The 70,515-nt window shown below is 40.0% G+C and overlaps 6 protein-coding genes across 9 annotated transcripts; 4 read left to right on the forward strand and 2 right to left on the reverse strand.

The window, feature by feature from the left end:
* Positions 1-3,187: 3,187 nt before the first annotated feature.
* zgc:162171 (uncharacterized protein LOC565931 homolog) lies at positions 3,188-9,230 on the reverse strand. Of its 2 annotated transcripts, XM_058623710.1 has the most exons (5): positions 9,163-9,198; positions 8,533-8,821; positions 5,414-5,544; positions 4,516-4,665; positions 3,188-4,427 (listed from the first exon to the last, which is right to left on the reverse strand). In XM_058623710.1, the coding sequence occupies exons 2-5, from the start codon at positions 8,726-8,728 to the stop codon at positions 4,224-4,226; spliced, it is 681 nt and encodes a 226-aa protein (XP_058479693.1). In that variant the 5' UTR covers positions 8,729-8,821; positions 9,163-9,198; the 3' UTR covers positions 3,188-4,223. The 2 variants fall into 2 exon arrangements, with proteins under 2 accessions (XP_058479693.1, XP_058479692.1); XM_058623709.1 differs by having other exon boundaries at positions 8,533-9,230.
* Positions 9,231-10,095: 865 nt separating this feature from the next.
* Positions 10,096-20,312, forward strand: LOC131455865 (ras-related protein Rab-39B). The gene is made up of 4 exons (XM_058623711.1): positions 10,096-10,574; positions 12,551-12,853; positions 17,300-17,480; positions 18,373-20,312. Exons 2-4 carry the CDS (start codon positions 12,639-12,641, stop codon positions 18,616-18,618), a joined length of 642 nt encoding a protein of 213 aa, XP_058479694.1. The 5' UTR covers positions 10,096-10,574; positions 12,551-12,638; the 3' UTR covers positions 18,619-20,312.
* Positions 20,313-21,544: 1,232 nt separating this feature from the next.
* vbp1 (von Hippel-Lindau binding protein 1) lies at positions 21,545-26,382 on the forward strand. Its single transcript, XM_058623714.1, has 6 exons — positions 21,545-21,689; positions 23,276-23,400; positions 24,047-24,113; positions 24,264-24,362; positions 24,917-25,055; positions 25,784-26,382. The coding sequence occupies exons 1-6, from the start codon at positions 21,609-21,611 to the stop codon at positions 25,852-25,854; spliced, it is 582 nt and encodes a 193-aa protein (XP_058479697.1). The 5' UTR covers positions 21,545-21,608; the 3' UTR covers positions 25,855-26,382.
* Positions 26,383-27,518: 1,136 nt separating this feature from the next.
* On the reverse strand, positions 27,519-32,945 carry LOC131455838 (E3 ubiquitin-protein ligase TRIM39-like). The gene is made up of 8 exons (XM_058623672.1): positions 32,828-32,945; positions 30,645-31,235; positions 29,976-30,071; positions 29,482-29,715; positions 29,230-29,377; positions 28,737-28,763; positions 28,466-28,641; positions 27,519-28,272 (listed from the first exon to the last, which is right to left on the reverse strand). The coding sequence occupies exons 2-8, from the start codon at positions 31,230-31,232 to the stop codon at positions 27,901-27,903; spliced, it is 1,641 nt and encodes a 546-aa protein (XP_058479655.1). The 5' UTR covers positions 31,233-31,235; positions 32,828-32,945; the 3' UTR covers positions 27,519-27,900.
* A 3,726-nt stretch (positions 32,946-36,671) lies between these two features.
* On the forward strand, positions 36,672-40,141 carry LOC131455850 (macrophage mannose receptor 1). Its single transcript, XM_058623689.1, has 6 exons — positions 36,672-36,853; positions 37,099-37,137; positions 37,892-38,284; positions 38,771-39,109; positions 39,308-39,393; positions 39,665-40,141. Exons 1-6 carry the CDS (start codon positions 36,823-36,825, stop codon positions 39,725-39,727), a joined length of 951 nt encoding a protein of 316 aa, XP_058479672.1. The 5' UTR covers positions 36,672-36,822; the 3' UTR covers positions 39,728-40,141.
* Positions 40,142-56,988: 16,847 nt separating this feature from the next.
* LOC131455836 (E3 ubiquitin-protein ligase TRIM39-like) lies at positions 56,989-65,497 on the forward strand. 3 transcript variants are annotated; one of them, XM_058623669.1, is made up of 10 exons: positions 56,989-57,020; positions 60,157-60,385; positions 60,475-60,808; positions 60,916-61,011; positions 61,703-61,936; positions 62,297-62,444; positions 62,545-62,571; positions 62,991-63,055; positions 63,347-63,469; positions 63,896-65,497. In XM_058623669.1, the coding sequence occupies exons 2-10, from the start codon at positions 60,159-60,161 to the stop codon at positions 64,280-64,282; spliced, it is 1,641 nt and encodes a 546-aa protein (XP_058479652.1). In that variant the 5' UTR covers positions 56,989-57,020; positions 60,157-60,158; the 3' UTR covers positions 64,283-65,497. The 3 variants fall into 3 exon arrangements, with proteins under 3 accessions (XP_058479652.1, XP_058479654.1, XP_058479653.1); XM_058623671.1 differs by having other exon boundaries at positions 61,706-61,936; XM_058623670.1 differs by lacking the exon at positions 56,989-57,020 and adding an exon at positions 59,833-59,907.
* The last annotated feature ends 5,018 nt before the right edge of the window (positions 65,498-70,515 follow it).

A 70,515-nucleotide genomic window follows, 5' to 3' on the forward strand; every position in this document is an offset into this window, starting at 1 on the left:
GTATTTTAATGCAAAAAAAAAAGGTTACATATTATATCTTTAAGGCAAGTTGTAGCTGACAGAAGATCCACATTTATGCTGACGATGCCGTGATCTACAGTTCAGTGTTGTGACAGTGTGTTATGACGGTAAGTTTGTTCCAATTAAAGTTTGTTCAAGAAATTCTTCTCGTTCTCTTATAATGGGCAAAAATACATATCTAGGTCAAAACTCCACCAGACGAAGTTTCATCTGGATCTCTCTTTCGCTCTCACTGATGATGGACGTTTTCCACCAAGACCTGCGAATGGAGGGATGAACTTTTGTTCATCCGACTGAGGACTTCACAGTTCACACGATCATAACCTGAGCCTCCGGCTCGACGGCGCCGGTGCCTGTGATGGGCTGACAGCAGCCCTCGCAGATGTGTCTGAGGACCCAGGCGTAGACGGCGGTGGACAGGACGACGGCGAAGGCGAGCAGCAGGAGGCTGACGACGCACTGAGGATTCACGCTGAGCAATGTGGAGAGGGACGAGGACGCCGAGACGTCGCCGAGTCTGTGGCCTGGAAACAGAAGAAGAGGATTCATGACCTCACACGTGAAGTTTCTTCTGGTCCTCTCATCCAAGACGAGGAGAAGCTTCATCAGGTGATCATGAAACATGTTTATTTGGCTTGTTTAAGTCAGTAAGTGTGCCCTACCCTACCTACCTACCTATCTACCTACCTACCTACCTACCTTATTTCCTTCTGTCCTCCCTTCTTCCTTTTCTGTATCTACTTTCCTTCCTTCCTCTGTCCCTCCCCAAATACCCACATAGCAACCTACTTACCTTCCTTCCTTCATTCACCTACCTACCTACCTCCCTTTAGTCACTTCCTTAAAATCAAAATGTCCTTTTATTGTCGTACTTTTTTTGTTTTTACCAAACTCTGCGTCTTCCTTCATCATAACTATGTGTCACTTTATTGGCGTTTTTATTCATTTATTTATTTGATGACTTTCCACTTGTTTTGTAGCGCTGTGTTTTGAAAACATGCCATGTGAATAAATGTGATGATAATAATTCATGGTATAGTTTGTTTTCTATACGCCAAAGAAACGAGAGTTTCATTCTGTAAATGTGAAGTAATGATAATAATAATACAAGATCCAGATAAAAGAAAGACTTTATAAGGTACACCTGTTTGACTGCTAATAAAGTGTTGTTTTTTATAAATGTTACATATAATTTATAGTTATTTATGAAAGAAATGAATCACAACCTCAGGATTTGGGTGAAATGAGATCCGTGACACTGATTGATGTGTGTGCTCATGTCAAGGATCCACTCGCCTGAGCTCAAGTGGAGAAGAGTCATCATCATCGTCATCATCATCATCATCAGCAGCAGCAGAGAGACGACACTCTTCATCACAGTGACCATCTTCTCGCACACATCTCACCTCGGCTTCAAAAGAAAAACAAAATCACCCACTCATTCATCGTCTGCGGCTCACGTGACGCCAATAAAACACAGAAAATAACAATAAAATGATTAAAAAAAGAGATAAATATTAACCCGACAAATGTCCGTTATTCTCATATGGACAAACATGACTTACTGTTTAATTTCCTCCAGTGCAACTAAGTAAAAAAATATTTAGAATGGAGGATTTACATAACAAAAAATGACAAGAAAAACTGTCTGAAAATATGAAAACAAGAGCTTCAACTACGAAAACTTCAATGAAATTGGAATAAATATAAATTTAAAAAAAAAAACACAATCCAATGTATGAAAAGAGTAAATATGGTAACAAAACAAACAAACATTTAATTAACAGATTATACACGAGCTGAACTCTGCAAAGAAGGAGAACGGACGCTTTGGAAAACAAGAGAAAATACAGAAAAAACAAATAGATTTGTGTCTCTTTTTGTCAACTTACAGAAGAAAATGAGACGTAGTCCGAGAGTCTAAGGTGTCGCTCCTTCACTGGCGTCCTGCAGGTGTCTTCACAACAAAACACAAACAAACAAACACAAAAAAATATTCCTCTCCAGAGGAATAAAGGGAAAACAAAATGACCTCAGTGAAGACGTTTCTCAGCAGGAGGAGCCACAGTCTGACGACAATGATGATAATGATGAAGATGAAGATAACGATGGTATATGTGAGGATTAGCAGATACTTTGTTACAAAGCAGGAATCTCCATGGAAACCAGAGGAAGATTCAATGAGGGTTAATGAGAGAGAGAGAGCGAGCGAGAGAGAGAGAGAGAGAGGGAGAGAGAGAGGAGGAGGATGAATGATACTGTATATATATGTATCTATATATATGTGTATATATGTATGTGTGTGTATATATATATATATACACACACATACATAGAGACATACAGGATGTACATACATGGGTATACATAGTATAATATATATACATATATGCATGTATGTATATGTCTATATATATATAGACATATACATATATATGTACACTGTAATATTATATATAGATATAGATATATAGATATATGTGTGTGTGTGCGTGTGTGCGGGTATTACTAATGTTGTGGGGACCTAAAAACTGTTTACACAGTCACAGTTTTAAGGTTAGGTTGAGGTTAGGTTAGGGTTAGGGTTAGGTTAGGGTTAGGGTTAGGGTTAGAATTAGGCCAGTAGTTATTGTGCTTAAGGTTAGAGTAAGTCTCCAGGAAATGAATGTAAATCAATGCAATGTCCCCTCAAGTCATGAATGTCCAACGTGTGTGTGTGTAAAATGCTGTACAATCAACATGTCATATCTGAGCTCAAACACTAGGGGGCGGAAGTATATAAAAAAATGTTCCTTCCATTTTTTCTTGCATCTACTGTATTTCTTGGTTGTTGTATACAGCACAAATATTCCAAATTGTCTTGTTCATTTAAGGTTTGGGTGAGAAACTTATTTAATTTTTCTTTCGACTCAACAGAACATGGTCGACGGCAATAACTGAGCAAAATGTGCTAACTTATAATTATTTCAATAAATACAATTTTATTTAACTTTTTTTTATATTTAAAAATAATTGGTTGGAAACTCAAACTTTACTTATTATACTTTACTTATATACTATACTTATTCAAATTTATACAAACACACATACAAAAACCGCCCAACATTTACATGATTTCATATAAAGCGCCAGTACATTAAGAATAAGTGAAGAGGACGCACACATATGTTCATATTCTGGTTTTAATTTAGAGGCAAAATATTAGAATTATAATTTAAAAACGCACAAAAATGTCTATAAAAACCTCTTATAAATGTTCTCGTATGAATCACAGGACGTATGTTACAGATTTAAAGCGCACATTTATGAATATACAACCACTTTTACAACAGTTTTTTGTGAAGGTTGACTTCCTCGTATTTGAATTACCCAATAATGTGTGCAACGGACAAGATTAGCATGCTAGTAAGCAAACCAAGCTATACTGCTAACATTAGCGACATGTTCACTTCTGTGGACAACACATTAAAAGGTTCCCGGATATAACATTTGGAGGAAATAGAATTAAAAATGTGATTGAATTTGATAATATGTTTGTTTAAAATATTATCGTAAATGGGAGTGACATCACCCTCCGGGTCGGGCTGAAATTGTTAGCCATTGTAAGCAATACCAGTCAATAACTGCGCTCTACGTGGTATATGCACAACTTAGCTACATGTTTATGTTTAAAGTACTACGTGTAACAATATATGACAGAAGTGACGTTAGCGGTAAAAGTTGCAATTTTCGTATAACGGCAGCCATTTTAGAATTCTTCCTTGGGGTATGTTTCTTAGCCATGACCTCACAAATTCCGAGTTCCGACTACAAATGGAATGCAGCAATGGATATGTGTTTACATGTATTTTAGCTAAGAGCCTTGCTTTACAGCGGCCTCCATTTTGTTTCTACAGAAGCCCAAATGGACAAACCAGCCACAGCATGTTTTGTTTTGATAGTATATTCAATTTCAATTTCCGTTCCTCACAAATGTTGCACATTAAACCTTTGACGACCAGTTAGTTTGACTGGAGAATATTCATTTTATGAATAAAACAATCTTTTGAGAGAATAATAAAGACGATTTTAACTTAATTTCTTTTACAAAAATAAACAATACTCAATATTAGTATAAATTGAAGTCTTTTAAAAAAAAAAAAATCCACTTGTTTATAACAAGTTTAATCCCGTTTTTTTTTCTACACGGGCAAAGAAGTCCTTCAGTCACTGTCCCTCTGTGTTCTCAGTGAGGGACATCCCGAACATCCACTGAGTCCTTTCTCCTTGGTGTTGTAATCGAAGTTTGGCAGAACGAGAACGCCCCCCGCCGCCGCGCCGCCCGCTTCATTCGAGGCTCGCTCGTCCTCCACAGACATGATGTTCTTCACCAGACACGTGATGGCCGCATCGATGTTGGTGTTGTCCTGCAGGGGGAGAACAGACATTGTCACACTGTCCTCGGTCAAAAAAAACCAAAAAAAAACTTATTTTCTTGGTTTTCAAACAAGTTACCTTGGCGGAGGTTTCAAACCAGCCGACGAATCCGTAATCCCTGGAAAAGTTCTCCAGTTTGGGCAGTTTGGGGCACAGACCATTAGGACGCTGGTCGCACTTGTTGGCCAATAGAACGGCTGGAACCGGCTTCCCGTTGCTCTGTGCGACCTGAGGGTACGAGATAGACCCACATTTACAGAGCTCGTTCATCTCATCAGGTTGAGAAAAGGTCGTCCATGCCTCTAACTCTGGTACCAACAGGCAGACCTTTAAAGACCACTCTGATCACATACCATACAGCAGAGCAATATTTCTGAGTTTCCTCCAGGTACCACCAGAGGAAGCTCACGTACCACGCTTTGAGAGCCACGGCTTTAGATATTTATGCTATTTAAAGGGACAGTTGTATGAGGTATTGGCATATTATCAACACTGACTTTGTGGAAGATGCCAAAAAGCATTTCTATGGGAAACACAGATTGGAGAAAACTATTCCTGCTTAAGTTTACGATATCTTAAGGACATGTTCACCACTTTTTCTTGCTGTTAGATCGTGTTTTTGGACTGGTAGTGGAAGTTCGTAAACTGGTCACTCCATGCACCAAAGCCCATAAAGAAAATCAGTGTTATTGTTACTGTTATTTTGCAAAATTCTGTGTTTGAAACTCTTTGTTCAGATTTAACTCAGTGACAAAAACTAACCAAACGGGGAGCAGTAGACCAGCAGCTCCTGTGTCCCTGTGTGCTAAAAACATTGATTTTCTCTATGGGCTTTGGTGTGGGTGAGTAAGCGGCATATAACCTTCAATTTTCAGCCAGAAAAGACTGTCCAACAACAGAATAAATCGGCAAATATATTCTTAAGATACCATAGACTTGCCTTCTTTCAGCCCTCACTCCCCCTAAGACAGTTTACCTTTGAGTCCAGGTCTCCTTTCCATTTGAGGACAGCCTGAAACGTGGACAGTCTGGTCATGTCGAAGACGACAAGGGCCCCGACAGCTTCTCTGTAGTACACACGGGTCATGTTACCATAGCGCTCCTGCCCTATTAGAGAAAAAAAAAGTTTTTAATGGTTTAATTCAACTAACACTTCAAGAGAAAGCTGAATTAGCCACAAATGTGACCAGCGACATGTGACGTCGGCCATTTTGTTGTCACATGTCACGTTCTGACTGAGCACAGGTCATCTGGGGCTTCATGGAACTTGATTAAGTACCTGAGAAATGTTCTTGTCTGTAAATTAAACTTTATTAAAGGTCAGCTGAGAAAACAGAGACAAGAGAACCTTGTTTGTTCACACTGCTCTGCACTCATTGTGATGTTTACATCACATTTGCTCCTGCGGCTAATAATGATTTTGAATAATTGATTTCATTACTATTTATTCAACAAATGTTGATTATTTCCTCTTAATTGAAAAAATGTTGATCAGTGTTGATCAATGATGTTCTCAAATGTCTTGTTTTGTCCACAAACCAAAAACTATTCAGTTTTAATGATTTCTTTGTTATATGGAGCAAAGGAACCAGAAGATATTCACATTTAAGAGCTTAAAAATCAGAAAACTTGTTTTAATTTCTTTAAAAAAACACTCACACCGATTAACTATTTATCAAAATAGATGACTATGACATATTAATCGAGTAATTATACAGGTGTCTCCTTATTTGAGTACTATTTCCTTTATAAAATGACAAACCAAAACCTGTAGTTCCTGTAGCGCATGTTGAAAATATTCTCATATAAAACAAAAAAAGGAAGCATAAAATACTCACAGGATAAAAAAAAAGATGTTTGATATGAGCTGCTTATAAATACTGTTCATGTCCAAGTCCAACACTTTAAACTGCTGTCATTTCAGCAGGAAAGAAGCTAACGTTAGCAAGAGAAAGGAAGTTAGCTAAAAGTTAGCCAAACAACATCACTGCCGGCAAATTTAGGTTAGGTATGTGACATTAATGTGAACGAGAAGATTTAATTCTGTGTTTTTGTTTGTTGTTTTCTTTAAAACACTGTTAACTCACGTTATTATCACAGAAATTAGCTCATTTTATTCAGCTAACAGACAGATGTTGATAGCAGTGGGGTTTTTGCACAGTCATGGTGCAGTTTTTAAGCTCCAAACTGCGCAAATGAAAAAACTAATGAGAAGCTAATGTAAATGTTTGTTTTCTCTGTATGTGTTTGTTTATGGAGCAGAGGGTGTAGTTAGCTCTCAGCAGAGCAGGTTTTAAACACTGTTGATGAGGAATGTTGCTAACAGTCTGTGTTTGGAGTTTTAAGGTGAGGAAAAACAGCTGAGGATGAATTTAGATGGAAACATGTGTCATGACATACACACAATCGCAGACCATTATTACAAGACAAATTTACATTTTTGAAAACAAATGACAAAAGTTGCAATTTACATTTTTGTAAGTGTTTTATGTTTTAAGGACCTTCATAGACATAATGCATTCCCTAGCTCCTTACCCTTACCTTAACCATCACGACTAAGTGCCTAATCCTAACCCTTAACCTAAACCTAACTTAAACACAATTCTAACCCTCACACTAAAACCAGGTCTTAACCCTGAAAAAGCCCTTTAAAGATGTGAAGACCAGACAAAATGTCCTCAATCCGTATAGTTTATATGATTTTTGGTCCTCACAAAGCTACAAATACACAAACACACACATTCTCATATTTATGTCCAAGACCTACATTGACTTGCATTCATTTGGACAGCCTAATGGTGGTTGTATTTGTGTAGCAAAGTGTGTTTGAGTGGGTTTGTGTGTGTTTTTTCCAACTTCCTCCGCATGATGCTAAGACACTTTTTTTGTGGTACATTTTAAGCTAAATCAAGCATTTTTAAGCTGATAATTAAATTGCTTAACCTGTTAATGTTTGTTATTGAACCAGTGGCAAATAAATTAAACTACAATAAAATGACATAAAGCATTTGATATTTTGACTTTTTTTGTGATTGTAACCTGAGGGAAAGACTTGAACTTCATCCAGATTAAAAACTCTTTTTTTTGCCACTTATCAAACAGAATGACTGAACGTGGAGCCTGAGCTGAACCATCGCCATGTCCATGCAAATACCGGCTCTTATCAGCTGCAGTCAAGCTGTGCGCAACGGCCACAAGCGAGAGGAGCAGGAAGATAAACTAGGCCGTGTGTGCGTGTGTGTTTCTCCTTCCAAAAATCATGTGCACTCAAATTAGACATCATTACAGAAGATACCGTGCCCTCACAGAGCGTCTCTTTCACAGCAGCTAATGTGATGGGCAGTGCGACGCATTAAGCGGATATAAACTCAGCAAGAACTTCACATGAGACCACATTTTTTCCAAGCGACCACTTCTCGTTTCTCATGCACAGTCACAGTGCGGTGGACAAGTTTGAAAAAGATGGTGTGAGATGTTTTAACGCCTGTTTGACATGAGTCAGCTGTCTGAATTGTCCCACTTTAAAATAAAAAATATATTTGGTTTTCATAGCCTTAGAATCTGCCTTTATATGTATTTTAAATAAAGGCAACTCATTAAAGTTTGCCAAAAATTTGATTCATACTAGTGGATGTGGCAAAGTGGCTCAGCGGCACCCCCCTAATGTTAAGCACTGAACCCGGTTTGGTCCAAATTCTTTTGGCAAATGATTCCGGTCAAAAAAAAACTCTCAACGTCTTAATGCGGTAGTCATTTGTGGTCGATTTTACAAATTTACTTCCATATTTTGTATTTTTATAAGTCCCTTTGCATCACTTCTCAATTAAAAATGTCAATTCAAGCTCAAAGTTAGCATTTCAATTGTTTTTTTTTTGCACAACAGAAGTACATTTTATATGGTAATGAACTTATACAATTAAGTACAATATTTGCCACTGTAACATTGTTATTTTTTTCAGTTAATATCTATAAGAGGGTTCCCCCGTTTTCCCTCGAGCCCCCACCTGACCCATGAACTGTCTGTGCATGCCACTGCTATTGTAACACGCTTTATCGCCATATGCAGCAGTTGTATTCGTAAATTCTTCCACGTACCTGCGATGTCCCACAGCTGCAGCCGCAGCACGGACTTGTTGTCCCAGCTGAGGACCTTGAGGGCGAAGTCCACGCCGATGGTGGCGCGGTAGTGCTGGGAGAAGACCTGGTTCACGTAGCGCTTGATGATGGACGTTTTCCCGACGCCGAGGTCACCGATGACCAGCACTTTGAGCAGCCGCTCCTGCTGCTGCATGCTGCTGCGTAAAAAGCCGCTGGCACACTGGTCACTCACGTCTCCAATTACGCGCTGCGCATGAAGGAGGGTCGCAGGGTTTGACCACAGAGTCTGGATTCACATATGAAAGCTGCTGCTGGTTCAAAATATGAAGCTTTAAGTCTTGAATGAGCAGCTTAATGATCGATTACGCACGATTTACGCAGCTAAAATCGCAACTTACGCACTGAAAACGACAATAAAAGCCGTGTTTACAACTTTATGTACTTTTAACTTAAAGTATTCCGAGTTGACAACGAATCCTGGTGGTTTAAATAAAGTCCGAGACAAAAAAACAACGTGGTTCAGTATCAGCGCAAAACAGAAGAAAGAGTGGATCTCTAAACAGCTGCTGAGACAAATTAAAAAACAAACACAAAACAACAACGTTGAGGAGTTTTAGGCCTGTTTACCCTGAAGTGTGTTTGATCTGCTTCATCATCTCAGTTTGTTTGGTTTTGTCCCCGCGGAGGAAAAACTGAGACACAAGCAGAAGTTTGACAGTAACTAGTGTGTGGTCACGCCCACTGTGTGTTTGTGTGTGTGTGTGTGTGTGTGTGTTTTCTTGTATTTGTTGCCTCTTAAGGACATTTTTTTTCTGGAGAACCAATCCTGGTCCAAATAAGGCAGAAGCTCATTTCTGAGGAACTGGTAATGTTTTTGCCAAACAGGTCATGATGAGGTTTAATACTACTAATATTACTACTAATACTACCACTACTACTAATATCAATACCACCACTACTAATAGTGTTGTCCTATTAAAGACATCCCCATCATGTGACCATTGGTTAGAGTAATGTCCTCTGGAGTCATGGAAACCAGAGCGTGTCCAAAATGTCCCAAGAAATAGCTCTGGTTCTCCTTCATGTCTTCACCCACTTTTTAAAAAGAAAAACAGCCTAAAAACTACATGTCCCAGCTTCCATTGCGTCCCCTTCCGTCTTCTAGTGCGCATGTGCGTAGCCAGCCTCCTCTAACTGTGCAGGAAGACTTCTCTGTGCAGGAATATTATCATATTTATTAATATTTCACACGTTCACACTTTGTTTATGACTCTGTTTTCATGTCACATCATTAAAATTGATTTATTTACACGTTTTAAAAAATGAAAACACACCCGGGTCTGTTGTTTTTATCATGTTTATGACACCGCGTAGCAGAAATGCACGTGTTTATCTCCACTTGTGTGTGATACACTGTTACCATGACACTAATATTATCGTAAATTGTCCACAGAACGTCCTCGTCGTCGTGGATTGTACCATTGCCGGTGTTTAGACCGTGAAATCCGCGTGAATCGGAGCAGTTGTGGTGGAGTGTTGCGCCTCTGCTCGCTGCTTTACGGCAGTGGTGCTGATGCGGGATGAGTCAGGCTGCGTGCGTGATGCTGCTGCTGCCGCTCGCTGCTGCTGCCATTTCATCAGCGGCGATGACACCGCGGGATTCCCCTCCCACTGCGAGCATCCGCTCCTCATAGACGGAGAAAGTCCCGCAAAACACGCGACAGATCCGCGCGCGGGTGTCTGAGTGAGTGAGTGAATGTGTGAGTGAGTGTTTGACTGCACCTGCCGTGTGTGTGTGTGTGTGTGTGACATCAGCACGGCCTGCTCTCCGCTCCAGCCTCCGCCATCAGGAGGATATTTTCTCTGTCGCCCTTGTTTTTTGCTGCGGGATTCATCCATTCATCTATTCACACACTCACACACATAGCGAGGAGGAGAGCCATCGGTGCCATGGAGTCCACATCAGTCTGGTCCTGAAGGTTCCTGAGAGGAGGAGCAGCAGCGTTTCTGGCCTAAAGTCCAGTCCACTCTTCATCCAAGTAGGTTTTCCACTCTCTCTCTCTCTCTCTCTCTCCCTCTCTCCGTCTGTCTGTCTGTATCACTCTCTCTCTCTCTCTCTCCCTCTCTCTCCTTTGGAACTAAAACGACTGTAAAAGTGATTTAACGCTACATGTAGAAAAACAACAGACTCCATTTTTGCCAAACAGGTTGTGATGTGCACTGGTCTGATACTATTACTACTACTAATATTACTACTACCACTACTAATGACACTACCACTAGTACTGCAACTACAATTACTAATACTACCACTACTAATACTATGACTACAATTACTAATAATAATACTACTACTGCAACTATAATTACTAATACTACAACTAGTAATACTACTACTACTACCACTGCTAATACTGCCACTACTACTATTAATAATACTACCACTACTACTAATCATACTACTAATACTACCACTAATAATAATACTACTACTACAACTACTACTATTATTATTAATAATACTACCACCACCACTACTAATAATAATAATACAAATACTACCACTAATAATAATACTACTACTACAACTACTACTAATAATATTACTAATTGCGCACAAAATACAGCGTAGAGCGTTGTTATCGGCTAGGATTGCTAACCATGGCTAGCCTATATATATTTTAGCCTTCGCTGATTGTTCAGGGCTAGGGTTAGCATTAGGGTTAGTAAGCGTTTTACCAGTGGCTACCTGTCATTTGCAAATTCCTGAAAAGCTAGCTGCTAGTTGTGAAGAAGCTAGTTGAAATTTAGCTAGCTACTAGTTGCAAAGACTCTTCAACAGCCATCTGTAGGCAACTTGGCTTGAAAGTTGCTAGGAAGCTAGCTGCTAGTGAGCATTTCTACTGCACTAAACTAAAATATGGTTTAAATGATAAAAAAAATCCAAGTAATCTAAGTTCTTCTCTTCTCATAGATTTGAGAGATTTTAATGTAGTTATAACAGGAAACTTCATTTTATTTTATCTGTCAAATATGTTAATTAAGCTGTTAATCAAAGTCATCAGGTCACAGGAGCATAAAATCAATATTCATTGATTTCCTTTGGCGCATTGATTGTCAGTCACACTGGTGGTTCTGATTACATGCAACCATCTTCACCGTCAATAATAATAATAATTACTACTATATTATATGTTTGGGGTGGGTGTTGGATCTCCTAAAATCACAATGTTGCCAGCGGCCCTGTAACGGAGAGAAAAAAGGAAGTGTTTACTTTGTTTATTTGCAAAGCAAACAATGTAGCAACAAGTGTTTGCTTTGTTTTGTTTGTATGCCTTTAGTCGGTCCTGCCTGGGTATACGTATATGTACTGTATATAAATAAATTAACATTTTCAAATAAGTGGAAGAGGACAAGAATTTAATTTCACAATAAAGTTAACTAACACATTATATATATATATATATATATATATATATATATAACACCCCATTGATACAAATTCAAGTTTGTGTCATTATAGTTAGAAACAATAGGTAGACAAGAGCGATAGATATAAGAGGAATATATATGTATGTCTTTATATATATGTATGTATATATGTATGTATGTATATATATACACATATATGTATGTATATATGTTGAGAGAGAAATAAAGAGAGATATAGTGAGACATGTAAAGACAGAATATATATACATAGTTTATGTAGACACATAGTATATATACATAGATATATACATATATAGATATAGCAAGATATATAGAGACACACATAGTATAAATTTAGAGAGCTTTATATATGTATATTATATATAAATACTTGCAGTTACATATTGTTACTTTATTTCCTGCTGAGCTCCTTGTTTGTGTTAGAGAACAGTGACAATAATGACCTTTGAACTTTTGAGGCAGATAAAATAGGTCACAGAACAGTACACAATAAAACACTTGATACTGATATGCTTCCCTCTCTCTTTATGCCGTGCGCGCGCACATGTACGCGCATCTCCAGCGCTCTCCCACACACATACAGAGCGAAAGAACAGACAGACAGACGGAACAGACGGACACGTCGGTTCTTCATCGCCCCCTTCATCATCATGGAGGCCATCTGGCTCTATCAGTTCCGGCTGATCGTCATCGGAGACTCCACGGTGGGGAAGTCGTGTCTGATCCGCCGCTTCACGGAGGGACGCTTCGCGCAGGTGTCCGACCCCACGGTCGGCGTGGATTTCTTCTCCCGCCTCGTGGAGATCGAGCCCGGGAAGAGGATCAAGCTGCAGATCTGGGACACGGCGGGACAGGAGCGCTTCAGGTGAGAGACAGGAGGGACATACACAGCTCACAGCTTCTGTAGTGTTATATATTAACAAACAAATGGTCTCACAGAATACAGGAAGTGGTAGTTTAGTTTATTTAAATGTAAACAAACATGGAAAAATTGTTTTTGCAGTACACAGCAAATGACATTATAAATGAAACTCATCAACGCTGAGGGATACACTGCAAAAAATTACACCAGTGAAATGAATAAATATAACCTTATACTATATAGAGATATATAGAGCATTAAAAAAAGTTGAATATGAAAAATATTAACCTTTAAATGTTGTGAATCTTATTAAAAAACAAATACATAATAAAAAAAGCCATATGAGTGTTAAATCATGTTAAATCAAAATTATATGATTTGTATTTTCAAGATTTCACATATTTTTGGTGTAAAACCCCCCAAAATTACAGAAAAAGTATCTAATTACATTGATTATGATCAGATTTGAAAGAAAGACATGTGATCAACAAACAGAAAGCGTCATAAAAACACATATGTAGAGATATATAGCGCAAAAAAAGTAAGTAAGACGTCAATCTGACAAAATGCTATATGATTTTTTGTCGTAAATCTCAGTATTCACGGATTTAAAATCCATTTCATTATCTGTTTTATATTGTCAAGATTTCACATGTACGGTGTAAAAAAAACAAATGACAGAAAAGGTAAATAATTACACTGTAAAAATGTTTGATTATGATCAGATTAGAAAGAAGACACATCTGAAGTGTCATATAACCACAATTTTCTTTAAAACTAAATTGAGTAAATTTTACTCAAATTTTGTTTTGTCAATGTATAGTAAAATCCACATATAAAATATTTCACTTTAAATGTCATAAATCTCAACATTCAAGGATATAAAAATCCATATGAGTGAAATGCAACTATATTGATTATTTTTTCCATCAATCCATTTGAAATTAATGTAGAGTTCAAGGTAAATTCCATAAATGATCTGGTTTATTTTTTCAACATTTCAGAAATGTATGGCGTCAATAAAATACAATTACAGAAAAAGTAAAAGCAACAATTTCACTGTAAAAATGCTCAAATACATATTTTTAAAATTTTTAGAAAATGGTGTAAAATTTTCAATCTGTGTTTCCCAAACCTTAAAATGACAACATGGTCACACGGCAAACCAAAAATATTCAAGCAAAAATAGAACTTTTTCAAAATTTAAGGCAGTAAAATCACAGAATTTGATTATTATAGTTTATTTATACAAACATTCATTGGTTAATTGATTTAGTAGTCTACTAACTGTTACTAATACTATACTTGCTTTTGTGACCTCTTACTTGCCACTGATTCTTGGAGCAATAATTCAGAGATGAAATGCCCCTAAATGTCCTATTTAAATGAACAGGAGTTAGTTTTTTTTAATTTAACTTTTTAAATGACATTGAGATAATGTTTGTTTCTGAAATTTCTGATCACAGTCAGTTTCAGCTCATAGGGAGGTCACACATTTTTGTGGCATGTCCCTTTAAAAGCAGCTGATCAGAATGAGGAACCAGGAAATTTGTGGTGGAATGCAGAAACTGAAAGTGTCACCTGAGATCTTTTTTTTCTCCTCTGATTGACACATAAACTCATTGTTGGAGGGCCAAAAGTTAAAGTAACTCATAAAATAGCCAATGTTTTAAAGAACAGCTACAAACGCAGACATGCCGTGTCATTTTGTCTTTGAAAACACAAATAAATAATGCACGTTACCCAGATTTTGCTTTGAATTCGGGGTGTAAATAGAACAGGGTGAGAGCATTTTATTTATGCGCGATGTGTCGCCTGGAGTTTTTTTTAAAAACCCGAATTTCCACTTTGAACGTATTTGCTCTAAAAAAGATCCGGTATTTAAACGAGGTTTGATGGGCGATTGACGCGAGCGGAGAAAACGACCGGAGGCGTTTGTGTCAGGCAAACATTCCTGTGTTATGAGTCAGGTTCCCTCCTCGTCTTCCTCCTGTAGGGGGCGCTGCAGGGGCCTTTCCATAAAGTTTGTTTTGTTCATTCATTTTACACTGTAAAAATGTTTCAATATGATCAGATTAAAAAGAAGACCTATGTAAAGTGTCTTTTTTTCAAATTTTGTTTTTCCAAGTTTATTAAAATTCACGTCATAAAATATTTCGCATAAAATGTCAGAAATCTCAACATTCACGGATATAAAAAGCCATGGGAGTGAAAAACTATATTGATTAAATTAAAGTCCCTAAATCAATTTGAAATAAAAGTCGAGTTGTTTTTATTTAAATTGTCATCATCTCGAGGTACACAGTGTAAATTGTTTTTTTTTTTTGTCAACCTTTCAGAAATGTAATGTAATGTAATAAATACTTCTTTGCTGCGTTTGACTGCAACATTCAACAGGAAATGAAAGTTTGCGTCACTTAAGTAAACAGCTCACTCTCCCACACCAAACCCCATGAAAATCAGCGATTGTATGTCCCAGCACACAGCAGATGTTTTGCCACTGCTGCCTCCATCACTAAGATAAAATATGTTATGATTGGACTTCAGAGCATGAAATCCTTCATTCAGATTTACCTCCATGACACAAACTGACCACTCGAGGCAGCCGTAAGACCAGCAGCAACATCACCAACAGATGATGTCACAAGAAATTAGCAAAGTATCAAGTAATCCCGATCTCTTATAATGGGCAAAACTGGAAAGAAATATAAACATATCTCTGTCAAAACCACTCAGATTGGAGGGAAATTTTGTAATAGCTATAAGCAGGTAAAGTTCTGGATCCAGTGGATCAAAATGTAAACATTTCGGGTGCTTTTTGCGCTCTTTTGCCACATAGCCAGATATTTACAGGCGTGATTTAAGACCTGCTGCTGATTGTGCACGTTACATTCCAAGTCCTGTTAACGCGTGAATGTGGAATGAGATTGTGATGATAAATAGGACCGAGTCAGCGACATGTCATGTAAAAAGTGTCCTTGAGTGAAACACTGAGCCTCGACATCATCACAGACATCAGAGTAAATTTAGCTGAAGGCCTTAAATGTCGCTCTCTCTCTTTCAAACACACACACACACACCTACGGTCATCATCTTGACAGAAGGGACTGGTCACACCTGTCAGCACGATTCCTGCCTCCATGGCAACTATGACACGACGTCCCTCTGAGAGCAAAGGACAAGTTTAGATCGCTCTTTTTATAATCTGCAGTGCAAAAACACAGGAGGGATGATGTGGAGTTGAGGAGAAACTAATCTTCTGTGTCATGTCTTTTTACACTTTTTTTAGAACACTTTAATTTGACTGCTAACGTTGTTGTTCTGAGATTCTTTTAGATTTTGTTTGCCCGATTAGTTGTTTTTTCTCTTCCTTTTCCTTTGAGGGGTCTGAATCTGCCTTAGTCACGGCTGTTTCTTAGTCATGTCGCCCACTTCTTGTGTTTGTGTGTCGAATCACTTGCTGGTTTCAGATTCTCTGTTGTCGCCTAACCTGAAATTATCCCCCTTGTTTTATTTTAGATGTCGTTTCTTTGTGAGGTTTCTGTTGGAAAACAGATGCCTCCTTGTTTTGTGTTTTTTGTGCAAGTGGGATGTTGGATTCTGTCAAAATCTACCAAGATCACCAACACTATTTCCATTTTACCAAAACGTAAACAATCCATCACTTTTTTGTTGTCTGTTCCTCAACCACCTTGCTTTAACATTTCTTAAGAATATAAAAAGTACCTGATAAAACCACAGAACTGTTAGCTAACAGGCTAACAAGACACAGGTGCAACAGGAAAACACACAAAGATGCCAGCTAAACAGCTAATTAGCTAACAAGGCATGTACTGAGAGCTAGTTAGCTAACAAGAGATGTGCAACTGGAATAGAGGGAAAACACAAACACACTGACAGCTATTTGGCTAATGACTTTGAGAGCTGCAAGCCAGTTGGCTAACAGTTAAAGCACATGTGCAACTGCAAAATGTATGGAAAACACTAAAAACTGCTAAAGCAAGTTGGCAAACAGTTAAGCCGCATGTGCAACAGTAAAAATGGAGGGAAAACACAAAAGCACTGACAGATAATTAGCTAACAAGGCAAGTACGGAGAGCTGAGAGCTAGTTGGCTAACAATAAAGGCACATGTGCAACAGGAAAACACACAACATCACTGACAGCTAATCAGCTAACAAGACAAGCTTTGAGAGTTAGTTGGCTAACAATTAAAGTACATGTGCAACAGGAAAAACGGAGGGAAAAAACTGAAAAATGCTGACAGCTAGACGGCTAACAAGGCACGGGTGAAACAGGAAAATGGAGGGGAAACACACAAACTCACTGACAGCAGGAACAACAGGAAACTTCATGAAAAGTGACACAATAACGAAAATTTCCAATTAAATTACTTGTAAAAAGGAAAGACTTGCTAATTGCTTTTTTCCTTATACTTAACCTTAACCAGGTCCATCACCAGGGCTTACTACCGTAACTCTGTGGGCGGACTCCTCCTGTTTGACATCACCAACCGCCGCTCCTTCCAGAATGTTCACGAATGGCTGGAGGAAGCTCGTAGCCATGTCCAACCACACAGCATCGTCTTCCTACTGGTCGGCCACAAGTGTGACCTGGAAGCAAAGCGCCAGGTGTGTACAGCAAAATACAAAACAACTGCTTACAAGGCTGTGTTGAGGTTAAATTAGTTGCTGGAGAGTTTTAAAAATAACCCCTTTGTTCAGTTTTAGAACAGCACGCTTTTGGATCAGAGGCGAGTCTTCACTTTTAGTTTGATTCTCCTGCGGCAGCTGGCAGGAGGCACTAACATCATATCAACAAATTGGGCTTTACAGTATTACACTGCAAAACACTGCACCACGCCTTCAGTCATATAATTATATAAAACGTAGGAGAAATTAGAATCAAAGAAGCCCACTCACTATCATGACTTTGCTAATTTCCGAGCTGCTTACTCATCAACACCACCATGAGGCATCAATATAAATAAGCCATTTACCATTTCGGAATTGCAGCCCTTTTAGGCATTGTACCTCCATATTAAGAGATTCATAAATGATTAGACAGCTTCACATAATGGATCCTTGAGATGTTTTGCACGACCTTTACTGCAGCTGTCTTTAGTTGCCGTTTGTTTGAAGGTCTTTATGCTCTTCTGTCCATTGAGTGTGAGATGAGAGGTCATCCTTGACCATGCACAGGTACAATTTGTGCTCTCCAAGGTTGAGCTGAATGGCTGAACCTTGCTGTGCTAGCTGTGTTTGACAGTGAATAAAATCAATACCCCCGAGCCAGATATCCCAGGTGTTGACCTAGACAAGAGTATGCCAGAAAATAGTAACCAAACCGAGGCAACTTCATCAGCTCAAACAGGAACTCATTAGTTCCTGGGCGAGATTAGGCAGCCATTCCTTGATTATCTAAATTTAAGACCTTAGGGCTTCTACTGTGGTTCTCAGATAGTGTGTTACATCTATAATCTCCCAATTGCCAAGTTTCATCTCATCTAAATCTACCTTCTAGGTGACCCGTCAGGAGGCAGAGAAGCTAGCAGGAGCATACGGGATGCGCTACATCGAGACTTCGGCCCGTGACGCCATCAATGTTGAGCACGCCTTCACTGAGCTGACCAGAGATATCTTCGCCCTGGTGCGGTCTGGTGACATCACAATCCAGGAGGGTTGGGAGGGTGTGAAGAGTGGATTTGTCCCCAACGTGGTTCACTCCTCAGAGGAAGTGACCAAGAGTGACCGCCGCTGTCTCTGCTGATCTGGAAAGAGTTTGACATTGGGACTGAAGGAGAGGGAAGGACTCAGAGGGAAAAATGGCTGACGGACTGCGTTGTTGGCCCTTTGACAGAAACTGTTGCTATCCCTCTGTTCTTTCTCCAAAAAAGGGATTGCTTGTAGAATTTCAACAAAAATGATGGTAGAAGGCGGCAAAGAACACACAAAGGGATGGGCCTATTTCTAAATATGTTTTAGTCATTGGAGAGGAAGGATGGCAGATGCTTGGTTTGGTCTCTCCGCAAAATTAGATGACACTCTCGACTTGTGTCATCACTCTGTCTGCCATCAGGCCTCCCTTTACCTCTCCTCCCACCACTCCTTAACCTTCTTCTCTTCTCCAATATGCAATTACATGAACACATATAGAACAACCTCCACCCAACGTCTTTCAAAACTTTTTAGGCAGCACCCGTAGATAATTTCTCCCTTGATAATAAGAACTGTGTTTTTTCTGTGCTGACAATTTGCACCACATTCCATGATCGTACCTTGATGGATGAATCTTGGAGGTCCAGAATTGAACGAGGGATGACAGATTTCTCTCCACTAAGCCTTTATTCTGTTGACTGGGATCACATTATTTCTGTGTAAACATCCACTATCATTCCGCTAATAATCACTCAGTTCCTAAATGGACTCCTCGAATCGGAAGAGATGTGTACAGCTTAACTGACCGAGGCAGACTTTTTAACTCCTAACTCTTTGCCTTCATATGGTAACTCTTTAAAATTAACTATTAGGAATGTTGGAGCCAGAAAGCACCTTCAGCGCCAAGTCCATCTTAACTGAAGATTATTTATTTCTCAAAGGGAGAGCAAGCAAACAAAGCCCAGACCTTGCAAATGGAAACTTGAAGAACGGACTATCATGATACCGTCCTTGCACCAACATGGACAGGACTGTGAAGCCAAGTGAAAAGGGTCCATTGAGCAGGAATTAAGTCAACCCTACACAGATACAGGCGCAGGGACACTACAAGCTTAAATTGTGCTGTGAGCAAATGGGTGACACATTTTTTCTGTTGTGTATTTGCAGGTTATTTTCAGTTTCATGTATCAGTGTGACTGGAGTTTCTGTTGATAAAGTCATACCAAAATGGCACTAGGTCCAACATCACTGGTTATGTCAAGAAGAAGAAGACGCCAATTTTCTAAACCGTTTAAATATTTGTTTCACCTTTTAGCACAAATAATGTCGTTATCTGCTGGCCATAAAAAGGGTAATTAACTTCTAATGAGCTGAAGCTGACATGGTGATAAGAGAACTACTTAGCCCAAATGTTTCGAGCCATTTGCACATGCCACACCTCAAGACTTGTTACACATTGTTCTTTACTTTGCCTTTGTACATACAGACACACCGTTAAGAGGAAAAAAACCCGCAGTAATTCTGAAATCAGCCACAAGTCCTGCATTCAAAGCATGTATCTGTTGGGTGACTACAGTTATTTCCCGCCCTCAGTGTAACCCTTCTCACCACGGGAGCAGTGCTAGTACACTTCTTCTTTTCAATCCTCTGAGCTGTACAGACAATACTGTATTACACAGTCCTTAAACCTGCCGGGTTAAAGCCAAGAGTTTCTCTTCCTCTGCTCTAGTTATATATCTACAAACTGAAATGTACTAAAAAAAAAATAAAATGTGACTGGAAAAATAAACACAAACTCACTCGTTTTGTTGTTACTCGAGTCGGTTCCTGTTTTTGCCTGACTTTGTGTTTAAAAATATACTTAAAATATGGCAGGCTAAATAAAATGCGATGACTCATTGAAAAGTAAATAAATTTAAATGGCACACTTGCTATGTACAAAAAAAACATTACTGTAGCACACAAAAGTCCTATAGTCACACATGTAAGGTCCAATAATTGTTTTTGTATACAGATTAAACAGACAGGTAAACAAAATAAAAGTGCCACCTTGTGGTTCAGGGCCTGGTTACAACCAAGTGCACATAAAAAACAACATACATTTTGAAAAATAGTTTTTCCCTCTTGATCTACGTGGAAACTTTGGAGTATTGATTAAAAAATAGATGCATTTTAGTGAATAAGAGAGGCTGTGTGTCAACATGGATAATATTTATACATTTATGAATGGGATCAGCAACATACGAAGGAGCATTAGGGCCAGCCAAGAAAAAAAGAATCCGGCACAAGGGGGAAAAGCAGGCAAAAATAAACAAAAAAACAAAAAAAACACTGCCATATCAACAGTTATTGATACTTGATTGATGTCAAGTTGTGCCTTTGATCCTTCTGTGATGATAAAGAATTTGGCGCCACCTACTGCTTACCCTAGCAAACTACCTTCCCCAAGTGAATACTAGACAGTAGACAAAAAACACATAAATGTGTTTGAGAAATTAGTAAAAATTTGTGATACTTATGGAAACCTAGCTAATGTGGCTCTGGTTGTTGAAAAAAACAATCACCATTTTTTGTTATATTTTAAATGAAATGCTGTTTTGTTGAAGTAAACTGGTGCCTGGTATCAACGTAAAGAATAAATTCCCTCTACTTTGAAACGTGTCTTTCAGTGTTGAGCCCTCAGCTATTCAAATGTTTTAAATAATCATATTAATTGTTCAACTAGCAATATCAAGAATAGTAATGGCTGGTACTTGGCAATGATGCACAATATATGACCGAAGTATCCTGTATAACTACACGTCTGACGTAATTTAACAATATATGGCTTAATCACAAACTGGATAACTGGAAGTGAACATCAAAATCTTACAATACTTAAATAAAAAAATGCTAATATTGTGCCTTCAACGACTGCTATTATACTTAAAATTATGTCATAATGTCAAAAGCACATAATGTCAAAACAACTTCCAAAGGGTTCGGAGTGGTTGTGGAAGTTGTTTTACTGCCGCTGGGGGCAGCAGAGCCCCCGCTCCTGTCTTCAGACACTCGGAACTTTGAGCGTGAGGAAGGTAGGAGCATCCTCTCTCTCTCACCAAGATGGCGGTGACCATAGACAACAGCAACGCCGCCCAGGCGACAAAGAAGAAGCACCTCGGGATTCCTGAGGCGGCTTTTCTGGTGCGTGAACCCCGGCGATTCCCACCGTGTCTCGTGTCTACAGCGGGGGTTTTAAGCCGCCGAAAGGGCCCCCGACTGCGGCTGCAGCCGGTTTGTTAACGCGTAATGCTAGCTTCGAGCTAACAGCTAATCATAGTGTGTGTTGGGCGGTTGCTCGTCTCCATCTATGGACATGACAGAGCGTTGGTGCCACAGCTGCAACTCATTTTCACACCTTTTTAGTGTCTTTCAAACGTATTTTCCATCGTGTTACACGTCACGGAGAGAAGATATACTGCTAATGACATTAAAGTAGCATTAACTGCTTCAATCCTCCCCAATTAGTCACTTATATTAAAGCTAGAGCCCCTTTAAATGTAGAATAAACGTGACGATATTCACAGCAGTTATTTCATTAACTTGGCAAATGCTCTAAAAGTGAAGTTGTTAATGCTTACTGTGTTTAAAGGGATAGTGTGTAAGAATTCTGGCGCTTTTCCATTGTACAGTTCTAGCACCACTCACTCAACTCTACTCGGTTTGGTATCAGGCAGGCACGTTGTTTTCCATTAATCACGGTTCGGTTTGGCACGGTACGGTTTGGACAGGCTTGCGTTTTGACTGCTAGGTTTGTGGCTGTTTGTCTCAACAAGATGTCAAGCTTTGTATGAGAATATATTCTGAAGGGAAAAGCAAACAAATGTGTGCCGCACTGAACTGAACCATTCCACTCAGTGTAAACACACCAACAACACTTCCTCAACGTGGGCGGGGTTGTCGTAGTGCGACTGCACCGAACTGCTGCTCTTGCATGATTCCTATGTTAAATATTGAGATTTTAGACATTTCCTTGCTAAATGATGGATAATAAGGCATGTTTTCAGGATTTTTAAGTCTTAGATAGACAAATCAGTGGCTGGCAGCTCAGCTCGCTTGAAACCTCGCCAGAGCAGGTACTAAAAAAAGTACCAGGGGATGGGAATCTGTATTGGTCCGGTTTATTTCTTCTTTTTGGGAGAGCAATATTTGTTCCACAGTTAGAGAATTACATCTTTGAAATGTGTTGTTTGAAGCAGCTTCGTCGTTAATAAATGGTCTGAAATGACTGTATCGGACTAATAATGGTATCGGTAGATACTCGTTTTTGTGATATCGGTATCGGACACAAAGAAAGTGGTATCGTCTCATCCCTATTAGACACCAGCAATTAATTTTTATTTGGGTGCATAGAATGCGAAAGACAATGTAAAACTTGCTGGGACTGGTTTGTCCGTTTGTGTTGCTGGTGTCACAAAATGGCGGCACACATAAAGCAGGGCCCTTGCCTAAAATAAATGGAAAAGGCTGATTTTAAGGTCACCAAATTGAAATTATTCATTGCTTGTGATTATACACAAGCACAAAACATACTTATGAGTTGTATTATAAGGTATATTTGCTCTTAAATCCTTTTAATTGCTACACACTTAATAATTAGTTCAAACTATTTTTTTTTTCAATTATAATTCCTGACAAACATCTAATTCAAAAACCTTGAAAGCTTAAATTTGTACAACTGTGACTAATAATTATTGACTCTGGATTTGTTTGTTTGTTTGTCTGTTTAGGAGGACGTTGAGTCTTTTATGAAACAACCCGGCAACGAGACGGCAGACGCGGTGTTGAGGAGGCTGGACGAACAATACCAGAAATATAAATACATGGAGCTCAACCTGTCTCAGAAGAAACAACGGTACCTCACACACACACACACACACACACACACACACACAACCCTACACGAACACAATCAGTAGGAGTACGACAGAAACACAGTGAAATTCAGGCTGATACATTTTTTTGGAAGAATTTGATATTTATAAGTAAATGGGTCGTAGGACATGATGCAAATGCAATGGCACCTGACATGCTAGCAACTAGCCACATGGTAAAGTGGAAACTGTCCAATTCTAACAAATATAAACGCCCCCTAGTGGAGTGGAGGGGGACAACGGTGGTAGTGCGATTTAAACCTACATGTAAATGTACAGTGAATCAGTGAATTTGCTCCGCAGTGATTTAGTTCAAGAAGTAAATTGGTGTTTAATTGATAATGTAATATTTGTGGTATGTGTCATAATTTGCACCTTTTGTATAGCCGTCATTAGGAAATCACTAATTTTGTTTCGTACACAATACAATTTAAATTGCTAAATTCTCTTCAAATAAATCGAAGCCAAAGACAATATGCCACAATGTAGACAAAGCTTTAAGATAATCTGATCATTTTACACATTTGTGATTTGTCTTCTGTGCGTTAACGCCAAGTCTAAATGTCCACACTTAATTTTTGCTCTAATTCTTTTGTCTATTTCCTCTCATTTCTTTTTCTCATTTAGGCTGAAAAGCCAGATCCCACAAATCACACAGACGCTAGAAATCCTACGACACATGCAGAAGAAGAAGGTGTGTTTGATTTCCTGAAATGATTCACATGTAATAAACACCAGTGTAGCAGCTATACGTAAAATATTAGTATGTGTAGTCGACGTAGGTCTGTTCTTTATTTTGGAGGTGGTTGTCGTCATTGACAAACTGCACTTTTGCTTCTTCCAGGAAACCACAGAACCCATGGAGACGCACTTCCTGTTGGCCGACAATGTTTACTGCCTTGCCTCGGTGCCGCCCACCGACAAAGTCTGTCTATGGTTAGGGGTAAGCGAAGCCTGGATTAAAGTCGTGAAATCAGATCCATTACATTTGCTGCTGTTGTTTTTTACGGAAGGATGTTTTTGGAAGAAAAAAAAATTAAAAAGACAGAATTCTGACGTTTGTCTTCTCAGAATTCTGACTTTAATCCTAGAATTCTGGTTTATATCTCAGAATTTTGACTTTAATCTCAGGATTCTTACTTTAATTTAGTATCATCATTCTGATTTTAATCACATCATTTTTTATTTGAATCTTGGAATATTGACTTTGATCTCGGGATTTTGACTTTTTTTTTTTTCTTCCAGAATTCTGACTTTAATCCCAGAATTCAAGATTTCTAATTAGACCTTAATCCCAGAATTCTCACTTCAATCTCAGGAGTCCGACTCTTTTCTTGGAATCTTTACCTTAATTCCAGTCTATATATATAAAAAAAAATCACACATGGCCCTTATCCTCTTCCGTAGATTTAACACCATAAACAGCTGTATTTTATTAGCATTTTCTATTATATCAAATTTTATTATTTTATTGTCATAATCTCATTCTCACTAAAGGCTAACGTCATGTTGGAGTACGACATCGACGAAGCTCAGGCACTGCTAGAGAAGAACCTGTCCACGGCATCGCGCAATTTAGAGACTCTCATGGACGATCTGGATTTCCTGCGGGACCAGTTCACTACCATCGAAGTCAGTATCCTTCCACGGTGTAGTCCAACTAAACTGGACGTGAACATTTTTTATTTTTATGTGATGAAAGAAATTGTTTGTGCTTGTTCTGAAAGTGATTCACAGATTTGCAACATAACTCAAATATGGCGACACCTGGTGGCCGAATTCTAGATTTCTTACTCGTTTGAGTTCATTAGGGAAAAAATATTAATCTGAACCTGATTTATATGGATTTTCAGAAGCATGTCTTTATCAAACTTTTATGACAAATTAACTCAGGTTTGATATTTTACAGTTTAACCATAAAGTTTCTATTTAATAACGAGGGCTGAACAATTTAAAAAAACAATTTAATTATTTTATAACTTCTTGTCATAGCATTATGGTAAAATAAATATTTTGTTGCACAGATTTATGTAGAATAAAATATGGAAAATATGTATATATTCTGCTTTGTTAACATAATTTTAAACATATTAATTGTTTAAACGTCCTGCTTAGTTTACAGCAAACCAGTGTGTCTTTGAATGGCTCGTTACAGCAATTTTTCTCTATTTTTATCTATGTCCATATTTTCTTTGATCGTGAGCCACGTTTTCAGGCACTTTTACAACATTTTACCTGAATTTACAACCGATTAAACAGAAACAAACGCTGTATTTTATGTATGTATATTTATATATCTTCACTGCAACATTAATGTGTTAAAAAAAATGCCGCTGTTGTTCCTGAATGCACCGCGCTTCTCAGACATGGCACGAGTCTACAACTGGGACGTGAAGAGAAGGAGCAAAGATAATGTCCCCAAATCAACTGACTGATGTCTTAATGTCCATGCCTGTGTCCCCCCTGCAAATCATGAGTTGGAATTAAAAAAAGAAAGAAAAAAAATTAAGAAAAACAAGAAATTAATTACACATTCATCCGGAATCTCCACACAAAAAGGGCAAATTTAAAGATATTTGCGGAAGTTGTGGTGCGTTTGATTTAACTCAAAGGATAAATCAAGTGTACCCCATGATTTCCTTTTCTTTTCTTCTTTTTTTAAATTATGTCCTCTAAAACCTCCACCACCACCGTTTCCTGCTGATTTGTTACTTTTTAAAGTATTTTTTCAAGTAAAAAAGAACAAAAAAAACAAAGGCAATGAGGCAAAGTTTTGTATTCTTTTTAATGATTTCAGCATGTTTTCAGCAGATCATGAGCGAGTTTCTCTGTTGTTGTTGGTTGTTTTTCTTTTCTCAGTCTCCTTGTCTTCTCATTATGTAAAAACACAGTTGCCGTCATAATCCATAGAGTCTTTGTTCGAGGACAATAAACTTCTGCCTTGTAGCTCGGGTTTCCACTCACTCCACGTCTCCGTCCCTCGTCTTTCCCCACCACCATCATCTCTTCCTCTCCTCCTCTTCTTTCCTGCCGTTCTTTTCCGTCTATATTTTATTTATATCTCTCACTGTGATCATTAAACATTGAATGAAGTAAAAGAACATTTGGACAAAGAGACGAGGCCTCGACCTGCTGCTCTGTGTCTTTATCTTCTCATGGTTATCCAGGTAGAGGTTCACAGAAGTGGACATTTAGGGGGTAATATTGTTAAGTGTATTTCTAATATATAAATTATGTTAAAATTCAAGTCTGATACTGACATGGGGATATAGGAAGCAGTAATTTCTTCTGCTTCTTTTTGAATTTGCAATTTAAAGCACTTGGATACGCAGATGTACTGTAGTCAAAGCGGACGTCCAGCACTTTCCATAGCAAATGTGCTGCTTACTCAGGTAGAGTAGATAATTGATTGTTTTTTTGTGTTGTTTTTTTGAGGTGAGCTCACGTTAAGGTTTTCCATTCTCAGCGGTGCCTTTGGCTTTATTTTGCGTAATTCACGTTCCCCCATTGATTTCTTGAAATGCAGAAATGCCTAAAAAATATAACTTGAGTCATTTATCACTTTACAAATCCCTGTGTAATGATGGAAGTTTTAAACACTGGTTTATGGGCATGCAGATTTATAGACTGATGGGAAAAAGTTGGGAAACTTAGGGAAAACTGTGTAAAATGATGACTACGTAAAAGCAACAAGTTTTGGAGGAAACGCTAAATATCTACATGGAACTGACTGCCTGGAAGCCTTGAAATGCAATTTTTGATGAAAAAGGCCCAGAGTGGAAGAGTCAAACGACCACCCTTGCGTTTTTGTGTAAACGCAACTTTGGGAAAGTTATGTTATAGCTCCGCCTCTCTGCTATTCTTCGTCTTTTCTTTTGTGGTGGAATGACACGTCAACGTTCCTTTTTTCGAAACAGTTTTACATAAACGCGGCATTGTTTCAGGAAATCCACGTCAACTCGAAACTCCAAACGACTCTAAATGCCAACCATGTACATGGCGCTGCTACACGAAGACATCAAAATTGAAAAAGAAGACGTTGAGCATGTGCACTGTGTACAAACCCTTTTTTTTGTTAAATTAAGCTTTATTCAAATCAGTATATTTTGCAATTTATACAATCAGAGAAACAGACCAAATGAAGAAAATCGGGGCGACTGAAGAAAATAAATGCCACAAACTCCTAACACAAAAAGAGCAAGACGACGAAGACAAGCGACAGTGAAGGTAGTAGAAAGATAGAGGCGGGACTATGACATGATCATTTTCCCAAAGAAGTGTATTGGTTGTCTACAGGGAAATGCAAGGGTGGTGTTTTCAGATTTTCCCACTCTGAGACTTGTTTTTTTTTTTTTGTAAATAGTGATTCTGATATCCAAAACTGTTTCAATGTGGAAATTTTTATGTGTGGACAAACCCTCAAGTTTGCATACAGTATGTCCTTCGGGTTCAGGACACGGTCAAACAATTGTCCTCAAAGTCTAATTCTCGGGGTTCACAGCGGTGATGATCAGCGGCGCCGCGTTCTTCCCTTCATCGCAGACGCCAGGGCTGAAGAATGGAAATATCCTCTCAGAGAACAAACACCCAGTGAACCTGTAGATGTGAGACCCATTGTCCACGTTAAAGAAAGACACCGTCCCCTCCTCGTAGTCCACAAACACCCCGACCATCTGTGGCTTCTCTCTGAGCGACAGGACGACCGAGGGCGAGTCCAGAGCTCGGTACTCGTCCCCGTTCCTCAGCCGCACCGTCCAGTAACCGTTCTCTGGTTTGGAGGTGATCATCCCCTTCCTGTTGATGGACTCTTTGACGACGCCCAGGTCCCAGAAGGTCTTTGTCCCAACAGCAACCTGATTCAAGACACATGATAGTATTTAAGGGATTGTTTGGGTGTTTTGAAGTGTGGTTGCATGAAGCATTGACGTCTGATCGATGCCAACTTGTGCGAGTGTTTGTTTCTGTTGACTGGGAACCGAACTCTCACGTCTGCTCTCCACGGCAGATGGAAAAACACATTTTAGCCAAGAAGAAGAAGAAACCCACCTGGAAGTAGAACCTCCCGGACAGGAAGCTTTTCTTGGCGAGGACGCAGATGACGGGGTCAAAGCGCTGGGGATTGTCGGGGACGACATGCAGCAGCTCGCTGCGGCCCGCCTGCTTCCCGTCAGCTGACAGGATGATGTTAGGATGGGCGGTTTCGGCGTCTAACACTACGTCAACTGGGGGGGGAAAAAGAGGTGTAGAACGTGAACACCAGCTTTACTGCGACCAAGGCCTGAAACCTCAACAAAGGAAACGTTCATGGAGGTCATACCTGCATATTTCTGCATCATCTTCATCTCTGTAAGAAGATTAAGACAAGTTGTAGAATTGTTATTGTGACATTTAGTTTGAAACTGCAATGTGTAACTTTTGGTTTGCCAAACTTCTAAATTTGTGTCCACATTTAAACCCTGCCCACCATTAGCAATCAGCTAGCAAGTTAGCTGGAAATAAAACTGGAGAGATCATTTCACAGCAGCTAGAAATGTCATGAAGTCTATGGTGGAAAAACACACAAAGGCTTCCAAATATAGGACAAGCACCGCTGTGATTTTTCTACTTTTATTTTTGGGGATTTAACAATTTTTGTGTAATTCCTCACATTGTCAGAAGAGGGAGACAAAAAGAAATCCAGAAAGCAGCGTTAAATAGATTTCCAAATTTTAAGTTTAAGTATAAAATTGCCATTAACTCATCAACTCTTTTGTTTGTGTGTACACAAATTTGATATTTGTCCACAGAAGGTAAACAACGACCATCTTCACCTTCTTTCTTCAGGTTCTCCAGCTCGTTCTTCAGGGTGTTGTCCACTTTAGACAGTGCTCTCCTCACGTTTCCCACACAGAGTTCAGGATGGACACCGATCTCCGTCCACATTCTCGTGGGTGGAGACGAAGTAAGAGAAGGCAACCTCTGATTAACAAAAAAACAGAAAAGTTGATCTACGTGGATGGACTTGGACTGAGATCTGAACTTCTGACCTTGTGGTCTTTTGCTTGAACCAACTTCTTGTGCACCTGTAAGAGGTTCAGATGGTCGTCGGTGTTCCTCAGCTCCTCCAGCTCAGTGTTTCTCCTCCTCAGCTCAGTGATCTCCTGCTGCAGCTCACCGATGAGCTCCTCTGCTCTCCTCTCTGCCGCCTTCTGCTTCTCCTCAATCTCAGTGATGACCTCGCTTTGTCTTTCTTTGACGGAGCGTGTCAGAGACACGCAGAGGCGGTCACTCTCCCTCTTCTCTCTCTCTGCGCTCACCTGGGTGAGGATGTGAAAAAGAACAGGACACCTCTTTCGTCATTTTTAATGGTTTGAGTTTTAGCTCACACTTGCCTTTGCAGCAAGAAGATGGATGGACGTTTGGAGTTTTAGCTCATTCCTTACATCTCCTGCAACACCTGTTATGGAGTGACAGGCAGGGGAATTTTGAAAACTATCTAGAAATATTGTCCCCGTCTCTACATTTGGCCAAATACAGAAACCCCAACTCTTATAGCACACACACTGTGACGACTCACTGTGCTGAGCTTCAAACAGCTTTTGATCTCCTCTATTTTCTTCAGCCGCTCCTGGATCATCTGCTGGAAATCAGCCTCAGTCTTCTTTATTTGGACCTGTCGTATAACGGGAGGGAGGAAAAAAACAGATTGAGATTTTTTTCTCAACTGAATATCTGAATTTCTTTCTTACATTTTATACCTTTTGATCTGGGGAGTTCTTGTCTAACGTTTTACAAGACGAAATAACAATTATTTCTGGATATACGTATGTCTTGTCATCGTTACCTACATGAGTTAGGTCTAACTTTGGTTTTAGGTTTAGAGTTTGCCAAGTTTTGTGGTGTTGGCAAGTACACAGGTAAGTAGTCTTTCCATTTCAATCATGATAAACAAATCAAGTAATTTTGGTCATTTTATTGTAGTTTTTATCTTAACTCTCACCAACTCTAGGTGCTGAATTGGCTCAGAATTCTGGACATTCCAAAAATGTTTTCATACTGAAAATCATAGTTTAGTTTCTTCCTGACCAAGACGACCTCTTTTGGTTGGACAAAATTTTGATTTGGACATGGTCTGTGATCCCTTCCATGCCTCTTGTTTTGGCTTGGACTCAGACTTTGGTTAGATGTTCTAACACATATCTAATACAAATGATATCTGTTTTTCTGTCTTGACCCGCTGACGTACCTTCCTCTCCCCACTCTCGACCTCTACCGTAACAGCCTGGTGGTCTTTGTGCTCGGTCTCTGTGCAGAACCGACACACGCACCTCTGTTCGTCCCTGCAGAACATCTCCAGCAGCCTCTCATGCTTCTTACACATCCTCTCCTGCAGGTTCTTCACCGGCTCGATCAATTTGTGTAGCTTCAGAGCGGAGACTCTCTGGTGTGGCTCAAGGTGGGCGTCGCAGTACGACGTCAGACACACAAGACAGGACTTCCGGGCCTTCACCTGCAGGGACGTGGTGGCACAGACGTCGCACACCACCTCGCCAGGTTGGGCTGCAGACAGCGGCAGAGCCGACGTGCACACGGTCACGTGTCGAAACATGTCCGCTAGCTCTTTAAAGGCTGTGTTGATGCTCAGCTCAGGCAGAGAGCTGAATGACTTGTTGCAGGTAGGGCACTGGCAGACATCCCCGCTGTCCCACACACTCTGGATACAGGCTTGGCAGAAGTTGTGACCACAGGGAATGGTGACCGGGTCATTGAACACTTGTTGACAGATGGTGCACAGGAACTGTTTTTCTGATAACATGTTACCTGAAGAGGCCATTATCTACAGAACAGGGGGGGATAAAGGGAAGTTACGTGATCTGTTGCTCAGGAAGTAAAGCGAAAGATTGATTAAGCAAACAGTGGTAGAAAGAGCACATACATTTTGTTGTGACTTTTAAGTATTCTCAGAAAACTACTATTGAAAACATTGTCTGAGAGTGGAAACACAGTGAAATATCTTGCATGTCGTCAGTGTGTAAATACAGAAAACTGCATGCTTTCAATTCAGTAAAACACACCCTGCAGTTGTTGCTGCATTACTCATTGTTTTCTCAACTAAATACACACAACACACCCATAATTTCCATTGACACAGAAAACACCATACTGCCATGAATTTTACAAGAAATACATTTTCTCTGATAGAATCTGGAGTCGATCTTTAAATTGTTAGCTTTGATTTGCTGAAGTCAGTTTTGCAAAACGACACACTGTTTACAACGTAAATAATGTGTTAACACTGTTTAAATATTTGTCACGCAATTAGCAATGCAAACAGACAGCAGGTTAATATGGGATCACAAAACCCCCACCTGTGGGACATACTGTATACATCTTCTTAAATGTAAATACTATTATTTGTTTTGTTTATTTTCTTTTCGTGTGAGAGGGAAATATCTAATTATGCTAGTTTAGCTAATACAATTTATATAGTCATTAGCATAAAGTTAGCTTAAAGTTTTCTGTTTATCAGGTTAGGGTTAGCGCAGTACATCAGTTATACCACTCAGTTACTGGGTAAATAAGTAATTGTGTGTTTACTAGATAAAGCAAGTGTAGTTAGTGTTTTTTCGTCTTGCCAACCCTCAAAATTAAGTGCTACTCTGTTAGCTTAGCATACATATTGTAGCCAAGGTTAGCTTGACTGTGTTCGAAATAATCCAAAATTTAAAATCTCTCTTGCTAATAAACCATATATTGGTTTGTTTAGTGTGTACAACAGAGAATAGCATGTTTTTAAAAAAAGGCTAATTCGGGTTCTGGAGATAAATTTATCATTTTGACATTTTCAGAAAACCAAACAAAAGTAAATGTACTAAAAAAAAAAAGGATTTTGAGCAAAACATTTTAAAAATTGCATCATCCAACAGGACTAAGCAATATCACAACTGCATACAAAAAGCATTTGTGCAATCTTGTAGCTTCAAGTCAGTCGACCATGAATTAAAAGCTTCTGTGCAGATGATTAATGCTGATTTTTACATATGCTACATAACTTATAATCTTAGTGAAAAACTGTGCCATTGTGTGGCTTTGTGAGTACGAAGCAAAATCTTTCTTGGCTCAAGCTAATTGGCTCCCTGTTTTATATGCTATGCTAGGCTTAGCTAAGCGACTGCCGGTCAAAGCTTAGTCGTACAGACAAGAAAGCAGCATATTGTCATCTGAGAGTAAGCCATAAATGTAACTACAAACACACAGCAAAGGCTTAACACACAGGACTTTGCCCTAGTCGTACTGTAAACTCTTCTCATACACTACTCACACATTTTGAGTCATGTTTTTTTGTTTGTTTTATAAAGCAGAAAAACTTTTTAGTAAAGTATTTTCACCGTTTTTGTTGCCTATTACTGAAAATGTGCTCTTACTTACTAGCTAGCTGCTTTTGGTGAGCTGGTAACACGTCACAATCTCCTGCTGTTGGTGTGAATGAGTATGAATGCATGACCACACCACAGCAGTGAAACAGGAAAATTATGCGTCAACACAGTTATTCATCAGCCCGGCCCTCCCTCCCTCCCTCTCCTCCCTCTCCTCCCTCTCCTGAGCTCAGCACTGAGCGCTTTGTCTTTGCTTCTCTTTACCTCAGCTTAAATTACTGTTTTTACATCATATAATCTGCTGGTTTCAGTGTCAGGAGCGAGATATGATCACATGACGTGGGACTACCTGTGAATGTGGTCATGCAGTGCAGGGCCGGCCCTAAGCTGAATTTAATTTGGGGGCCCCACCACCTCGGAGGAGCTGGTGTTTGATACAATTATTGATACAAATATTACAATATAAAATGTATGTATTATAGTTATTTACACCAAACCAGAAGTCGGAACGCGGAGTGATTCCACCTCCATTAAACCAGTTTAATGACTTTGGTTTTCATATTTTAAAACATTGGAGCAAATCTTCAACTACAAAATAAAACCAAATAACTGAAGTTCAACGCTAAATGGACAAAAGTATTTGGTCACACTTGTTAAGCATTGAATTCAGGTGTTTCAATCAGGCTTTGGGCTCCAATGAAGGACAATCTTTACGCTTCACCAAGACATTTTGGACAATGCTTCCAAGTTTTTGGCAACATTTTGAGGAAGGAAAGCAAGGACTATGAAGACATGATTTGACCAGTTTGGTGTGGAAGAACTTGACCGGCCTCACATCAACCCAATCAAGCACTTTTGGGATAACCTAGAAGTGAGCCAGGCCTTCTTGTCCAACATCGGTGCCTGACCTCATAAATGTTCTACAGCAGTGATTCTCTAACTTTTTATACCAACCAAGTACCACCTGTGAAAATATTGATCTCTTGAAATAACACCATTATCGCCATAACGTTAAAATACATTAGTGTAAATAGGTCAAGCAATGTCCGCTACGGACCTTTCAAATGGAGGCAAATTTAGTCTCTCATCAGATGGAGCGAGAGATAATCATAATTTTTATAATAATTTGTTTACTTTTCTACACACTCCGATCACATACCCTAATATATACAGGAGAAAATTATTTCTGATTTTCCTCCCAAGTAACACCACAGGAACCTTTTGTTCCACTGGTGGTACACGTACCACAGTTTGAAAACCATGAATGTACAAAATAAACAGGCACATATTCCAATAGAAACAGTTTTCCAAGAAGAGTGGAAGCTGTTATAGCTACAATAGGGCCGACTGACTCCATGTTTAATACCTGCTCACTCACACGGAACGCGAGTGTGCCTCATAGGCGTGGTGCACCTCATGGTTTCACCTGAAGTGCACGCTTTGGACGGCAGCCAGAACACGAGGAATGCTGCAAGTCCTGTTCACAGGCATGTACTGGTTTACCGGGCATGCTTGTGAAGCGTGTGCAGCTTCTGATTAAAGTGTGGTTAACATGTTTAAATGTTTCTCAGAATAAAAGCCTCAAAGACATGAAACAAACCCAGACAAGCCGGGGGAAAAGGCGTTTGTTTCTTAATTAGTTGTGAACTTTAGCTTGTTACATAATGTCTGGAACCAAAGCAGCGGCTCATTTTCAGATTAGAGATCATGTGACTAGTGTGTGATTTTTACAAGCTCATAACAACAGCATGTGAATGAGTTCAAATGAAAATGCACAATCACATTCTTTCACAGTATTGCACCCTCCATAAAATTACATGTTTTATTATTTTGCAAGCCCTCCATGGACATTGTAGGTACGGAAGAATATTAGGGCCTTATATGAAGACTAAAAAAAATCAGGTGGTGCTATGCCCTTGACTTAGTTCTGTTCAATCTGTTGATGATTTCTGGCGTGGTTTCTTGTCTCAAGTATAAAGTTTCAAGCCGATCGGTCAATGTGTGGCGAAGTTACAGGCCACTTCCTGTTTTGAGGAAATTTCCGATAGTTGCCGAGGCCACGCCCTTTTCAATCTGCAAGACCTTTTGATAACTTTTTATCTTTGATGTGTGTCCAGGTTTTTACTGGCTGATCCTTTCAGCTCAATACTCCCTTCTGGAAAGGGTAACCAGAACAAGTACGGCGGGTACAACTCGACTGTCTTTCTGAAGGTTTATTCCACATACACAATTAAACAGCATTCAGTTAGTAGTTAGACAGTTAGTAGTTAGTTAGTTAGCGACTAACTAGAGTTAGTTAGTTAGGTTGTAAAACCGACAAGTCGTACAGGTTCTGATGATCGATAGATTTACAAAGGCGCATACGAAGGTAATATATAACAAAAAATGGCTTTGACAATGGACCTTAAAGGCACTTTAAAGGCAACGGCGCTTTGATACCAATTAAGATAAATAGAATGAAAGATAAATAGCTTTGCCTGCTAGAAAGTTCTACAATGTGTCTAGTACAAAGTGACGCATGTTTTTTAATTCAGTACGATTAATGTGCTCCGACGAGTTTGTTCATTTACGAAACGTGCAAATCGCCAAGATAGACGCCAAATTCAAAACGGCTGACTTCCTGTTGAGTTGAGGCCATGGTCCCAATGGACTTTTTAGTTCATCTTGGGCTGTGTCATGTTCCCACCAAGTTTCGTGAAATTTGATGCAACTTAGTTTCGCCTTTGTTGTACAGTGTTACACCTTTGGGGGGCACTACTTTCACATTTGACACCACTTTTTTCACCAATATTTGGTGCCTCAAAAATGCGATCTTTTGTAAGAAAAAAGATGAAAATGAATTAGCACAATTATTTATAAATGTGTCTATTTGCTCAAGGGCTGAGTTTTAATGAGATGAAATATCAGTGCTTTCTGTCTAAATAAAGGAAATAGCAATGTGATCTTCATTTGCTTTGAATGGGAACATAGAGTAACGACACCGCACGGTTCCCCTAACCATGACCATGAGTGCTGTTGTTGCCATGACCACAGACACAGGAGTGAGGAAGTGACCTCCGCTCTGGCGGCGACACCGCTGTTGCACTTTGTTCACCTCGCGTTCAAACCCAACCATTACTGTTTTAACGACTGCTAATAAAACCATAATCGGCTGTTGTGTTGCCACCACCGTGTAACTGTGAAAACACAACATGTATGACATGATGTCGTGTTTGTTCAGGTTAATTTTCCGCCACCTCATTTTACCCATATAATGTTTTTGCATCAGGCCGAGGCCGAGTTTGCATCTGCTTTTCATCACCGCAAACATTTCCCAAAGCATCCGTGACCTTGTGCTATAAGGTTGTTACTTTTTGTGTTTGTTTGTTTTAAAAAAATGTATGCAGAAAAAACATTGTACACTGAAAAATAGTGGTTGGACTTAAAAAGTTATATGAAAGCATTACATAATCTTTGTGCCTGTGTGTTTTACCAATTTGAGATTAGATTGGACTTTATTGATCCCTCATTGATAAAAAATTTAGTTTTTTTTAAATGATGGGAATAGGATATACAGTAGAATAAGCTTTTTACATATCGAGAATAAAACTAAAAACTGAAATAGAAAAAAGTATAATGGATCTAATCTTGTACAGCTAACTTAAAAATAATTTAAAAAAAATATAAGGTTATGAGTGCAGTTTCATAAAACTTTAAAAACGTACATTTAAATTAAGTTTATCCAATGTTTTTCCTATTTTAGTGTGGATTTTTTACTTAAAATTTTTTTTTTTCAAAAATGCGATTGACCTCATTATTCTTTAAAAACAAGTTAAAAAAGGAGTTTATTTATTGCTACATTAAATGTAGACACACAGTAGTGATGGAAGACGTGTCTCAAAGAGGAGGCGAGAGCGATCACATGACAGGCTTTGCATAAGACAGGGTTTCGATTTGCCATAAAGGTGGAGAACAAGAAGACGGAGACGGAAGAGACGGTAGGATACGTCCTGGTGAACGAATGAAACAGACTCCAGTTTTAAAAACGAAGAGTTTGACAGATTCGATATGTCGCGACATGGACGTCCAGTACATTCAGGTAAAAAAATATCTCGCAAGCATTACATGTGTTTTTCTGATGTTAGAAGATGAATGAACTATTGATTCGCTGTAGTGAATTATTGTGTTGTTGTGTGTTTATCTGTCAGTTTGTCCTTCTGTTAGCAACTTCCTACAGTCTACGTCTGCAGTTTTTGACAAAGCAATCAGATTTTGAGATAAATCTGTAGATATTTAAGGTACCAAAGTGTTGTGTTTTTTTAAATATTGTCTTTCATTTTACAGGCATACGAAGAGCCACTTTGTGTGTTCTGCTTTTATCAGGTCAGTGTGTGTGTGTGTGTGTATTTGTGTTAAGAAAAGAAGTTCTCCAAGCAAAATGCAAATACTAGATGCAGATTTCTTCCTCTTTGGTGTTTTAAGCCAGTTAATCTCGCGGTGCTGCCCTCTTGTGGATTCAGTCACCCATCACTTCTTTAAGAGTTTTATATTACTCAATTTGATCTATGAAAGTGTGGCTACGTCCTATCAAAACAATGTACTGAATAAAATAATATTGTTTTGTTTAAGAAGTTATTTATATAAAAGAAATACACTTTTGTGCTCTGAATTAGAGGAAAATATTGACTCGCGGCTAGTATCGTCCAGTAGGAGCCTGGTTGGTGAATTTGTGGTTTCAAATACTATCAGCCCCGGTCAATTTATGAATCTTGTGGCTCCACAACCTGAGGGCTTTGTCCATTTTTAAACACATTTTTATAGCCGTGTTTCCATCGAGTGAAATTTTTTTTTTGTATTTGCGTTAGGCATAGTACCAAAATAACTCGCCCCAGCCATTCCATTCTTTGGCACCCTTCCCTTGAGGTACCAGGTACCATTTGGCCCAACCCACGCCCCGCCTACCAAGCAAAGGTGCTGTTCTCAGTCGAAAAACACAAGCCTGACCGAGGGCCTTACCATTCCAAACCGTACCGTACCATGATGGAAACACAGCATATGTCCCTGCCACTTTATCAGATGTCCTGTGTAGCTAATGAAGTAGTGAGTGATTGTATGTTTACTGAATCTCCTCTTGCAGAACTGTGCTCATGCACCCTCTATAATTACCACTTCTTTGCTGAACCAAAGACGTGGTTTCAAGCGAGGAGTCACTGCAGAGAAATGTACAAAGACCTGGCCTTTGCTGGAAACGTTGAGGACATGAAGCGGCTGATCGCAGCTGCTGGCAGCGGTTACCAGGGCGACGTGTGGATCGGCCTGAAAGACAGATTTTACACATGGTGGTGGTCTACCCCTTTTCCCAATCCCTACATAAATGACTCAACAAGAATCCGGATCTGGGCTACGAATCAACCAAATAACAAGAGATGGGACAAAAGTTTGTGTGTTACTTTCATGAAAGGGTTTTGGTACGATGTTAACTGCAGTGCTATGTTCAGCTCCGTGTGCCACAACAACTCAAACACACACAGTGAGTACATTTGTAGATTTTGGTATTGTGTTGTTATTTACAGCAAATGCATGAATAAATACTGAGTTAAATGAAAACCCTGTAAAATGGGGATATTTTTTGTTAACCGTAAACCGTTTCCTTGGGAGCCTTCCTCTAAGCTCCGCCCCCAAACAATTGCCTGTGTCCAGTGTCCATGGTTATTATTAGTATTTTTCATGATTTTTCACTTCTTTGGATTTTGATGATATTTTAAATGCAAAAAAAAATGAGGGTTAGACACTTTATCGCGGACTGCTTTGTCTGATTGATTTATGATGAAAAGAAATAAATTAGGCAGCTTTGCAGCTTTCTTTCTTCAGCGAACTTTCCGAACATTTGGCATGCGTACTTCTCATTACCCTAAATCCTAGACCGTTTGTGATATCCAGAAAATTCAAAATCTATGGCGATCTGTCCAGGGTGTGACCCCGCCTTTTGACTGAAACCTTTAACCTCTCTTTCCAGGCCTCAACAGATATATCTTTGTCAAAGAAAAGAAAACATGGCACGAGGCTCAGGCTCACTGCAGAAGGTACCACACAGACCTGGCCCGTGTGAGGAGCCACACTGAGAACAAGCAGATACAGGCTGTGGTTCCCGATGGTGTATCTGCTTTTATCGGCCTGTACAGACACCCGTGGAACAAATGGTCAAATGGTGCGCCCCTAACCTTCAAATACTGGGCAGATGGACACCCACTGGGTACACCTCTCAGATGTGCTGCCAGTGTGATCAATGCCGAACACCACGGACACTGGGTGGAGAAGAGCTGTCAAAGTGAACGTCATTTCATGTGCTACAGCAGTAAGATTTTTGATATGTACAGATTAGGCCTATGATATTCTCAGAATATGTTGAAACTCTGATCTAAAGGGTTAGCTAAAATCGTTGACTTTTGTGCAGTTTACAAACTTGAGTTTCCATGTTTTCAGACTTGTTTAAAGACCAGATTTCTAAATACTGATATGCTGTAACCCATTTTTTGATTTTCTTCATTACCAGACCAAACGCGGGTGTTTCGACTCGAGCTGAAATCCACAGTGGACCTGGAGATTGACCCTGTTCTGAGAGAGAACGTCATAAAAGAGGTAATTGTCGTCATTATAACTGGATTTCTGCTCCTGGTCTCTCGCTTCTATCTCTACCTCACCTCCCTCCTTTCTCTCCCCCCTTTCTGTTCCCCACTTGTCCTTTCACCACAACCTGTCTAGGCAGATGGCCGCACATCTTTCAGTCTGGTTCTGTCAGCGATTTCTGTTGTGATTTGGCGCTATACAAATAAAACGTAATGTAGTTGAGTTGAATTACACATGTTGTTTTATATCATTATATCATTCCTGTGTTATTCCTGTTTTGCAGATTGAGGCGAGGCTGAAGGAAAAAGGGTTCACGGGAGATTTCAAGCTAACATGGATACCCTAATAAAAATGTCTTCCACAGAGACAAAGTGTTAGAATTGTAACGATTTCATGGAAATGAGATTGACACTGAATATCCAGAAAATAAGAAAATTAATAGTTTGTAAGTGAGATTTATATATGAATTGCTTTATAATGTAGTTAATATGGGTTCCACCAAATTGCCTTTAATGTGGAAAAGTCACCAACATTGGTAGCAAGTGCTTACGCTGCAAAGAAACCTCAAAAATTGATTAATGTATCGTATTAGTGTTTTTTTTTAAATTTAATTGTAGACTTATTTCAAATTTCCTTATTAGCAATATTTAGTCATTCACATACCATTTTTGTTTAAGTTTAAGTCAAAACATTTGAGTCTTTTCTTAATAACAAGAAAAAACATTCAATTATTTCTGAGATTGTTTCTGATTATCATTTTTCTCCACGTGTACCAAGTGTGGATAGATAGATAGATAGATAGATAGATAGATAGATAGATAGATAGATAGATAGATAGATAGATAGATAGATAGATGTATTTGAAGATAGTGTTCTCTAAAAAAACATTTCCTGATTCCCTGCAGTGCCGTGGTTCCTCCACTGCGTGGCAATAAAGTACACAGAAACCTTCAGTTTCTGACAGTGTTAGGATTCACTGCACTAAAGCCTTAAGACCTATTCAATAATTAAGGCATCATATTGATTTTAAGTAACAATAAACACAAGCCAAGTTGAATTTGAACTTTCTTCCGGCACATTTTATTGGCCCTTTGCTCAGCAGCCACATTTTAGATGGAAAGTCAAATATGCCTTATTGTCACGACAGAGAAAGTGCAACAGAACAAAAAAAGGAAATCAAGGCGAGGCTGTTTTATTTATTGTAGAACTTTCTAGCAGGCAAAGCTATTTGTCTTTCATTCTATTAATCTGTTCATTGTTGTAACTGGCATCAAAGCACCGTTGCCTTTAAAGTGCCTTTAAGGTGCATCGTCAAAGCCATGTTTTGTTATATATTGCCTTCGTATGCGCCTTTGTAAAGCTATCTATCATTAGAACCTGTACGACTTGTCGGTTTTACAACCTAACTGACTGTCTAACTGACTGTCTAACTGACCGTCTAACTGACTTCAAACTAACTTCAACTTAACTTAACTGTTGCTTAACTGTGTATGTGGAATAAACCTTCAGAAAGACAGTCGAGTTGTGCCCGCCGTACTTGTTCTGGTTACCCTTTCCAGAAGGGAGCATTGGGCTGGAAAGACCAGCCAGCAGAAATCTGGACAGTTGTAAAACCGTTGTCGGCGCCGTATCAGTGGAGGTACGGACTGCCGAGCGGAGGACGACGATCGTGAGGTACCAGGACGCTGGTGAAGTGGATCAGTCGTGAATCACTCAACGGAAAAGCCGGAGCAAAGAGCTATCGGGGCCGTTGAAGGATTAAAGGAAGTGCCGCAGCCGAGGGAAAGGCTGTGAAGATTGCACAAGGAATACAAATGCAAAGCTCTTCTGGGCAGAGAGCCTCACAGACTGTGACATTGTAACGTCGACAGCTTGGGGCGTGGACATTCGTGTGCCATTAGTGGACGTGTCGTTTGCAAAGAACTGAATCCTTTGAACGAGTCATTGGCAACGAACCAGAGAGTCGACTCCAATCAATTCCAATTCCGGAGTGAGTCAGGAGTTCAAAGAAGAAAAATGGCAGATGACAAGCCAGATCTGGAAAGCCTACAGCGGAGGCGATCAAATGCACAGCGGAGCCTAACGACGCGTATAAACCGCCTTAATTTCAAAGCTGGTCGTGTAGGCACAGGAAAATTGTCGCAAGAGTTGGCAGGGTTGGAAAACGACTATGATGTCTTCGTCGACGCCTGCTGTGAATATATCGAAGACCTGGAACAGATAGACTCAACGGACGACAACTGTGAGTTAAGAGACACTCTGACAAAGAGGGACGCCATTGGGCAAAGGTACCATGAGACAATGGAAATGTTGTGGTTTAAAGATGCTGAGCCAGTAATAAGCACCCTCGTGGCACGGTTCAATTCAGCTTTCGACCAGGCCGAGGAACTCGGCAGGAAAAGTGCACTACAGTGGTGTCAGCAAGAGGCCAGAAGGCAGGGACTGGATCAGGAACTCCACGAACTCAGAGACGTTGTGTATGTTTGGAAAGACTATCGGCCATACGGTGAAGAAAAGTGGAGACTCCTTTTAACATTGGAAATTAAAAAGAAGGTACTGATGGAGGAGTGGGCACGCCGCCGGGATAACAAGCGGGGAGGTGGGCTTACCCGACCAGTAACTTGTGCTAGTACCACCCCACTTGTTCACACCCACTCAGCTATCAGGCAGGGCACCATAGCTGGCACCAGTCCCCCTCATCAACCTCCTCAACAGCTTCAACAACCTAATTATGGACCCACTGTCAGCTTTACTCAGCCTCCAACCCTCACCAGTATACCACGGCCACCAAGGCCTCACACTGCTCCCACAAACACCAGCATGGGACAAAGGGGAACTGTGCCCACCAGCAACTTTGGTACAGTCACAGGGGGAGAAGACAGCTCTCAGTGGGCCCAACCCATAGCAAAGATCACACCGATAAGCTTGCCTAAGATTTCCGAGAGCAGGAAGGCTGATTGGAAGAGTATCCAGGCGCAAGCGGGTCCCACAGAGTCCTTTGAAGAAGAGAGTAAACTGAGGGCCGAGATGTCTGAGCTCAGCAGGGAGCTGAGCTCTGAAAAGACCCAAACTGCAGAGCTGCAGGAGACCTTGGTGCAAAGCCAGGAGAATCTCACTGAGCTTCAGTCTGACTTCTACCAGAAAGAGTCAGAAGAGTCTACTCTGCATCAAGACCTCAAGGCACCAGAAGAAAGACTGAGCTTAGCACAGGAGGACTTGGCTACCAACACCAGCCAACTCCTGCTAACCACACCACTGCTAACTCCAACCCAGACAGGTTTGGAGGCTCAGACAAAAGAACTGAAGAGAAGCCACAGCTCATTGGAGTCAGAGCTCACTAAACAAGAGCAGTTGAAGCACCTGAAGCACCTGGTGATACTGTCTTTAGAGAGCAGACTTTCTGAGAAAATGCTAACCCAGTGGCTTGCACATGTGAGCAGCCCCAAAAACTATGCCTTCCTGGGTAACCATTTTGAGAAGCTCTTATTGTTCCTGGCGCCTTTCCTGAAAGACCAAAAGTCATTACTCACAGGAGTAGAGCTTTTGAAGTTCAGCGAGCCAATCCCCATTTACACTTCCGAGAGACCCAGCTACCATGAGAAGCCGGTCGACTGGAGGAGGATCCTAGAGGGAGTGGAGAAGATCCTGAAAGCAAGGGGCTTCTACCTCAAGCCCTGGGTCCGGTCTGGTCAAAGTGGGAGGAAGGGCGAGGCAAAGCCTGACCAAATGACTCTCCTTACTGAAGGAGAAGTGGATGTAAAAGCACCAAACCCATTAACTCGTCGCGTCCTACTGAGCCAGATCACTGGATTGTACGACCCGATCGATCTAACAACACCTGTGAAGCAAAAAGGTGCGATTCCTGTGAGGAAGGCCTCCCAGGAGGCTGGCAAGTTCACTAAGGACACTTGGGAGGAGTCCCTCTCTGACGAACTCCGAGGGAAAGCAATCGAGCTGTTCAAGGAGTACACTCGCTTGGGGAGCATCAAGTTCCACAGAAGCCTCACACCCTCCGGCTGGAGGGGCGAGCCCTGGGGAATCACATTCTCTGAAGGAAGCTGTGAATCTTACGGCGCCGTACTGTACCTGCGATGGGAAAGGTCAGATGGTGTAGTTACCCGGTTGGTGGACTCAAAAGCCAAGTTAACCCCCTTAAACCAGAAAGGTGACGCAGTCAAAGCCGAGATCTGTGGGGCTTTGTTCGCCGCACGCCTGAAGGAATATATGCTGAAGCATGGAAGATTGGCTGTAGAAAAGTGGTACCACTTCATAGACAGTCAGACTGTGCTGGGAGCCATCCAGCGAGACAGTTACGGATTTCAAACATTCTTTGCAAATAGGGTCAGGGAGATCCAGAAGGCTGGGCCCGTAACTGATTGGTGGTGGATCCCTGGTGAAGTCAACGTCGCTGATCTCGTCACGAGAGGGTGTTCACCCAAGCGACTAGACGAAAACTCCGCGTGGCAGAAGGGTCCCGAGTTCCTGTCTAGTCCAGTGAAAGATTGGCCTATGGAATCTGCAGCAAAAGTGGCGGCTGATGCTACAGAGACAGTGAGTAAACTCCAGAAGAAAGACTTTACAGCAGCTCTCACCAGAACCCAAGCGCAGAAGTTGTTAAATTCTGGTAGTGAAGGCCGGAATTTCACAGATGGAGATAGCAGGTCTCTAGCAGGGCTCCAGTCGGCAGGATATGAGACAAAATCGATCCCTGTTGAGACCAAGAAAGATGAGACACTGTGGGGAGCCGCACTCATAGTCCGAGTGGGTCTGAAAAGGTACGACCCTCTAGTTAAGCTCTGTGGAGGGGTCAGTCATGCCCGAAAGGCTGTAAAGAAGTGGGTTGCTCGTATAGGGAGAGCCCCTATTCCAGCAAAGTGGGAGGTAGTACTGACAGTGACCGAACTTGAAACTGCATTCCAAGATCCCCCTACGTCATCCCGCTACGTCATCAGAGACACTGTGAGGTGGGGAATAAAGAACAGACTCGTCGTCAACAAGGACGAAGCTTCGGGGATCCTGCGGTGCTACGGCAGAGTCCAAGCCATCACCTGGGGAAACCCCGGAGTACCCCTGGTCCCATATAATGCCTGGATCAGCACCCTCCTCACACGGGAAGCCCACGGAGCCAACCATGAAGGCATCGCTGGCACACTCCTCAGAGTGAGGTCCAAAGCATGGGTAGTACAGGGGCCAAGAATCGCAAGAAGCAGCATTGACTCCTGCGTGCATTGTCGAAAGACCAAGGCAAAGTTATGCAGGCAACAGATGAGTGAGCTTCCTAGTGAACGATCTGAACCAGCCGCACCGTTTGAGCTAACAGCACTGGATCTCTTTGGCCCCTACGTTGTCAGAGACACTGTAAAGCGAAGAACAAAGATGAAAGTCTGGGGAGTAGTATTCAGTTGTATGGCTTCCAGGGCACTGCATGCTGACATTGTGGAAGACCTGTCAACCGATGGCTTCCTAAAGGCGTACCAGCGCTTCACAGCTCTCAGGGGCCACCCAAGAAAACTTTGGTCAGATCAAGGGACCAACTTCGTGGGCGCCAAGCCAGTTTTAAGGGAGCTCTACAAATTCCTGAACAGCATCGACAAGGATCAAGTCCAGAAGAAAGCAACCGCCGCTGGGACCGACTGGTCGTGGGTGTTTCACCCAGCAGACTCTCCCCATCGAAACGGAGCAGCTGAAGCAGCAGTCCATACGCTCAAGAGAGCGTTGAGCAACATCGGGGTGGAAAGTCACCTGACAGCACTGGAGTTCCAGACTCTCCTCTACCTGGCAGCTAATCTGTCAAACGAAAGACCAATCGGCGCCAGAGTCCAGGTACAAGACGAGACTGTAGGAGTCATCACTCCCAACTCACTTCTGCTTGGCCGTGCTGGGCCTAGCGGGGACTCTCGAGGGTTCGAATACCTGACTTACCCCGTGGCGTGCATGAGAGCGGTCCAGATCGAGGTCGACAAGTTCTGGAAGCGGTGGAGCCAGCTGGCGGGCCCGGGCCTCTTCGTTCGACAGAAGTGGCACGCACCCGCAAGGAGCGTCACAGTGGGAGACTTAGTGTGGTTGGCTGACCAGAATGCACTGAGAGGCCAGTTAAGGCTCGGTCGAGTTGTGGAGGCCCATCCTGATGTGCCAAAGTTGTCCGGTTTCCAGTGGACTAAGTGGGAAAGGCAAAGAAAAGGAGAGCCGTCCCTCCACCATCCTTCACAGAGATGTCAGAAGGCTGGTGGTTCTGTTGCCAGTGGAGGAACAGAAATAGATTCCCCACCACATGATGGTGTGTTTTGGAAAAAGGGATCAAGACCCCCCCTCCACCATCCTCCACGAGAGGTGGTGGTGTGTTTCGGAAAGAAAAAGGATCAAGCACCCCCCTCCACCATCCTCCACGAGAGGTGGTGGTGTGTTTCGGTAAAGGGCGTCACTGCGTCACCAAGGACAATGTGAAACCTTTATTTGTCATTTGTATCTGTTATTCATATCGTGTGTAATACGTAGTTCCCAGCGATGTAGCTTTATGTACCCATTTGAAAGGTAAAAATTGTGTGTGTAATACGTTCATACCCCGCGATGTAGCTTTAAGTACCCATTTGAAAGGTAAAAATTGTGTGTGTAATACGTTCATACCCCGCGATGTAGCTTTAAGTACCCATTTGAAAGGTAAAATTTTGTGTAACAAGTTCGTACCCAGCGATGTAGCCATTTCGAAAGGCAAAATTTGTGGTTGTTGTGGCCTACTTGGATTTAGGAATCAGTAGGCCAAGTGGGAGGTGTAGAACTTTCTAGCAGGCAAAGCTATTTGTCTTTCATTCTATTAATCTGTTCATTGTTGTAACTGGCATCAAAGCACCGTTGCCTTTAAAGTGCCTTTAAGGTGCATCGTCAAAGCCATGTTTTGTTATATATTGCCTTCGTATGCGCCTTTGTAAAGCTATCTATCATTAGAACCTGTACGACTTGTCGGTTTTACAACCTAACTGACTGTCTAACTGACTGTCTAACTGACCGTCTAACTGACTTCAAACTAACTTCAACTTAACTTAACTGTTGCTTAACTGTGTATGTGGAATAAACCTTCAGAAAGACAGTCGAGTTGTGCCCGCCGTACTTGTTCTGGTTACCCTTTCCAGAAGGGAGCATTGGGCTGGAAAGACCAGCCAGCAGAAATCTGGACATTTATAGAGCACTTTTCATACACAAAGGTTCACGGTGCTACAATCAAACATTAAAAAACATATTTGAAATAATATATTGAGAATCGTGAGAAATCAACGCAACCGTGACATTTAAAAAGAGCTTCATAGAAATTTAGTCTCAGAAGATTAAAAAGACGCGTTTGCAGTCATTTCTTAATTAAAGAATAATTATTGAAAGAAATCTGCTTTTATTGAGTGATTTTTTTTCCCCCCTGCACATTTTTGTTTTGAAAAGTTCCCCCTACTATGTTTGTTATTGATCAATTTATGCACCTCAACCTTTCCTGTGTGAAATTAAACAAATAAGTAAATACAAAATGTAAAACAAAAATTATTAATTCTTTTAAAAAAGGAGATGTTAAAAATCCAGGTTTATCATTTGTTACATTTACTTTGGACTGTATTTGCTGCTGTGACCAACAAAGGCCTGTCTTGTCTCAAGTAAAAGCAAAAGGTTTTTACAAAAAAACCATGACACGTGTCCTGAAACACATGCGCAAGATCAAATAATAGTCCAAAAAGTCATTTCATTGTTCGTGTTTGGTGAAAAACATCATCGTTTGCATAAACGTTGACAATGTGTGATCAACCTGCAACAGTTTCTAATTATCTATCCACACCAGCTAATTACATTTGTGGACAGGAGATACTTATTAGTGTCATCACAGACATGGTTGTTGTTTATTAAGCAGGACTACACCCTGTTCATGCCACGTCATTTATCGTTCTTAAAAACGTGGAAATGAGGACACAATGTTCTCAATTACCGGAAAGGTAAGGTCCAAGTATACATTCCATGTGAATACACTGTTACCTCCTGTAATTAATTCAAAAATATATATTCAGAAATTAATTTTTAATGAGCAAGTTTGAAACTGGGTACATGGGCAAGTCTGGGTGTCACGCCCTCAAAATAAAGAGTTTAACCTCGTGTTTCCTGACCCTCTTTTTGGGGTCCCTGCTCGAAAATGACATGCCCAAAATAAATGGAGTATATCTCTGCAATTACAAGCTCTATGTGAATTAACTTGGTATCGAAATAAAGATAACACTTAGATGCCACTGTGGCAGAGTAAATGAAGATGGAAGCCAGCATAAATGAAGTCCGGGCACATCCGGTTGCGTACATTCAACCGCAGAAGAAGAAGAACTACTCTCGTTGTAGCTGCTGAGATGCAGATCATCCACCGTGCCAGAGGGGGAGCTGTGTATCTGAGAGCTGGCCTACCAATTACGTCACTTCCAGGTACCTGGCCAATCACAGGACAGTGGGAAAGCTCTCGTTGGCTGGCCAATCACAACACAGTCCACGTTCTGGGGGTGTGGTTTTGGTCTGAAACAGTGCGGCTGACGAGAGCGTCAGTGAGGAGATATTTTGATCCGCCTGTTGCACCGACTAGGAGGTTTTTAACCATGAAAACAAGTTAATATATGTAAGTAGACCTCCATAACTAACATATATGTGCTATATATATGTTGGCCAAGTGGAAAGGGAACTTGACTTGTAACCGGAAGATTGCCGTTTCAAATCCCCATCCGGCCAGAAAGGGCTGGGGTATCCCTGAGCAACATACCCAACCCCCAATGCTCCCTGGGCGCCACCCAGTGTGGCAGCCCACTGCTCCTAATTCTAGGATGGGTCAAATGCAGAGGAATACTTTCCCTAAGGGGATTAATAAAATTAAATTCTTATACCAGCATTCGATGTCACCTTTAATAGCACAATCAGCTCTGACCAGTGGCACTTTTCCACTGTACACTCGGCTCTACTCGGTTTGGTATCGGCAACGTCATTTCCATTACTTCGCTGTTCCTCCTGCGTGAAACCGCCGCGACGTGGTTTTATATGCGACACGAGCACGAAAATGTGTGACTTCTGAAGCAGTTGTTTTCGGTGTAACTGAATCATTAGAATCAGTTCAATGGAAAGATTTGTTCACAGAATCATTCATTACTTCCCGCATGACCGGAGCACAGACTGAAAATACCACTGAACGGGTTGTGATTCTGGCTCCTGATCGCCAGCTTTCAAGCGGTGCTGTCACTAAATAGACACCAGAGTCCTCTTTTTAGACATTTCCTTTGCTAAATGTTGGAGATTAACGCATGTTTTCAGGATTTTTAAGAGTTTTTAACTGATCTACAGTTCGATTCTGGTGTCGGAGTCAGGACTCTTCCAGTGACGACACTCTCTGACCAATCAGTGGCCGGCAGTCTGTCGACATCACATTTTAGTATTGGCTCAGCTCGACTTTGAACCTCGACAGAGCAGGTACTAAAAAAAAGCACTATCACTAATGGAAAAGCAAAAAAAAAAAGCGGGTTACGTCGAGTCGAGTAGTGCTGGAACTGTATAATTGAAAAGTGTCAGTACCTCAAACATCACTCTTGCAAAAACCCTGAGTTAACAAACAGCAGGTCTAAAATACAGATCATTTCTTTTAAATTTTTGGTAAATTAGTAGTTTCCTCACTTTAACTCACTTTTAAGAAACAGCTTTAAGAATTTAAATCATATATATATTAAAACTAATAAAGACAGTATTTTACTGTTTTTGATGTAAACGTAACCAAGACAATCATTCAAGAATGAAGTGACCCTTTGGTGCGTGAATACACTTGATACTTTAAATACATGTTAGGGCTCATAATGACAGTAATTAAACATATTATTATTGTTGTTGTTGTTGATAATACTTTTATGATTATATGTCCTGTCACGTTCAGGACAAAAACATCAACAGACTGAGTCATAGGACTGTTGTTTGATTCCTTCAGTGTTAATCATCCAGGAAGATATTAACCAGCAGTCCAAATAAAATAATAACCCATAATATTCTAAATGGGTATACAGACCTTATTTTTGCATTTGGAAGTAGCCTCATTTCAAAATAAAAGTGCATTTATGATTGGCTGATTTCCAAAATATTTCGGCACATGCACGGAACGGGTCCGGTACAGGTCCGGTACGGGTCCGGTAGGGAAGTGCACCACACGACCAATGACCAACCTGCATTATTACAGCATACTTGTTGTTTTACACAGACTACAAGTGAGTATCAGCGGTGGCCTGGTGGTTAAAGAAGCCGACTTGTGTCTGCAGGGTTGCAGAATCGAATCCGCCAGCATGTCACGTTCTTTGTTTTGCCTCTGTGTACTGTAAGGCCTAAGTTATTAAGTAGATTATAATGCATTATAAGCTTGGGATGCATCAAATATTACTATAAATAAACATATTTCTCACAAGCTGAAAGGCCTGATTTACCTTAAGCTCGCTGTTCAAAAGTAGCTAACGTGAATGTTGGTTACTGCGGGATTTTTTCACGTCTACCTTAGTCACATTCACTTTTTTAGTACTGCTGTTACACCCAATGGTGTCTTCTGCCAACAGGTATGAGTAAACCAAAAAGTGAACTGCCGTCTAATTACATGCCAAGGTGGTGATAGCTGCTGTCACACATGTTTGTTGTCCTCTTTGTTCTGTTCTGGCGTCAACAGTTTCATCACATATTCTTACAAATTGCAGTGTCTGGACTCTCTGCCGGGTACTGACATTTGTCTGTGATCTCCGTACCCAAAGAATGACAAACCCTTTATTGTTGGCATAAACTCAGCATACTAATAAAATGAGCTTTGTGAAAAAAGAAAAGTCCAAAACACAAGCACATGTTAGGTCTTAAATAAAAATACTAAAGATATGGTATTGCACACTCAGTAGACGATCATGAGTTGCACGCGTACATTATTGCTTGTCTTGTGTGGATTACTTTTCTCCGTCTCCAATCTCAAAGTTGACCCCCTAAACGTGCTTGAAAACGGAAAAACAAATAGCCACGTAAAACAGAACTGGCAAAATAGTTTTTACAAAATAATGGAATTGTGAAAAAAGAATGCAGAATAGCTCAATAGCGCCTCTGGAGCAGGCCGAAACTTAGTTAAGTTGTTGAGAATGTGGTTCAACCCAAGACGAAGAAAAAAAAACACGACCTCGACTCAACAGGAAGTCGCCCATTTTGAATTTTGCATCGATGTGAAAGTGCCCTTTAACTTTGCCGATTGGCACGGAACTTCACTTCCCTGAACACATCTAAGAACTTGATAGAACTCGCCCTGTAACTTTGCACACATGAACCCATCTGCACCAGAACTCATGAGTGCAGTGCTGGCTGCTGGCACACAACACTGCTTGCGGCTTGTGTTTCTTCCTTCCCCTTGACTTCCTGTCCTCTTGTTTTGATTCCCCAAACTCGTTCCTCATAGTTTTCATACGTGTCCTGTTCCGTGTTGGTCTCTTCTTGTAGCTTTTTCTCACGTTATCCTCCCCCAGGTTTAAAAACGATCCCTGTGCCAAGTCAACAAGTGGCAATTAAAACTGTGATACCGCTATACCTGATCTAGAGTTGGTGTGATTTTATTTTCATGATGGAGTATTTGTTATCCTTGTCCAAACCCAAGGGTGTAGAATAAACAACAGTCAGAGTCTATTAATGGGTGATAAACTTCAACAGAACCTGCATGAAAAAAAAGCACTCCACACTTTTTCTTTTCTATTTTTTTTCCACAACACTTTGAGCTACCTTCAGGAATTAATCTTGACGGTGACCGAGTTGCTGTGACGGGAATATAACAATCGATCGATGAGTGCTGATAAGATAATTAGCAGCTTGAATGTGCGCATTTATTCTTGGGTGGAGTACACACGACAAGCTGCCCCGTGTGTGTGTGTGTGTGTGTGTGTGTGCGTCCATGAACTTGTCCTCGTACTGGAGAGGGCGACAAGAAACCCGAGTCAAGAAATTCAATTTGACCCAGCATCCCAGTCTGGACAGGTCAGGGCTTTTTAGCCTTTTCACGGTGGATCAGGCTCAACTGTATTTGCACAGTATGTCATTGTTTCATACTTCAAAAGGTATAATCATCATTAACTACAAACAAACAAGAGCACTCAGGGAACACAGACATCCTTCAAGGCTTCAACACTTTGTCACATGTGTTTCACTTTCTGGCACCTAGATTTTTTTTGATCCAGAAGAACTTTCTGGATCTGTATAGAACTTTACCTGCTCATAGCTATCACCATCTTAACCCTGTAAAGCCAAAACCATTAAATAATTGACAGAAAATTCCAATTCTTTGAAACTGGAGCCTTAATTGGTCCTTCTGAACAAACAAACAAAACATTTTTCAAATATTTTCAGAGTTTTAATTTGTATCATAATGATAAAGGCCATGCTTTCTCACATCAGGGGGCAGCTCAGGGGTTTTCCTCTTCCGGGGAGGGGTTGGCGTTGCTTCTGGAGACGACAGTGGTCAGTGGCTACATTTTTTGACCTTTCCTGCACTTGTGAGGACGGTGCCAACAGAAGCCTGAAACCTTCGAAGGGGCAGTTTTTTTCACTCATAATAAAGATTATATTAGTATTATTATTGTTATTATTATTATTGTTGTTGTTGACAAATGAGCTTTGACAGCCAAAATCTAAAGACTTAATTTTTTTGTCCAATATTTGCCCTCAATTTGAAGAAATTCCCTCTCAATGCGAAACCATACAAATGATGCAAATAACGTAACACTTTTATCTTATTTATTATTATTTTATATTATACTATTTTATTATTTATTTTAAATCTAAAACCATGTTATTGTACAATGTGTCTACCCAAAACAGGTTGTGCTGAACACGTGCCAGCACATGCCGGTGCTGTGATAAGCCTCTCCAGGAAAAACTATGACTATTTGTTGCAACCTAATCTGAGTCGTTATGTTTTTCCAATGAAAACTGCTTCCTGGTCGCAACATAGTGACACAAATTAATATATTACCCCCTTTTAGTGCAAAAAAACAAACCCAAAACAGATAACAATGAATGGATCTGTTATAATAGTGTGGAAATTACAATGACCTCAACATACTGTTGTGTCTGTGGTGCACACCTGATCACACAGTCCAAAGAGTGGAAAATGAGAATTCAGATTAGTACACTGAAGGTCATGTGATATCACTGCACCTCGCCTTAAATATTTATCTGACACTGGAAGTACGCTAATGTGGTGGGGTGGGGGTGTGGTTGTAGTGACGAAGAGTAACCAACAGTTGTTTTCCTCTCACCGTCGGTTTATCATAAAGTGGCTGTAATAAATGGAATGAATTATAAATACAATTTTAGTAGGAAATTGTGTTGAATTGCGACAACAATGAGAGAATTTGTTGTAAAACTGTAAAATATGATTCGAAAATAGGTCAAATATGAGTTTTCAGTGGTTTGGAAAACTCATATAAAAGTGGGCAGCATTCATTTGACTTGTGTTTGTACATTGGTTGCACATGAGGTTTTAAAAAGGCAAATAAAGATTGTGTGGATGTAGGAACAAGTGTTAAAATGTGAGAACAATAAAGAATGTTTTGCTAAAGCTATAGCAGGCAGAAATACACTGTAAAATATGAAAACTTTCAAGTGGGCAACATTCATTCAACTCGTGTTTGTACATTTTGAAAAAGAATGGACAAATACTTGCAGATAATTAGATAATTCAGATAATTCCACCAGGTGTTGGTGGAGACCAAAAACTAATGTAGACTAATGTAATACATTGAATTGAAAATTGGATAATGTGAGAGAGAATTTGCTCCTAATGCAGTGGTAGATGGGCTAGATGGAAAAAAAAACACCACTTATCGCGACAATTCTCTGGAGTTTTCAAATAAACCACCCTCACAACTCATATAGCAATGTTTTCAAGTATCTCTACAAAACAACAGGAGTTGGTGGAAACCCAAAAGCGATCTAAAAATGTCGTAAAAACTGGTTTTAGATTTGCTACATGTCAAACATACGTAATAATTTTTTTAAAGACAAGTTATAGAGTTTTCAAATAAAGGTCCTTGAATTCTTTCATGCAACATTCGTTTAAGTCATGCTTGTACATTTTGAGGTTTATACAAAGGCAAATAAAGGTTGTGTGGATGTTAAGGGTGAATTCTAAGTACTATAATTACCAGTGCTACCAGTACTATAATTATTAAAACTAATCTCAGCTTGTAATTGCTGGTTAAAGTAATCTGGAAGTGTATTCTATATAACAAGTCTGAAAAAGCAAATTATCCAAAATGTTTGTGTGTTTGTTTTCTTTTATTTAAGTGTATTATGTTCACATGTTCGAAATAAACCACCTTTTTAGGTACAACAAGCGTTCCGTTTTCCAGAGTATCTGGTAAAGATTTAGCTGCTAAAATGCCAGATAAGTCCACCAGGAGTTGGTGGAGACCAAAAATTGAGCGAAAACTGGATTCACATTTGCTACTTGAAATTCAACCCCTCGAGACTGATGATGATTTATAGAAGATCACAAATTGTTCTCATCTATTTCAAATTATTATATTGTGATAATAGTGGATAAAACCACAATTGCCGTCACCAAACCTGACCAACTCCCTCAAACCAGTTCAGCATTTGTGTCTAAACCGAATCAGCCATTTGGTAACATTTTTGGCTTTTAGGAAAATTCAAATCTCTGTTAAACAAATGCACACATAAAAAAGTGGACCAGGTCAACGTCTCATAGCAACTTATTTACACATGATTTCACTGGTTTCCATGGTGCCAGCAGACGCATCAGAGAAGACTCTCAAAATCCTACTGAAGTCAAGAAACTTCGCTCCAGTCTCACAGGAGAAGGAAATAGACCAAACGCACGTGGCACTGGGATACTTTTTTACACCGTTCTCTAAAGTCACCTGTGAGTGCACGTGACCGATTGTGTGGTAGTGGTGCGAGAGTGACGCACACTGTGCTATTGAGCCACCTCCAAACACTGCAGGGGAAATTCACTCACCAGAGAAATTATTGTTGTCATATGTGATGTTCTGATGGCTTTGACCTCAAACATTAAATATTCACGCTCAATTTAACAGTCAGTGCATGAACCCGTTGACTGATTACACTTTCACATGCAACTCCTGTCATGTCAATGTGGGGACTTCATTAAGTTCTCACATTCTAAATGTATCAAAATGTAAATTGTTGGCCAATTATTATGTTATTGTAAGTTAAGTTCACACATTTTTAACTTGTTTAAAGTCGACATGTTAAAATTAAATTCGAAACTTTGAGAATAAAATTTCTTTTAACTTGACACGTAGAGAATAAACTCGGAGTTTCGAGATTAAACACAAACTTTTGAGAATAAACTTGGAATATCACTTTAAACTCGACATGTCAGGATTAAATTTGAATTTACGAATATAAAGGTGGAGAATTGACAATAAAGTTGGAATAACATAACGCAAAAACATATTTTGTCACCATGACAAGGTTAATCTTGACATGTTGACTTTAAGCTCGATATGTCAGGATTAAACTCAAAATTGTGAGATTAAATTAAAAAAATTGAGATTAAACTCAAATTAAAGTCATTTTCGAGAACAAAGTTGGAAAATCATGGACCTGAGGACGGACGCGCAGACTGAGTGAGTCGTGAACTAATCATTTCTGTTTTCTGTCCAGCTGACTGAGCTTTATGCAGTTGCCTGCCATGTGGCGAAGGAAGGTACTGCATGAAAATGAACGAATCACTTACTGAGACGACTCATTGAGTGAGTCGCCATGGCGTGATTAATCTCCACATGTCAAAATTAAACTTGAAATTTTGACAATAAAGTTGGAATAACCTGTGAGGCAACAGTGGTAGCTATTAATAATGTATTTATGTTTCTATTTGAATTTAAAACACATAAATACAGTGCAGCGCAGACACAAAAGATATATTTAATCGATATATTTTAATAGATCAAGCCATCAGTCACAGAAAAACCCAATATTTGTTGACCATGACTCTAATAGATGAGTCATATTTAACTCATTGGCTGCCATTGACTGCTGTAGACATCTATTCGGCCACTGCTCTGAAAATGGCTGGCAGCAAATAGGACAATGACATTGCAGTGCAAATAATTATGAGGATGTACAAGGACAGACATCATGGCGCCTTGAAGGTTATGGATTAAGAACGGCACAAATAATGTACAAAGCAAAAAATTGTGCAAAACATTTTTGCAAAAAAAAAAATATACATATATCTATATATATAGCACAGTATGTGCACAAAACAATGTGAGCTGCAGGCTGGACTTTAAAGGCACAGCCCCGCCTCCTTGGAAACTGCACACACCTGCGATGCATAGGCTTGATTGCATTCCTGTGTAAAACATATAGAAAGGGAGAGAGGCACACCTACACAATCCCGCCCACTCGGGGTCGTCACAACACTTCTCCTGCTCCTTTTGAACATGTCTATGCATTAATTACTTTAATTACGATAGAATTAAGTTGCTCTAAATTACAGCAGAGGTAATTTGTTCAATGCACTGTAAAACATAAATCGGGAGTGATCACTAACATCAAGGCAGAGTTTATCTTTGTTGTTTTGGCAATGTAAAGAAACATATCATCTGCATATAGTGAATTGTTCTCTTCAAGTTCACTTAAAATGTTTAAAGTATTCATTGCACCTGAACAAGTACAAGTACAACCTGAGGCACAGCAGAGCGGACAGCATCATAACACACAGAACTCGCTTTTTTAACTGATGGCAAATCAAAACCACTGAACTCTCTGTGAAATAAGCAGACACTACCTCACCTTAACCATGTGCAATATTCCTGATAAATGTGCAATACATCCCAGTGCAATACTGCAATTCATCAATATATATGTGCATATATGTGTATGTGCATATATATATGTATATGTATGTGTATGTGTATGTATGTGTATATATACATGTGCGCATATATGTGTATGTATGTGTATATGTATATATATATATATACATATATACATAAAAAGGGTGCTGTATATTTTTATTTTTTCTACATCTTCTACATTTTCTTAATATTTTTTATACTCTGTATAGATTTTAATTTGAGGTCTACTTTTATACTTTTAATTTTATACTTAAGTTTGTGTTTCTGTCTCCTACAACTGACTCGTAGAACCCGCACAAGATTTCCAATGTGCCTGGACTATCTGTTTAAGCACAAATGGCAAATAAAAACCTTGAACCTTGAACCTTGAACAAAATGCAGGGACAATTTAGACAGTTTGTCCACTGTGACGAAGTACATGAACAACAAGGTCGAGGCTATAAGAGGTCAGAGGTTATTTTTGCCTCTTCCAAAGACAATGAACTCCAATGCATGTACATTTACATGAAGTTCTCTGTAGTGAACACTGGCGTCATTTTAGTCAATCATACATAGAAGGTTAATCATGACTGGAAGAGCTTGGGACACCAACCACTGTGAGGGATAATTAGGTTCGATGATGTCGTACAGTGACAACCAGAAATACCAGTTTGAGTCAAGCGTCACCTTTTAGGAAGCAATTTTTCTTTTAACTGATTCATTCAGACGCAGTCAGCCCAACTGTTAAGGACTATCTGTCAACAGGTAAGACTTTGTTTTTACTTAGTTTATGGTTCGCAAACAGAGATTAACTGCTACAGCGTAGACTTATATTCAGAGAAGGCTCGGGATTACATTTAGGTAAACTTTTTTCACTTGTCAATAAATTAAAATGTGTAAATATGTTAACAAATCTTCAGAGCAACAGGGATCCGCCAAAGTCCTGCGACATCTTCTTTTTTTTTTTACTTTTACGCATTTTACCAGTCATTACTAATTCTCAGTCAATCGCGAGACGTAGCCTTGACAACGGTAAATGAAGTCCTTAATGATGAATCAACTCTTTGGTCATATTTTTCTCTTGGCTAAAAAGTCACCACTGCATTGTCATTGCATCTCACCTTCGCTCTCTTGCTCGTTGCCCCACAGCGATTTTACTGCTCGGCTGTGATGTGTTCTGAGATGTGTGCTAGTCCGTTTGATCGCTAACTCTGGGTTTCTCCAAATATTGGAGAAAATGCTGGGTTCGGCTGGGGTTCATAATTACAGTTAATGGGTCGGGTCAGCCCGGACAGATTGTGCACCGGGCTCAGGTCCGGTCGGGTTGTTTTTTTTGGGATCCACAATGATAGATGACCACCCTGTGGCCTGCCTGAGACGGAACCATCTCCCGCTGCCCTGACTACAAGAAACTAGCTTCCTCTTCCCAGGACCAGAGCACCAAGGTAGCAAAATGCTTCCTGTGTACATTGTAATCACATCATTGAAAGGCTGTTGGCAAGTGATAAGCGATGACGAACGAGTAGATCTCGACAGACTAGAACCCTTTAAAGTAGGTCTTGAGTTAAAAAAGGTTGGGCACCCGTGGTGTAAGAAATAGACATGGGGATGCAGCGTTGAATTAACGGGTCATATGAGATCAGCTTGGCACTGATCCAGTCCACCTGCATTACCTGAAGATTGTGAATGATTCTTTGTGTGTGTTCCTTTTTTAATTGGTTGTGCCTATTTACAGCTGTCCTTTGATATGACTACTATAGATGTCTATCATCGTTTCTGATTTCACCTGCACTGTGTCACATTTCACAAATGTCTAACTGAATAACGATCTGTTGTTTTACCCTAAACATGAGGTTAAAGACTGATGCTATTTACAAAAACCCCCAAAACAAAACTTCAGACAGAATTTAAATGAATGGAATTTATGCAGTTTTTTGTGTGATATAAGGTAACATATTGTCTGCATACGGTGATATATTGCTTTTTTATTACATTTACTTCCTTTTAACACAAAAACACACAAAACTGCTCAGACACGACAGAAAAAAGACAACAAAAACACAATTTCTAAAAGAAAAAAATATACAAGAATGCAGGGAGACAGAAAGTAGATGTGTTCAATGATGTGGTACATGGATTCACCAAGGATAATGGAGATCTTCAGGAGCTGTAGCTTCATACTAACACCTGAAGACACCATAGCTTGGTAGAGGTTTTCACTTGTTTACCAATCAAACACCTTTTCACATTTATTAGGCAGCTTATTGGTAAATCTGTAGAATAATGTGCTGAAAACATTCTAGTTTTGGCTTCATTATACTAGATTCCATCAATCCATCTTCTACCGCTTTATCTTCCATATGAGGGTTGCGGGGGGCACTGTGCCAATCATCAGCATGACACAGTAATTGTTCACTATTACTGTTGTTGTTTTTTTCCCCTTACTTAAGAGATAATGGTCTCAGTCACAAGTTCCAGGTCTTGGAACTGATGTCAGTTTTGTAAATGATGTTCCCATTTAGAGATGAATACATGTTAAAAGATGGGTGCAAGACTGGACTTTGTTCTGCAACCAGAAGGCTACGTCCATTTTTATATGCAGTTTATGGTTTAAGCCAGGGGTCTTTTCAAAGTTTTTCAGGCCAAGGACTCTCAAACTGATGGAGCATGGGTTGTGCCACTGCCATTTATAAACATACCTTCTTAACTGATATCACCAATATCTGTCAATTCCTATTGCATGTTTTTATTAAAACATAAATGTGAAAACCACAATGAGTGATGGCCTTTTTGTGCCACTGCCATGCAGGAACGTACCTGATATCTTGCATACAATACTGAGCTGTTAAAATCACTGACAGATTCATGTTTTTATTTTAAATAGACATGTAGTAGGTACAGTGAATCCTCAAGCAATCTGTAGATGATTGTTGAAAGACATATCAATGTGTGGAGAAAAGAAATTGGTCGCAGACGCCTTGTTGAAGACCGCTGGTTTAAGCTCCGTCACAAGGCCTCTTACTCAAGATGATGGTCCAACACTATTCCCATTTTAAGGACAGGGACAGTGAATGAGAGAAGGCACTAGTTACCTTATTTACGACTAGATCATACCTTGTTCTCAAGGTTATTTCCATCAGTTCCCAGGATGTGCTATGTGAAGCACAATACAATACCAGATGCAGTATAATTATAGGCTGTAAAATGTTTTCATAGCAGACGTATGTATCTAAAACAACTGGTTTGTTTGTGAGTTGCTGGGGTTGCACCTGGCCTTGGGTCCAACTAAAACAAACACTATTATTTGATTCTCCACCTTAATAATTGTACCGATTGACAGTTGGTCTTTGATTCATATTTATTTTTGGCAACATTGACTGAACTAACCTAATTCACATGGAGCTTTTATGAATACAACTGATCAATCGGAAGAGTCGGACTGGTGATGTTTCAACACAAAAACTGCAATGTCAGGTTCAGTTTTTCAGTCTCTTAATCCATGTTTCCACAGAGTAAAACAGTTCAGTATAGTACAGTTTGTGTTTGGTACAGAACACAGAATACAGTATGGTATGTGTTTTTTGTGTTCCCATTAGGAATAGTACCAAAACAACCAGCCCCAACCATTCCCTTGGGTTGCCAGAGTAAAATGGTACAGTAAGGTCAGGATGGAGCTAGACTGGCTTCCAATGAAGCCTGATAAGTTTTTGTTCTTTTTGGTATTTGGACATATAAAGTCTAATGTCATCTGCATACAGTGATATTTTTGTTTTATTTATTTGTTCTGTATAAAAAAAGGTTTCTTCAAAAGTATAATCCAAGTAAATCAGGCTTTTTATCTTTTTCTGTTAATGTATGACTATGAAAGAGCTTAAGTATGTTGGTTAATGTTGTTTTTCAGACATGGCCCCCAAACTATCAGAGGAGCAGTTCCGGTGCAGCATCTGTCTTGACATCTTCAACAAACCCACTTCCATCCTGTGTGGCCATAATTTTTGCCTGGAGTGCCTGAAACACTTCTGGGATACGGGACACAAGTATGTGTGTCCCCTTTGCAAATACACCTTCAAACACCGCCCTGAGCTCAGGATCAACCTGGTCTTAAAAGAAATCACTGATGGCTTCAAAAGGTCTGTCTGTGGTCCAGTTTCTGTGTATACATTTGCAAACGTCTTGCAAACCAAACACACCTTTAACCAGATCTGTGTCAATTCAAAAGGTCTATGAAAAGCAGGCCCACCGTCAAGAAACAGCGTTCTGTGACTGACGTTCCGTGTGACGTCTGCAGTGATGACTCAACAGCGGTCAAGTCCTGCGTCGTCTGCAAGAAGTCTTTCTGCGAGACGCACCTGACTCCTCATCTCAGGGATCCAGTTCTGACGATGCACAGACTGACAGACCCGGGAACCTTCTGTCACCTCTGCAGAAACCATAACAAGCACCTGGGGAAGTTCTGCAAAGATGATCAGATCCCTGTGTGTGTGAAATGCACCGAGAGGGACCATAAGTACCATAATATCGTCCCCATTGAGAAGGAGAGCAATAAGGTCAAAGTAAGTCTCTACGTCTGTACTTTCAACGGCATAAACTGTACAATATATTGAATGTTTTGTTTATTTTATGGTTCTAAAGTGGAAAATAATGTGTTCAACTTTTTCAGAGCCAGGTAAAGAAGACTAGCGCGGAGTACGAACAGATGATTGAGGCCAGAATCAAAAAGCATGAGGAAATCAAGACGTCTGTGGAGCGGAGCAGAGTACGTGTTCATTCTTTACTTATCAGATACAAACTTGTGCAGCTAGTTTTTCCACTCGGATCCTTGCACTAGTTTGAGGTGCAGAATGTAAAGTTTGGTTACCTTTTTATGACGACTACTTTCGGGCCATTTAGCAGGGTCCACGATATGCGACGTGCACTTTGGCATATACCAGTATACCAGGGCCGTTAGCTCACTTTGATCATGTTTGACTAATTTCCCTGTGATTTGAGATTTGTGTGGAATATAAATCTAACTGTTAAACTTACACCTAAATGCTAAATCCGTGCCTTAATGTTTAATCTAAACACTGAATCTAAATCTGTCAAATCTGCGCTAAATGTGACCGAAGTGAGTAGCAGTGCAACAAACATTCTCTAGCCAATGACTTTCCAGGTGGAAAGGGAACTTGGCTTGTAACCAGCGGGTTGCCAGTTTGAGTCCCCACCAGGTCAGGATACCCCTGAGCAAGGTACCCAAGGAGGAAAGGAAAAGTCATTAAACATTAAAACTGGTTTATAACTTTAATAATTAATGCAATTTATAGTGCTACGTTTACATCAATAATAGTCAAGCACAGGCCAATCTGAGGTGATGGGAGGGGGCCCTCCCCCAAAATCCAATTCACCTTCGGGCCCCATAAATATTTTGGCCCGCACTTTATTGATATGGATCTATGCATTTTTCACAGCAGCAAAAAGCACAGGAGGTACAGACAAGCGTCCAGGTCTTCACCAAAGTGATAAGCGCCATCGAGAGAAACCAGGCTCTGCTGATCGAGGAGATTGAGAAGAAGCAGGAGGAGGCGGAGAGGAGAGCGGAGGAGAGCGTGAAAGAGCTGGAGCAGGAGATCCGTGAGCTCGAGAGGAGACGCAGCGAGCTGCAGGCGCTGGAGAACAGCGACGACCCACTTTACCTTCTGCAGGTGAGTCCTGCACACACAGACACGCAGACATCACATCACTCTGTAAAACTGAACTCACAACCTCAGACACCAAAGGGCAAGTAACTGTCCAAAACTGGATGGCTTAACACCATCACATATCCAACCACCAGGGCTCAGAATATCAAGTGTCCACACATGGAAAAGCAGATTTTCAAGTCCTGTATGATTTGAAATATGGTCAATAATCTTATTAGAAATCAGTTACTGAGGTACAATTCTGAAAATCTTCAACATTTTGTCAGCCAGGATCGGACACGTTTGAGTAGATGAGTAATGAGTCGAAATATTTGGGTTTTTTGGCTCACAATTAATCTTCTTTTCGCCTCCTTTTCCTTTCAGATGTTCCCACAGATGAGTTCCCCATTGGCCACCAGGGACTGGTCGGTGGTCACGTTCCACTCCGACATCCACATCGGACAAGTGAGGAAAGCATTTTCCCAGCTGGTGGAAGTCTGCCAGACACTCGAAAACAAACTGTTGGGAGATGGTCAGTGAATTAGAAACCCACCAATTCCTGAAACAGCACTTGAGTAGTGTTTAATCTTCATGAAACACAAATGACTTTATTTCTTTCTTCTCTTTTGCAGAAGTGGACAAGATAACTCAATATGCAGGTACAAGTTTGGATCATAATTAATATAGATTTTGCTCTAAACCCCTTATCTCCAGTGAAGGACAATCTTAACGCTTCAGTATACCAAGACATTTTGGACAATGCTATGCTTCCAACTTTTTGGCGCTTTTGACCATTATACAGTTGTGAACCCCTTTGTTTTTAGCTGCTATGTAAATGCCAATATTAATTTTGTTTTTTATACTGCAATTATTGTAGTAAAATGTACACATTTTTGCAAACCCCATATATATTATAAATGACAATAATAATAGTATATTTAAATGGAATTGTTTTAAATGTGGTTAAAAAAACTAAAGTATAGTCTCTGTATTTTTCTGTGTTTTTATTCCTAATGGAAGTCCTTTTCCTCCAAGAATTAAATCTTAACCTGTTTTTTTTTTTGTTTTTCTTTTTTAGTGAATGTAACTTTGGATCCTGCGACCGCTGCCGGCTGGCTGAGTCTGTCCGCGGACAAGAAAAAGGTAGAGGTGAATCATAAACTGTATATAAAGTTGGATGATGTAACGGCTCCTCAGAGGTGAAAGTGTAAAAAGCCTGATCGCCCCCTGGTGGCTGGCTGTGGTATGGGTCCTGAATGGATGAAAAGTCAAAGTAAAGGTGACATGGATGTGTTATTTTTGAAGAAAACATCGAGATTAGCAGCTATAAAATAACTTGTATTCGGTTTGGTGTTATTCTATCACTCTATCGCTATTCTAATGTACGTACAATAAACATGAAATCATGTTTTTCTTGTGGATAATGATCCACAGGTGAGCATTAGCAACCGGCCGAGGAAACTCTTGCTCCCCAACGAGCCGCGCAGGTTCGACTCATGCGTCTCCGTTCTGGGGAAACAAAGCTTCACCTCTGGGAGACACTATTGGGTTGTTCAGGTAAGAACTCGGGTCAATTCTAAGCATTGTTTAACAGTCAGTCCCTCATTGGTTCTTATTTTCGGCTTTTAAGAACACAAAGCTCTAGAAAAAAAGTAATTGGCACAAAAATTGCAATTATTTCCACACAAAAAAAATTAGGTCACAATTAGGTCAACTTTACTGCTATTGCTATTGCTATGTCTTCATTTTCAGAGAATTGACAACTCTGTCAAACGTAAGTCTTCATCGCCCCCCTGTGGACGTTAAGGTCCAAATAGGATGCAATCTCCCGTTCATTCACAACGGGGCTTTGTGCTAATGCGGAAATGGACCAAATTTACGTCATGTGGAGGATCGCCAAACTCTCTGCGACTTCCGGACGCGGATAAGTAAGACCCGGGTTTTTGCTGGAATTTGATCTTGATTTTCTCCACTGTGTTGTAGGTCGGAGATAAAACAGATTGGGATCTCGGCGTCGCCAGGGAGTCCATTAACACGAAGGGGGCCATCACGGTGCGCCCCGACTGCGGTTTCTGGGCCATCTGCAGGCGCAAAGGTGGCAGCCTGAGCGCCTGTGCCGGCCCCTCCGTCACCCTCAACCTCCAGGAAACGCCTCAGAAAGTGGGCATATTCGTGGACTACGAGGAAGGATCCGTGTCCTTCTTCGACGCGGAGGCAAAGTCTCACGTCTACACCTACAGTGGCTGCACCTTCACCGAGCCCCTCTACCCGTACTTCAACCCGTGTCTCCACGACAACGGGAAAAACACCGCCCCGCTGGTCATCTGTCCAGTGGAGGTTTATTACCCTGACCACGAGGCAGTGTTATGAGCACGTCAGACTTCCACATTTGCATTTCCGTTTTGCTGTCCAGAATGAATTACCTGAGCAATTTTGGATAATCTGGCCAAATGATCAAACAGCCGTGATGGCAGATTATTGTCGAACGCTGTCGTTCACACAGCTGACCTCACTTTAGCTGCTCATTTTGGACGGTGGTCACAGCATTGGGTCAGAAGCGTAGACTGTGTATAAAAAAGTCGACGTAGTCTTGTGGTTTGCTGCCTGAGGGCAACCCCCGGAAATAAGAATACAGGAACAGCCAATAGGGGGCGCCTCTTGTTCTCTCTTGGTTTATGACGTCAGTCAACATTTTCCTGGCTATTTAATGGAACGTCAGCATTGGGGCCGACTTTGACGTGATTCCGGAGGCTCTAGAGCAGCCTTTCTCGAAGTGCGGTCCGTGAGCAACTCCTAGTGGTCCGCGAGGTGACGAGCATGTAACATATCATGTTTAAAAATGTAAAATGTCAGTGTTTTAATTTCAGTGTTTCTCAAACTGCCTGTGACATATATGTGTTGTTTTCAATATCAAACTTGCGAACTTTGGGGCTGTTTTGAGTTAGGTGGTCCGTGAGTGGTTTTTTTATGGGTTAAGTGGTCCTTGGTCTGAAAAAGTTTGAGAAACACTGCTCTAGAGGATCGGAGTTCAGATTCTTTTTGGGCGATGTCATGACCAGTTAGCTACAAGGTCGTGAAATACTAATCGAAGTCTCTTTCTTCATTTTTTTCTGCAGAACTGTATATTGACACACATTTTTGGGATCATACATGTATGTGAGTGGACAACTCAGCCATGTTTATATCGCCGGGGAACGGCTGAATATTATCTCTTATTTATACTCGTAAAAATAGTCTTTTTAACATACTATAAATGTTTGACTTTTTGATTTGCATATACGTGTTTGGTTATTTTGAGAACAGTGTGACGTCACACGTAAAATGTGCGATTGATTGTTTTTCCAGTGAAATACTTGACATATTTAAAAGTACTTAGCGAGCCGCTTTAAGGGGAACTAATTGAGAACGATATAACAGACATTATTTGTACTAAATGTGTATGGGTTGTTGTTTTTTGTGTGACATGTTTAAAAAAGGATATTATCATCACATAATCCATCCATCCATCCATTTTCTACCACTTTATCCTCAAATCATCAAATAATGTTACTTTAATTATTGCTCCACTTTAATCCAAATGTTTTATTGTTCGTTTTTTTTTACACTGTAAGAAGGTGACATGTTTTCTCAGGGTGAGAATTTCATATTTTGCACAAACTAAATAAACTTTGTCAAAACAAGAGTGTTTTATTGATATGGACGTAAATCGTATCTGTCTGTCTGCCTGTCTACCTTCTTTCCTCCCTCCCTCCCTTCTTTCCTGGCACCTTCCCTATCTACAGACCCCAAAGTAATTAGCTCATGATGATTAAGCAGAAGACAAACACCTGTCTTGTTTCCCCCAAATCACTTTGTCTAATTAAATCACCTGTGAGCTCATCATCAACATCAAAACCAGTGTTTGCCTGTTGACTGTGAAGCTGCTGCTTTAAAACTCCCAAATCACTGGTGCTTTTTTGTTGGACAAATGGAGATTTAACCATCGCTGCTGTGGAACTCTCTCTGATGTCTGACACGCTGCATCCTTGGCGTCTTTAAAGGTACAGTGTGTTAAATTGATCGACATTGGTATTGTGCCAGAGAACCTGTGGAGCCTTCAGTTTGTGAAGTTACAGTAAAAAAAGAAATAAAAATAGTTTCAAGTTACAAAAAAATGGCATAAATGTGAAGTTACATTAAAAAAAACTGTATTTATGATAGTAATATATGGCATAAATGTGAAGTTACAGGTGTTAATTATCAACACACTTAATCAGTTAAAAATAAAATTAAAGCGGCTGTGAACCCAAATGCTCACAAGGTGGCGCTGGTCACCAATAAATACCTCAGCTTTGACGCAGCGATCTCACAAACCACTGCTCTGTCACAGCTTCATGATTTACTGCAGGTGACATGAACACATGACTCTGCTGGTATTGCACAATATACTGGCCGCTTTATTAGGAACACTTGACTAATAATAGAGTAGCACGATCTTCTGCTGTTGCATCAGCTTCCAGGCTCAACACTCAATCCTTTTTTGCTTCTCTCCTGACTTCCAATCAGACATTTTCTGCTGCTCAATGAATATTTTATCCTTTTTTTTTGTACCAAAATCCCAGTCGATCAGCAGCAATACTCATGTCTTGTTCAGAGTCAAATCTCTTTAACCATTCTGATGCTCAGTTTGTGATTGGCTGCTGAGATATTTATAGCAAGTAAACAGGTGTACCTAATAAAGTGGCCTAACTGCCTTGAGTGCTTTAGCTCCTATTTGTTAAGTGTTTTCTGCCCATGAGAGAGTTTTAACTGGAAGTAAGTGTTAGCTCCCCCTTTTTGTGGAGAACCAGCATTACACCAGCACTGACTTCAGCCACTGAACTTAAGGCTCACTAACTTGAGACAACTTTTGATGTGGTTGATGTGTCGCATTCATCCTTCCCCTAATTATATCGTTTGTGCTCTATCTATACATATATATGTGTTTGTGTGTGTTCATACATACATACATACATACATACATACAATATATAATAGTACAAATGTCTTGTCTGAGAAAATCACCCTTGAGTGTTTTATAATTAACATTCATGTGCTCCTCAGTTTCTGTTGCTGTCGGTCATGTGGGGAAACAAAGGCTGTTTCATCTCAGCACCATCAATTCATGGTATGTGTCTACACAGCACAGCACAGTAAGGCTCATTCTGGAGTTAACGAAAAACAACAAGTTGTACAATCAGGTGACTGTACCCTTGTGAAAAATTAGCTCTAGTTATTTTATCTTCAATTGGAAAACCAGGGTGAATGAGAAGATTTTGAACTCCACCTTTTCTAAAGTGATTTGTGATTTTGTGAACCACACAAAGTTCACAGCTAGCACAGTTAGCCGATATTTTCAATTAGCATGAGGTTTGCAGCAGAAAATAAATAGTTGATTGGGTCAGTGTTGTATCCACTGCTCTTTCGCTTGTAATGATGATAATATAATACGCAGATGTTGTGTATATACACAAGCAAAACACCTGACCAGACTCTATAGCTACTTCAAATTCACTCAGTTGGTATTTCTTTAGATATTTTGTGTCTCTAGTAAAGTTTCTATGGTTATTTTCTGCTTGTGCACTCAGAGATGATCTTTGTTCCATACCTTGGGCGTAACGAGTGGTTATTTTAAGACACTCTTGCTCGGACAAAAGACATCTCACAGCTTGAAGATGACTTCATGCATTCATGAAGAAATGTGTTTGTTTTAAGTTGGTGAATGCCAGATTCTGTTGTATTGTTTTCCGCTCCTTTTTAAGAAGAAAACACAGATGTAGGCCAGGAAAAACATTGTTACCCACTAAGAATATTACACCTTTTCTTGGAATATAAGTTATTTACAATATCATACTGTAAATTTAAGTGTGAATATTTAAAATAAAACCATATATTATGTTTTACAGTAAAATTCCTCCTATGTTTGGCTATTACACAAAACTACACAAGTGTTTTGTAATGCAGTATTACAGAATTATGATTAGTAACTCCAGAATGAGCCTTTTATGTTTATATGTCAAGAGCAGGGGCCACCATTTTGGACCACACCTAGTTTTTACAGTAGCCCACAAAGGACAAACTAATCTTAATATTTTGAGGCTACGCAACTTTATAAGTTATAAGTCTTATTGACGCAGCAATTCAACCTCATATCACAGTGAAGAGCTGAAACGTAAGCAACTTCATCAACAGATATACAGATGCTCCGTTTCCCAAGTAAAAATAGCACCAGATGTTTTAAACCAGTTTAACGGATTCTTTAAATGGCTTCATGTCTCCAGGCAAGAATCACTGCTCTGTCTGTTGTGGCCTCGGTGCTTGGTTTGCTGCCATCTCACTGTCAGTCAGCTAATTAAAAAAGTTATATTGTAGTACTGTATTTAACCACTCCAAAGAAAACAGAAAACCTGTGTACTATTGTGTAATAGCCAAACCTAGAGTAATTTTACTGTAAAACATAATATATGGTTTAATATTTTAAATAATTGCACTTAAATTTACAGTAAGAAAATGTGTAATATTCTTAGTGGGTAAGCATAAGAACACATCGGACGCTTTGTTGTCTGTCCTTTGTACCACTGAGTGTATAAACACTTCATGAGGTATGTTTTGATATGTAAACAAGTAGCCGTTAAGTGTATTTGAAGTAACTACAGAGTCGGATCAATTGGTTTTTAATGTATATAGACAACAGTGTCATCTGCGTATATGAACATCATTACAAGCTAAAGAAGAGCAGTGGATGGAACACTGACCAAATGGTGCAAACCTAAACCAAATTGAAAATTGCCAGCTAACTGCGCTAGCTGTGCAGCAGTCACAATGTTTTCCCTGACTACGTAGACCTGTGTTTTTATCTGAAAGGAGTGGAAAACAAAACAACAAAAACTGGCATTCACCAACTTAAAACAAACACTTTTTTATGTCATCTTGTCTTTTGTCAGCGTGAGAGTGACTTAAAATACTTCATAATAATATTTATTTTCCACCGTTTTGGACCACGCCTAGTTTTAACAGTAGCCCACACAACGCAACTTGAATTTCATCATTGCATATTTAAATACATCATATTGATGCAGAAATCCAACCTCGTATCACAGTGAAGAGCTAGAACGTAAGCAACTTCATCAACAGAAACAGATGCTACGTGTCCTATGGTAAAAGTAAAAATAGCCCCAGATGTTTTAAACTAGTTTAACAGATTCTCTAAATACCTTTATGTCTCCAGTCATGAATCACTGCTCTGTCTTTTTTGGCGTCAGTGCTTTGTCTGCTGCCATCTCACTGTCAGCCAGTTAATTAAAAAAAATAAAATGAAATAAACAAAAACACCACATCTTATATAAGAAATAGAAATGAAAAAAAACAGCTGATTGACAGCAACCGGTTCAACAGAGACGGATCTGCATGTCTCCGAAATTATATAACCACTTTATTGAAAATAGGTTTAATTGTACTGTGTTTTTTTTGACGTTTTTCCCCCACAAATGAATGAAAGAGCAGCTTCATTCACTTATGTAATGGCGGCAAACGCTGACCTTCTTTTACACATGTGCTTCATGTGGCTCTATAACTCAACCACAACTGACAGGTTTCATTAATGTCTTATAGCAGATGATTTGAGTCATGTGATTTGTATCTCTCGTAGCATTTCCAGCATTGGATAACATTTGCTTTGCCATAAATAAGCAAATTAAGGCACATATTTGACTGTACATTCACAGGAAAACACTGCATGAATATTTACAGTAAATGTGTGCCCCAGATACTTTACTTGGCAGGTTATTGGCAGTATTTTCCTTTTACAAATACTGTTTTTATTGCAGGCCACATTACTAATCCTAATTCTGTAATACTGTATTTAAGCACTTCAAAGAAAACACAAAAAGCTTGTGTAGTTTTTTTATATATGGTTTAATATTTTAAATAATTGCACTTAAATTTACAGTAAAAGTGAAATCTTGGAATTTTAAGAAAATGTGTAATATTCTTAGTGGGTAAGCATAAGAACACATCGGACACTTTGTCGTCTGTCCTTTGTACCACTGAGTGTGTAAACACTTCATTAAGTATGCTTGATATGTACACATGTAGCTGTTAAGTGTATTTGAAGTAACTACACAGTCAGATCAATTGGTTTCTAATGCATATATGCAGCAGTGTCATCTGCGTATATATGAACATCATTACAAGCTAAAGAAGAGCAGCGGATACAACACTGACAAAATGGTGCAAACCTGATCCAAACTGGAATTGTCAGCTAACTGCTAACTGTGCTTGCTTTGTGTAGTGTGCTTAAAAATGACTATGTTAGGATAGGGTGTTTAAAAATCCACACTGTCCAGCCTAAATCCGACATATGGCCACCCTAACCTTTTTATTTATTCATTTATATGTTTATTTCGGTCATGTCAGTTAGATCGCTCATCATCACACATCATCTTAGTGTAGTTCACACAATACAAAAGCATATCTAGTCCCGCCCCCATTACCTTAGTACAACGGACGCTTTATCAGGTGACCTAATAAAAACAAACTTTGTTGTTTTTTTTGCAAGCAGAGAAAATTTAAGCTGCTCATTTCTT

The sequence above is a fragment of the Solea solea genome, chromosome 3, assembly GCF_958295425.1.
Source record: "Solea solea chromosome 3, fSolSol10.1, whole genome shotgun sequence".
Taxonomy (NCBI): domain Eukaryota; kingdom Metazoa; phylum Chordata; class Actinopteri; order Pleuronectiformes; family Soleidae; genus Solea; species Solea solea.

Excerpts from the sequence above, each read along its gene's own strand:
- LOC131455836 (XM_058623669.1), top strand. The coding sequence starts at position 60,159 with ATGGCCCCCAAACTATCAGAGGAGCAGTTCCGGTGCAGCATCTGTCTT. Across the intron at positions 61,012-61,702 it reads CGTCTGTGGAGCGGAGCAGA|CAGCAAAAAGCACAGGAGGT; the intron begins GTACGTGTTCAT and ends CATTTTTCACAG. Across the intron at positions 63,056-63,346 it reads TGTCCGCGGACAAGAAAAAG|GTGAGCATTAGCAACCGGCC; the intron begins GTAGAGGTGAAT and ends AATGATCCACAG.
- LOC131455838 (XM_058623672.1), bottom strand. The coding sequence starts at position 31,232 with ATGGCCTCTTCAGGTAACATGTTATCAGAAAAACAGTTCCTGTGCACC. Across the intron at positions 29,378-29,481 it reads ACCATCTGAACCTCTTACAG|AGGTTGCCTTCTCTTACTTC; the intron begins GTGCACAAGAAG and ends TTTGTTAATCAG. Across the intron at positions 28,273-28,465 it reads CCGGGAGGTTCTACTTCCAG|GTTGCTGTTGGGACAAAGAC; the intron begins GTGGGTTTCTTC and ends GTCTTGAATCAG.
- LOC131455850 (XM_058623689.1), top strand. The coding sequence starts at position 36,823 with ATGTCGCGACATGGACGTCCAGTACATTCAG. Across the intron at positions 36,854-37,098 it reads TGGACGTCCAGTACATTCAG|GCATACGAAGAGCCACTTTG; the intron begins GTAAAAAAATAT and ends TTCATTTTACAG. Across the intron at positions 39,394-39,664 it reads GAGAGAACGTCATAAAAGAG|ATTGAGGCGAGGCTGAAGGA; the intron begins GTAATTGTCGTC and ends CCTGTTTTGCAG.
- LOC131455865 (XM_058623711.1), top strand. The coding sequence starts at position 12,639 with ATGGAGGCCATCTGGCTCTATCAGTTCCGGCTGATCGTCATCGGAGAC. Across the intron at positions 12,854-17,299 it reads GCGGGACAGGAGCGCTTCAG|GTCCATCACCAGGGCTTACT; the intron begins GTGAGAGACAGG and ends AACCTTAACCAG. Across the intron at positions 17,481-18,372 it reads ACCTGGAAGCAAAGCGCCAG|GTGACCCGTCAGGAGGCAGA; the intron begins GTGTGTACAGCA and ends TCTACCTTCTAG.
- vbp1 (XM_058623714.1), top strand. The coding sequence starts at position 21,609 with ATGGCGGTGACCATAGACAACAGCAACGCCGCCCAGGCGACAAAGAAG. Across the intron at positions 23,401-24,046 it reads CTGTCTCAGAAGAAACAACG|GCTGAAAAGCCAGATCCCAC; the intron begins GTACCTCACACA and ends TTTCTCATTTAG. Across the intron at positions 24,114-24,263 it reads GACACATGCAGAAGAAGAAG|GAAACCACAGAACCCATGGA; the intron begins GTGTGTTTGATT and ends TGCTTCTTCCAG.
- zgc:162171 (XM_058623709.1), bottom strand. The coding sequence starts at position 8,728 with ATGCAGCAGCAGGAGCGGCTGCTCAAAGTGCTGGTCATCGGTGACCTC. Across the intron at positions 4,666-5,413 it reads AAGGAGACCTGGACTCAAAG|GTCGCACAGAGCAACGGGAA; the intron begins GTAAACTGTCTT and ends TCGTACCCTCAG. Across the intron at positions 4,428-4,515 it reads GGTTTGAAACCTCCGCCAAG|GACAACACCAACATCGATGC; the intron begins GTAACTTGTTTG and ends CTCCCCCTGCAG.